This window comes from Convolutriloba macropyga, chromosome 3, assembly GCF_964194025.1.
Source record: "Convolutriloba macropyga chromosome 3, txConMacr16.3, whole genome shotgun sequence".
In the NCBI taxonomy this organism is placed as follows: Eukaryota; Metazoa; Xenacoelomorpha; order Acoela; family Convolutidae; genus Convolutriloba; species Convolutriloba macropyga.
The window spans coordinates 13,001,829-13,054,536 of record NC_134470.1 but is presented as its reverse complement, the minus strand read 5'-3'; the positions used below and the strand labels follow the sequence as shown (position 1 = coordinate 13,054,536).

General features: G+C 36.9%; 3 protein-coding genes across 4 annotated transcripts; all 3 read right to left on the bottom strand.

Moving 5' to 3' along the window:
* Positions 1–5,100: 5,100 nt before the first annotated feature.
* Positions 5,101–10,587, bottom strand: LOC142336871 (histone-lysine N-methyltransferase SMYD3-like). Its single transcript, XM_075385832.1, has 2 exons — positions 10,337–10,587; positions 5,101–6,227 (listed from the first exon to the last, which is right to left on the bottom strand). Exons 1-2 carry the CDS (start codon positions 10,582–10,584, stop codon positions 5,444–5,446), a joined length of 1,032 nt encoding a protein of 343 aa, XP_075241947.1. The 5' UTR covers positions 10,585–10,587; the 3' UTR covers positions 5,101–5,443.
* A 9,937-nt stretch (positions 10,588–20,524) lies between these two features.
* On the bottom strand, positions 20,525–32,781 carry LOC142335954 (sorting nexin-14-like). 2 transcript variants are annotated; one of them, XM_075384371.1, is made up of 2 exons: positions 32,490–32,781; positions 20,525–23,150 (listed from the first exon to the last, which is right to left on the bottom strand). In XM_075384371.1, exons 1-2 carry the CDS (start codon positions 32,668–32,670, stop codon positions 20,572–20,574), a joined length of 2,760 nt encoding a protein of 919 aa, XP_075240486.1. In that variant the 5' UTR covers positions 32,671–32,781; the 3' UTR covers positions 20,525–20,571. The 2 variants fall into 2 exon arrangements, 1 of the variants encoding a protein (XP_075240486.1); XR_012758882.1 differs by lacking the exon at positions 20,525–23,150 and adding an exon at positions 25,865–26,015 and having other exon boundaries at positions 32,490–32,626.
* Positions 32,782–32,934: 153 nt separating this feature from the next.
* On the bottom strand, positions 32,935–34,219 carry LOC142335956 (28S rRNA (uridine-N(3))-methyltransferase-like). Its single transcript, XM_075384372.1, has one exon. The coding sequence runs from the start codon at positions 34,185–34,187 to the stop codon at positions 33,132–33,134; it is 1,056 nt and encodes a 351-aa protein (XP_075240487.1). The 5' UTR covers positions 34,188–34,219; the 3' UTR covers positions 32,935–33,131.
* Positions 34,220–52,708: the final 18,489 nt, after the last annotated feature.

The following is a 52,708-nucleotide window of genomic DNA, read 5'->3' as shown; positions in this document are numbered from 1 at the left end:
AACACCAACAACAACCACCAACAACAACAACAACAACAACAACAACAACAACAACAACAACAACAACAACAACAACAACAACAACAACAACAACAACAACAACAACAACAACAACAACAACAACAACAACAACAACAACAACAACAACAACAACAACAACAACAACAACAACAACAACAACAACAACAACAACAACAACAACAACAACAACAACAACAACAACAACAACAACAACAACAACAACAACAACAACAACAACAACAACAACAACAACAACAACAACAACAACAACAACAACAACAACAACAACAACAACAACAACAACAACAACAACAACAACAACAACAACAACAACAACAACAACAACAACAACAACAACAACAACAACAACAACAACAAACATTAATTACATCAAAACTTTATGTCCGTTTTAAAAAACAAAATTTAATAACAAAGTCAACATACCGTCAGATATACCTAAAACTAAACAAAATAACTTATTAATCACAAGAAAAGATATGGACCAGTCCATAAAAAGGTTTGGTAACAATTAGACAAAAAAGAACAAAAACAGTGAAGTTAAAAAATTGGCTTATTTTTTTTAAAAAAACTAATTTCAAAGTAATGAAAACCATTAGAAATCAAGTAAAATATCCCAAAGGTTTGCGATTACCAATGCTTCTATGGAAGGGCATTAGGACCTGTCCTTATTCATTTTTTTGAGCGGCTAAAAAGAACAACAAAAAAACAACAAACAAAAATTCAATTGAAAATTGCCAGAAAACGCTGTCAAAACCGTCAAGCCATATTTTGGCCCCCAAAATCTATTCGATTGCGCCTTCTTCAAACACCGATAATGTAGTATGTGGCCATTAATTAGTGAGACTAGGTAGCAAGTAGACAAATAAGAGAAAAGGTCAAAATTATGTAACTTTGATTTTTTTCGAAACAAAATTATATCCAAAGACATTAATTACAAAATACAGTATTTAAAAAGGGTCATTTATTCATCCAAAAGGAAGCCTTTGAAGTCCTGCAATTATCCAGAAAAGGTTTTGCATCTACAAAAGAACGCCAAAAATGACAAAAATCAAATTAATTCACTTTTTTTGTGAAAAACCGGTGTTGAAGTCAGTAAGGTCACAACGCATTCTTAGAAAAAAAGGTTTTGGAACATCAATCCCTTTTGACACCTTCCGGTAACACCCATAATCTCATATTTTACCTGTAATTAACTAGATTAGGTAACAAAAAGAAAAATAACAAGAACAAACTTGCGAAAATAAAAAAGTTTTTTTTTAGTTTTGGAAAACGATTGTTTTTAAAGTCATGAAAGCCATCAGCTATCTACTAATATCAGAATATCGGCTCAACTATTCTTCTATGAAAAGCTAGTGAAACCTATCGCTATACAAGAAATTTCATACGGCCGAAACGACAAAGTAAAAATGACAGTTAAAGACAAAATCAAAAAATTCAATTAATTTCTTCAAGAAAGAAGGGTCGAGGCCGTTAAAACGATAATCTAGATCTTTCCGGATTTTAATATGTTCACTTGTGCTTTATTTTGAACGCTAAAAAGGTGATATGTGAACTGTTAATAATAAGGTAATCTGACTAGAAAACGTGAAAAACTGGCCAATATCTGAAAACAAAAAAAAATCTGAAATCTAGTAGTATCAAAGCCAGAAAACAATAACTTCAGGCTTAAAACCGCAATCGAGACTAAATTTTAGATCAGTAGAATGAAGAAGCATTCCTTCTTTGCTGACACTAAGCTACAAATTGTCCAAATTAAGAAAAAAAAAGAGGAAAAGTTCATTAAGCCATTATTTATTTAAAAATTTTTTAAAGTCGAAACGATCACAAACTTTCAAGTAAAAAACTACATGCATTAACTTGAAGCTGCTTAGGAAGCCAATTGGACCTATCACTCCTGAGCTTTGATTTGATATGTTCTGTTCTTTATTATTAAAAAAAGTTCTTTTTTCAAAAATAAGACCGACTGATTACAATCCGAATTCATTCTTTTTGGATTGTAACAGTCCAAGATTGGCCCCAAAACTAGCCCTACCAATGCTTATTGTACGTTACGAACAATTGATTGTTCGAAAGTTGTAGATGTAGATAATTTTGTTAGTTAAAAACTCAAAATTAATTTCTGCATTTTTGATAATCAACGAGTAAAGTTAGCAAAAAACGGCAAAGTTTTAATTACAGAGCACTCTCAGTGGAAGTTGAAGTAGGAATAGCCCCCTTCTGAGTCTGAAAATATTGTATTAGTGTTGTTTGGGGTTGTACTGCCGGCAAATTTGTTCAAAGTGGACTAAAATAGCTTATTTCGTGCTATTTTGGATGAAAAAGCCTGAATTTTGAAATATTTATCCAGAGTTTTTGACCGAAATTAAATCAGAATAATCAACAATGATTGTTTGTCTTTAAAAAAATCAACAACACTATTAAAAATTTTAACAAATTTTAGCAAAATTGACGAAAATTTAGGCAAAAATTTTGGAAAATTTGAATTCACGTGATTTCACTCTGCTTTTCTCAGAAGTTTAAACCTCGATAACTCCCTGTAGAAACGAAAATTAAAATCTTTTTAATTCCATATCCGCTGGACGAACTTTCTAATGATACCAGTCTCAACTCTCTACGATGAATATATCAATCGGCGAAAATTGACTGAACAAAAAAAAACCCATTTGAGTATATAGTTCCCCCCCCCTCAAGAGGGGTCGGAACAATAATTGTATCAACCAATGCTGAAAAAATAAATCCCTAACGTCTTAAGTCTTAACGTCTAAATTAATGTCTTAAGTGCATTTCCGAAACAGCCATTAGAACTATTAACCAAAAAAGTGAAAATGAGCAATCTTTTCCAAAACGTCACTTTGAAATTGTAAGCACACTTGAAACAAATTAACAGTTTCTCCAGGATTGCTACCAGCACTTTCCATAACTCTTTTCGGCTTGTAACACAAAGCCGTATTTACATCCCAAAAGACCACATAGAAAAGTTGCACTTCCTAAATTCCAATCAGTATTTTATCAAGTCAAAATGATAATTAGGGGCACATTAACTTTATCATTTAAATTTTTGGTGATCAGGTAGTCAGAAAATAGCTAATTGATCACATCTTCAATTTCGTTATGCTACTCACAATATTTTCAGAAATATTTTGATTCAAGCAAAAGTTCATTTTGCCAGATGACAAAAAAAATCTCGAGAAAAAAGCGAAAAAAAAACAATACGCAGATGCAGATGTGGAAAATAAGCCTGAACAACCCAGGCGTACAAAAATTGAGCTGATTGCATCTGATTGCAGGAGCTAAGCGTCAACGAAATACTGAAATATGGTTACGACATTTCACCCAATTCCAATTTACCTAACGTTCTTCGATCTTCTCGTTCAATTATCCGATTACAAAATATTTAAGTGGACAATTTAATCCCATAGTTTCATATCAAGTCCCACGGGCCATATAATTATATAGTCGGCTAATTAGTCGTTCTGGTAAATTTAGCAATAAGGTAAATTGGGAAAGTTGGCATTGGGTAAAATGGCATTGAGTATAATGGCAATTGGTGAAATGGAATTGGGTAAATTGTCCTGACATCCTGAAATATAAATAGAGGCAGATAAAAAAAAATGATACAAAAACTAACTTAAGCGTTATCTGACCTGCAATTCAAATGAGATTCAAGTAGATCCCGCTGTTCTCACATCTTTGAAAAAAAGAACTAAGTTTCAACTTAAGATCAAGGAGCAGAAAGAATTTTACCTTTAAAATTCATCGGCAGTATTAAGGTTTAAATACAGCATTAAATATTAGTCTGTGCAAGCAAACTTCAAAATAATCAAACGAACAATTATTTGTCGATGCCCAAGCAGTTTTTTCCTGTGAACTGGGACATAACTAACAAGAAAATTTAAATAAGAAATCTTAAAAAGCTGTCCCCAACATTTTCCTCGAAAATTATCTTGAGTTTTTTTCTCAAAACATGTGCGCAAATAACTACCGCAAAGCTCACAATTGTTTCTTGATTCTGGAAGGATACGAAACTTCGGAAAACCGCAAAATTATGAAAAATGGGTAATAGGAGTAGGACATTAGCCGAATGAACAAAAATGAGCATAAAGTTTTCGACATCAGCTATTCTCATAACAGACTGTGTTGAATTCTAAAAACATATTTCGCTCCAAAAATCGGATGTTCTCAGATAAATTCGATAAATTTATGAAAAATGGAGTGGGGCTAGCATTTAATCAAGAAACAATTGTGAGCCTTGCGAAGTTATTTGCGCACATGTTTTGAGAAGAAAACTCAAGATAATTTTCGAGGAAAATGTTAGGGACAATGAAAGAATAGCAGAATCCAATAGTGTGAAGTATCTTGGCGTAATTATTGATAGCAAACAAAAATTGGATGGAGAAGTGAAAAAGATTCTTCAGAGAATGGCTTGTGGAATAAAAGTTTTGAATACACTAAGTAAAAGTTTACCAGAGAAAACGAAAGTCTTATTACTTAATGCAATAGTAATAAGTCATCTACATTATTCCGCTCTAATTCTGATAGGATTGCAAAAGTCATTACTCACAACTTTAGAAAAACAACTGAATTGGGGAATAAAATCCATTTTTAATAGAAAATACGATCGGTCTACAGATCTCAAACTTCGCAACAAAATACTACCAGTTTCTTTTCTCTTGAAATACCATTGCTCAAAATACTTTTTTCGCTTACTCGGCAACGATCTTCCAGCATATAAAATTGAACCTCTCTCTACCATGAGAATAAAACAACATGATAGTTCAAAAAAAGTAACGTTCGATATATGAAAGAACAATAAGTTTTTAACTGATTCTTTTATTGCACAAGCCATTTCAATTTATAAGAGTCTGCCTTCTAATAATAGACTGAAAACAACATCGAAAGCTTCCTTAAAAAAAGAATTGAAAGAATATTTTTGGAAAGAATTTTTGAAGGACCCAAAAGTAACTGATATAAAAGATGACATTGAGAGCATTAGATTTTAATCTTCATGATGTACATATAAAATTGTGAGAACATTTTATGCTCGCATTTTAGGCCATTTTTTAATAATGTAAGGTCAAATTTTTAGTTAAGTAATTTAATGATTTTATAATTTTACATAATGTTATATTCTTAACTTTACATTGCCTCTTTTACCATTTGCTTTTTATACATATGTGTACCAGAGGAAATTAACAATGTTCTTTTTTTAGTTCTCTCATTTAAAAACATTTAACATTTTAAACATTTAAGTTATACATTGTATTAATCAGAAAGTTTTTAGAAACAAAGTTTGAATAATGATCATTAGCTAATACCAATCAAAAACAAGGTTTGGTTTTGCGACAAAAGTATTATAAAAATTACACCAAAGTTTTTCTAATTAACCGTATAAAACCCATTTTTACTTTTGGGTCAACGCAGTCTTTCGTAAAGACTGTTCTTCAAAGTGAGCAATTTCTCTCTGATCAAGATTGAATTGCTCCGAAATTACTTTGTACAATTCACTTTCACAGCCATGTGTTACTGCAATGTTACGCAGGGCTTTTTCAAAGTATTCGACAGATGAGCGTACTTTGCCCAAAAATGAGAAAATTTTTGACACGCGTGTATATTGCAAGCTCTTCATTGGGTGATAATCAGGGTAAAATTTCTGAAAGTTGTCCAAAAGCCTCAACTCAAACTGCAAGGCTGATTTAAACGATTTATGTGATGCTATATTAGCACATTTGACCAACAGTTCGTGAACAAGAAGATTTGTATCGAAATATTTTGATCCCAACTTTTCAAGCTTGTCAAAGCAGTCGTCAGTGTTCATGTTTTTAACTCCTTCTAATATCTTCGAAAAATCTGATTCGGTAGAGTCGGGTAAAACTGATACTTCAGGGAAACCAGATTCGGTCAAAGAAAATTCACCATTCTTTAAACTTTCTGTTCCGAATTTCTTTTTGTGAAAAAGCTGTTCTCGTATTTCATTCACACATTCGCTGCATTGGCAAATAAAGTTGAATTGCTGTTTCAAAATTTGTCGACGCTTGTCTTTAGGAACAAGTTGGTCAGTATACGAAACAAAGACTTCTTCATTAATTGCGATTGGTCGTAAAGTACGTAGTAAAAGCTGTTTGTTGCGGAATACAAAGACAGCATTTGGTTCGCAAGAATGATTAACCAGTGAAGCTTCCGGATATCTAGAACAGTTGATACAGGTGGAAAGACTATAAACATGTTTTATGGGGAGTTACACTTGTTGACAAAAGAAACCCTCAAAACGCAATTTTAAGGTAAACTCTCTTTTTCAGGAGAGTTTTTAGTTACGTTCCAATAGTCGGTTTTGATCAAGTTGAAATAATTTCACATGAGAATCAACTCACTGCCGTATGCCTAAAGCGGTCGAGCTTTTATCTGAATTCTCTACCGGAGCTTTTCCTGTTTATCTTGTTTTTGAGGACGAAAAGTCAATAGCGTCAGGCGAAAAATTGGATCAATTTTGTCCCCCCCCCCCCACCCGGTGTTTTTTACGCCCCCAGTTACAAATTATATGTTGTTATATAGCACGTTACTATGTAAAAACATAGCACGTGCGCCTGGGGGGAGTAAAAGATATAAGCCCACTAAGCTGCAGGGGGGGGGGGGGGCAAACAGAATAGATCCGAAAAGTCGCATTAAAAATAGAGCAGGACTAAAATAATTACAACAAACTTTGTTTGAGAGAAATTAAAAACTCAATTTTCTGTCAATTCAATTAAAACACTAACGTGCACATTTTAAAATGCCAGAAGTTGCTACTTAGCCAGAAGTTGAATTTCGTTGACTTTCGTCATTTTAAAACGTGCGTGTTTCGTGTTTTAAACATGGTTAAGTGACTCTGCAGAAGTCACTTCGAAATTCTGACTTAACATCTTGAACCGCTTCGAGGTTCTCCATAAACGCCAGAAGTTCTCAGTGACTTCAAGCAGAGTCACTTAACCACTACATAAAATTCAAAACAATCGGCAATCGGAATGCTATTGAAAACACACTTCAAAACGGAAGTTTGCCATGTAACACTGCGATTAGAGAGCTTAATTTTTTCCAATGAGTTTATTAAGGAACTGACAAAGGTGGCAGCAAATATCGAAAAGTCAACAGTCAGAACTTAGAGAACCAAGGGCTTAAATACTAGTCACCATGAAGCAGCTAAATTAGTTTTATGTCTCCATTTAAGTAATAGAAAAGCATAGGTGGAAGAACACGTGCTCCATGAAATTATTCGGATTTTTTTCCGTTTGTAACCCCCCCCCCCCCGCGCTACAGCAAATGTGCCATTACAGAGTAAATTTTATGTAAAAATGTGGCACATGCGTTTGGGGGTCGCAAATGATCTGCACCCACTAGGCTGGGAGCGCAAACGGGAAAGATTCAATTAATCTTTTGCCGGGCATTTGCTGAAGTTTCTTTGCGTTAACTTAGCTGCCCCCTCGCATTGGAAAACTCTTCTGACACCTTAATTGTCAACAAGCTGCCCAATTTTAACATTTTTGGTTCTCTAATTTTGTTATACCTAAATACTAGTCCCCTCGTGCTTCAAATCAGGCGCTCAGGCCCAAGAGTCCAGGTGTCTAGGCATTAAGTAGCTCACGCGACCATTACTTATCTCCTAACATATACATGAAAACAATAAAGATTATAGCATATAACTTTCCACTTGCCTTGAAATTAAGATTATATGCCGCTCATTTTCAATCTTGAGGCATTGTGCCCGTCCCCTAATAACTCCCATATATGTTCAAAATGGGGAAATATATATGCGAGGCCGGCGTTTTTTCTTCAGCCAAACTTTTGCTTTTTTACGCATCGTAGAAAAATACGAGAACCATAATTTAGAAGCCCTTGGAGGCTACTTTGATTTCTAAAAACCTATACATTTCAGCACACGATGAAAAATTGGAGCTGTTTAAAAATTTGGAACGAAAACAGGAATCGGAACAATTTAGGTGTTGAAAGGGATGCAGTAATTTATATTAATAAAATTGATACAAATTGTTCTAAAAATATATGAACTCAATTACATTGTATTATAAAAATTTGTTTAAAAGCAAAAAAATGCAATTCTCATTAGAACTTAATGAAAACAAAATTATTCTCAGATACCTTTCACGGGTTTCAATTGACATTAGAAAGGTAACTTTTTTGTCATTTATGAAGTTTCCAATAACCAAAATAAAAAAATGCCGTGTATTTATTTATTTCCCTGGTTTTATATGCTGGCAATCTTATCAAAGCAAAAATCTATCACTCATGCTGTGCAAAAAAAACTATGGAAAACGATTTCTCTCGAGATTTAGCAAAACTTAAAAAAATCGATCCACTTTCTTCATTATTTTCCTTGTTTTCCTGACTTCTTGAGCTACCTCCCTGACTACTTTCAGCGCACAAGAAGACCTGTATATCGAAGACCATTAGATTAAGCAGAAAAAGTATAACATTATTAATCATACTTTTCTGAATTAAGATAGTGACCGAACATTTTTCTTGAAAAATTATTTTTGGAGATTTCTTCTGGCATTTCAATCAAACCCAAGACCACATCCTCCAGTCTATTAGAAGAACCATTTTGATTTAAAACCGGCGAAAATGACCGACTCTTTGATACTTGAACAACAGAAAACATGAATTCTTTGGAAGAAAACAGTCTGATAGTTATTCCTGATGTTTCAATTGACTTTTAAACGCAAATTTTCCCATTCCCTTCAGTTTACTAGTAATTTCAGTCAAAAAAAATGTTAAGTAGTCACCAGTAATCTTAAGCTAGGAAAAGTGGAAAACTATGCTTCTCTTGTAAATTTTCCCGCAAGCATGCTGAACCTTTTCAAACTTGCCTACTTGTTTTTTAGCAATTTTTCTGCAGTAAAATAACAGAATTAATTTAATAAGTGAAAATCTTTTTAAAATGCGATTTCAACTTTTTGATTTCTGTGAGATTTTTATGCTAATCATGAAGATCTTGTCCAGTCAATTTAATGTTTGCTATTTCTAGCGCCTTAAGTGATAGCAGCAAGTTATTCCACAAACTATTGCCTGTGTTTTTAAAACTATTTTAATTGCGAATGATTGCTCTTCTTGAATTTTATGTTTCTTCAAATTATAAAAAGACGAGTATTCCGAATTTCTTCAGTTTTATCAAAGAAAATAGCTATGATAACTCTCTTTGTAGGTTGCCTATACTTTTCTATCTTTTTAGAGGCGGCTATGTAGGTGCTAGTGCCATATTGTACGCAGACAGAGTTATCGTAGCAATATCCTTTCTAATAAAGGCTTTTAATTGCAAGTTTTTGCTAAGTGCTATTCGGAGCGCGGGTTCGGTAAAAACGCTCTTTTTCTGCTACAAGTTTTTATTCAAGTACTCTGGTAAGCAACTGAACTGTACTGAGCAGAATCGTCTGTCTGAATCCGTCTTCAAGAGAATAAAAACGTGCTGTATAAATTTACAAAAGTCTTTTTCAACCAATCAAAATTCAGCATCGTCATAATAGCACTCCATGTTCTCTGGAAAAAATCAAATTTCTGCTTCACAAAATTTATAGTCAAAAAAGGTTTTCCTCAAAAAATAAAATTTTTGACAACCTTGAGACGTATTTTCGAACATCCTATGCTACGCACAATGTTCCATACCAGTCTCAGTAAATATCAGGGAGAAAAATTTCAGACAAAAAGTAGTCACTAAAAAAGTCCAACTAGTAGGATGAAATACGACGAGTCTGAAATTGCACAAAGAACAGCAGGAATACAAATTTAGAGGCATCCAAAACGAATCGCTAGTACGAATTCTATGTTTTCAGAAAATGCAAATTAAAATTATGAAACATAATTTACGGTTATCACTAAGCTATCAGAAGTTTTGCTTCTCACTAATAAAGTACAAATCTTCGAAACAGATATTACTAAATTTTCATTTTTGATAGAAAGCCCCAAATTTTCACCCCTTTTGGTTCTCGAAATTGGGTACAGCATTAGTCTAGCAAAGACAGCAACACTACGAGCAAAACTGCTCATAAATACTAAAGATTAGGTCAATAATAAATTGTTTCTGTCTCTTAAGTCAGCTGTCCAATAAATAATAGACAAAAAATAGACAATCGACGTAATCTGAAGTAAAACGCGCATGTTTTGAAAATAAGCGCATTTGCCGAGGGGGGGGGGGGGGGGGGGGGGGGGTTCGGGGTGGGGTTCAGTAAAAGTTAAATGGCAAAAATAATAGCGCTCGATCCAAAAAAGAATTGCCACACTTTGTTAGGGAAAAATTAATATCTGTCCTTACATTCCATAGCCAATGGGTGTAAATTCATCGTTGACGAGAGTGACAGTGTTCACTGCCACTCTATTGATCACTTCCAGACACTTTGCAGCACCATCGAAACACGACTGGAACTTCTCGGTTCCCAAAAAATACCGGAGTGGCTCAACTAGCTGGGCATACTTAACTTTCTCGCCTTCCTCCAGCTGATCCAAATTGCAGCAAAGATTCTCAAACGTTTCAGCATCAATCTTATTCTTTGAGATCTTCATTACACATCTATTGTGGCATTTTATTTCATATGATGCCAAAAAGAGGCAACAGTGTTAAACATAATTTTATACCGCCGAGTACCCGAGTAGATTTCAACATTTTTTAATTACTTCTAGCATTCAGAACAACGCGTATCTGGAGCTGATATTCTACGATATGCAAATCTGAGTATATATGTTGTTAAAAGCGTCGATGATTTTAAAGGGATTCTGAAATAGCTTAACCTAATGATTATTATTAATGATACTTGAATATTTACACTATTTACCTTAACTCGTAAGTTGGTGTTATTTTAGCTTAACATGACATTGCCACTATTTCACCTTTGCACTTGAAGTCGGGGATGGGATATTAGGCGAACGCTCGATTGAGCGAAGCCAAGTTTTGTAACAATTCGGCAAAAACTTTCGACTAATTTATTGTGGAAATTAGGCGAAAACCAATTAAAACGCTTGAAGACGTGCTTCAGAATCTAGTTGATGCTACGAAGTACTCAAGTGTCCCTAACAATTGTCTTCTCATGGTAGCTTACAAAAACGCAGAAAACGGGGCTTTAATATTGTAAATTTGAAGCCGTTCCGTTTAGTTCTATCCCACAGTTATGCGAACATTTTCTCTAAGTTACTTGCGCAGCAGCTCTAAACTATTAAAAATAAAGCATTAAGAAAAATCTAAAAAATTTGTCTGCAGTAACTTTTGACAAATTCCTCTCCTTGAAAATTGCTGGGGTTTTACTGGGTGTGATGCAAAAAAATGAAAAATAGTACATTTTACATGTATGTTATCAACTCGTTTTTATACTTAGACAATTGTTAGGGACACTCGAGTCAAGCGGATATTTAAGTACCGTCTTTAAGTGTTTTTATTGGTTTCCGTCTAATTTCCACAAAAAGTCAGTAGAAAATTTTCGCCTAATAGCTACCAAAATTAGCTTCACCTAATCGAGCTTTCGCCTAATATCCTACGCTTCCTTGAGGTAAAGCATGGGTGCGGTTAAAAGTTATGTAAAATGTTTCAGCGGGGAAAATATTTTTGTGTAAACCACACCTCGTTATGACAATCAGAAATATAAACTGGCTAAGCTCGGGCGAATTGCCCTCTGGGACGGCAAAGGCGGGCGCTTGATCTAATGCTAGTCTGCTTCATTGTGGGGACGGGGTGGAGCTTTCTTCAGACTACTACTACGATTTAGAAGGAAAAATGAAACGATTTAGAAGGAAAATTTTCTGAGCATTTTTGATTACATTTATAACCGTAAACAGCCGCAAATTAATTCAGCTCCTTCAATTTTAAGTGAGAGCAATTTAGATCACGCAAAAATCTACAATTCGATCGTGAAAAACATACTCGAAAAATACGATCAAAAAAATATTCTAGAACGAAAAAGTCAAGCGAAAATTTTGCATATAAAAAAGACACACCATAATTTCATCAAATGTTCGAGAGGATTTAAAAACACAGCGTTTCAGCATGAAGATATTTCACTTAGCCGAGATCATGTACAATCATGGACATTAATGCACAAAATTATCAATAACCAATTATGTTATATTTTGTCGCTTTGCAATAATCATGATGATTAAGGCTTCGAAATTGAATAACCCGCCACTCAATGTTATTTCACGGGTTAGATCAAGTAATTAACCAGATCCAATGTCACGTAATTACCATACCGAGGATTTGTAGCATCACCAAGACAACATACCCGTCGCCAATCAAACGAACCATGAAATCGCATCTAACTTACGACCTATGTACATTCTAAGTTCATAAGAACGTTGATAGTGACAGAAATGTACATTTCAACGTTAATTATAATTCTATTTAATAGAGGAAGCTTGGTCAATTTTCATTTTTTTACTTTGCTAATTATAACTTTTTCGACTAATTTCGACCAGCTATCCACGCTCCAGGTCAATTTTCTTTGACATTTTCGTAAACCGTAAGCGTAATAAAATGAAATCCTGCTTTTAAAATAAATTTATCGAAAGCCTAAGAAAGAAAATTTCCATTTATAAAATCCACGATCCAAAAACGACAAATAACGTATTAGCAATCAATGAAAAAGACATTAGGCATCACTCAAAAATAAAATCCCTCAATATCAGCCGGACCGTTGGCACTGGAACCTTCTCCGAACCCGCGAAAAGTTTGCACTCCTCCTTATGTGACTGCCAATCGTTCTTTTGACACTGTCCAGAGCAGTAGTACAGCTTCTTACATCCTGAGCAGCGTTTTTTCTCTGCAAGGAGAGAAAAACAGGAAGAGCAGAATTGCCCAAGTGAAGAAGAAAGGAGAACTGCAGCAAATGGAGAGCATGTTAAGATTGTGGTTCCTTCTTTGTAGTTTTTACTGGCTATGAAGGAACGCATTGCTATCTTAAAAAGAGTTGGATGAATTGAAGATTCTCTGAAAGTGTTTTTTCTGCTTTAAAAAATCTATGCAAGTTATGCTTTGGCAGGTCATGGAGCTATCAAGACTATTCGAAATTTCAGGCAATTTTGTAAAGCAAGCATTCTTCAACCGGAAACTATAAATTCGACCTTCGAAAGCAAAAACAGGTCTGAGTACATTTCATTATTTAAATTACCAATGAAGCTCGACTTCGACGTTTTTATTGCATATATATGCTTTTCCAATCAAAATAAAAACGAACTAGTAATAAAGTTATAACACTCGACTTTTTTCGGGCACAATTAATCGTCAGTTTTTGTTGAAATCAACTAATAATAAATTGTTTCCAAGTAAATTAGCATTGCTGTACAAACCAGGCCGCACAGAATCACCACTTACTTTATAGATAATCAAAAGATCCGATGGTCCCAGTCAAAGGATGCCAGTAGCAGTACTAAGAAACTCTAAGAGAGACAAGATACTGAAGGTGCAAGGGATAAAAACAATTGTTCGTTATTGCTAATGTAATTGTCTCCAAAACCATACTGATAACGTCTCAACTCGTTTTTACTCAAATATTGTATATCTGAAATGAAATGGCGGTTAAATTTCCAGATGAAAATCAAATTTTCAGGGCTACATCCACGAATCACGTTTGTCATTTTCAACTGCCAGGATTTTTTCCTTTTGAATTAACTCGATTTTTTTTCTTCGAGAAGATATTTTAGACCACTTATTTCGCATTCCGGTATAAGTATATGTGTTTATTTTTTAAACACATCAATAACATGCAAAAGATTTCCTTCCTCGTTTGTGCAAGGTTGGTACAGTTTTTCTCTTATTGAAGATGATTCTAGCATTTTTAAATTTTTCCTTCTACCGGTTGAAGTGTGGTCTTGCTACTAGTTCCATTGACTAAGACTCCAATGCTTAGTACAGGTTGTACATAAATTTTATATGTTATGAGAAGTTGTGCAGTTGTTAAAATTGATCAACTTATAAAAGAAACCAGAACATTTGGACAGTTTCGAACATAACTCAAATATACGCTGATTTGAATTAGGTTTTTACTCAATTTGTACACCTAAGTACTTGAAAGAGACTTATCGCTCCTTTCTTCAATTGTACTATCTCTGGTCGAGAGGGCTTTCCATTTGCTTTCAAATTCATTAGGTGCACTTTCTCTAAATTGAAGCCGCGTTTGTTTCGCAAGATAAACCACTACAGATTTTAGTGACCTCGTAAAAAGTTCGTTACTTGAATACACATTTTGATTGCGAGCAGCGTCATTGGCGAACTATGTTGTATTTGAGTAACAGCAGAAGTCCTGAATTTGGTTTATATAAACTAGTACTCGTATACAAGAGCAAAATTCGTTCAATTCTGCTAAATGCTTTCCTCACGTCTACAAAGACAGCTTCTAACTCTTTACAGCTTTTTCCCATTCTTATTCGCTATCCCAAGAAATTTTACCAACGCATTAGTGATCCCTTTTTGGGCCGAAAACCAGATTGATTTTTATTAAGCAAATCAAATTTCTTGAGGAAAGTGGTCATTCGTTTACAGAGGATTCTCTCTATAATTTTTCCAATCTTTGGAAATAAACACATTTGGCCTGTAGTTCTCTGCTTAGTCAGCATTTCCGTCCCTATGAATTGGAATTACTACTGTTTTTCTTGAATATTTTAGGAATATTCATTTTTCGACACACATTGACTCAGGAAAGGGTCAATGCAGGAACTATAGCATACTCTATTCTTTCAAACGAGGTTATTCAGTCCTTCAATATCCGTGCTAAACTTATTTTCAAATCTTTTAATGACTAATGACATTTCGATTTCAATTATTTGAGCCAAAACTTGCTATTTAGAGTTCTTCTCTTCCATTTTTCAACTGTCAATCAATCATTCAACTGGTTCGAAAAAATTTTCCTGATAGTTGTGAAGAAATTGTTAGAATTCTTTATGTTCTTTTTGTTTTCTTTTTGCCCCGTGAACAAAAAATTTGTTTCACTAGCCTGTGTGCATAGCAAAGATAATGGTCTTTCTTGCCAAATAGATATTGGACTGGCTCGTAATCTTCATTTGCAGATAAGGAACAAAAAATTTTGTTCCAACAAATTATATTAATTAGATCTCGGTGATCTTCAACAAACTGGGAAAATTCACTTTAAATTAAAAACCACTATAAATAGAAAGACGAATGCATCTATTTCCCTTCCATTCTCTTCATTTCTCACAATTGTTAAACAATTATTCAGCAAAGCTTCTTCATCTTGATATTTTCTGAAATGTTTTTGCTCTGCTCATTGAAGAAGAAACTGCTACCTTTTAATGGGCACCAAAAACTAATAAAATAATTTGAGCAAAACTTTGATTTTAAACCTAGCAATATATTTTGGCTAATAGACTTCTTGGATCATGAAACGTAAAATTGCGTCTATCCGGCAATGTTCACTGGTTTTCGTGATTGATGCGGTATTGAAAACAGTTCATTATCCATGCAAAATTTGCGTATTTGCTGCCAGGTTTAAATTTATCAGTAGTTTTCTCAAAATATCTTATTAATTTTTGATGCCAAATAATAGGTATCAATTTCTTAGAAATTTAGTTAATTTCTAAGAGAAAATACCATTGAAATAACACATCAGTGGAATATTCAATAAACTACTAAAATTAATCACTTTAATATTAACTATTTAGAAGTACCGAAAAGATTGCTAAAAATTGCTTTTAAATCCATCAATCAAGATCAATTGCCAGACTCCTCTTCGAGGAGTTGAATTTCTGTTCCGGAAAACTCAAAAGAAGTGGAAACTCAACTGAAAACCATTGGCTTTTCTACGCCACAAAATAGTATAAAAACTTTCAGCTACATCTTAGGTTTAATAGAAATTTGTTGTTTTTGAGAAACCTTTTTTTGGTTTTGAATCTCAGCTGTCTTTATCTTTAGTCTTTATCTCCTTTAGTTCACGAGACTATTTCGTGTCTTGAATTTCGCTATTTTCCAAAACTTTCTGAAGAGATTTATAATGCAAAAAAATTGTCTATCACACTATCCAGCATACGTCATTCAGAAGCGTCTAGGCACTGTACAGTACCAAAACTTAGAGTACTGTAGAGAATAAACTTTTAGTTAGGTTAAAAGTCTTTTGCATAGACCAGAAAATTTTTTGGGGAAAACTGTTTAATATGTTGCTATGCGATTAAAAATCAGTAAGCAGATTTTAGTTACTGGTCAATTGCAACCCTTTTTAGAAATAGAAACAGACAGCGACTTCCATCTTTTGTTGATACTACTTCCGCTGCTGACTTTTCAGTTCACGTTTTACTGTCACACAAAAAATTTTTGGTTGATTCGGAAATTTTCTTCGGCTGCTGAGCAGAATTTGATAAAGGAGTTGTTCAATTTGAGTACTGGAATTTAAAGTGCATTTAACTACGCGAGGCACAAGCACACACACACTCTCTCCCTCTCCAGGAAAAATGTGTTTTTGATATTAATACATTACATACGTTTGATATCGGTGCCAAGCAGAGCTTAGCAAGATCCATTTCGATAGGTCCTTTTGACCTTCGTCGATACCCTTACTGGTTCGAATGCATCTGCATTATATATAAAAGTTGCAAAACCATAGCGCAAAAAAGAGCGCATGCATATTGCGCTGTTCACTCCATTATAATCTTTCCCTAAAAGTTGTTGTTTGCTCTCAGCAAAATGAGGAACCTTCTTAAGCAAATAGGAAGCACTGCTCAACTGTGCATAGCAAGGGAGGATATTCGATGACGTCAATTATAGAAGGTTGAAAGCTTTTGAATCAAAATAGAAAATGCGTCAACAAATGGGCCATAATTGTTTCAGACTCAATACGCATACTTTTTTATTGCTTTTACAACGCAACAATTACGTTCATTTCCCCTTGAAAGTCAGTAGAATAAACATAAAATCAATTTGAGCTTTAGATATTTCGGTACACAAGACAATTGCTTTAAATTCTTAAAAATAAATCTAGCCAAAAAATGGAAAACAGAAAAGACCTCGATAGAAACGAAGACTCTGGTAAATTGATATTTCGGAGACCTCATGAAATGAGGGAAGGAACTAAGAACTTGCCCGCCTTTTTTCCTGAGTCAAATTTGACCAACCTATACCTTAATAGACAGAGACGTGACCGGTATAACTCAAACGCCATATCAATCAAGAATTTAATTGCAAATTTATCGTTTTATCGGGAGGGGGTCAATTTAAAAAGAACAGGTTGTTAATTTGGCCTTCAGTATTAAGAACATATTTGATAAAAATATCAGCAAACATGTTATTCGGCTGCTGATTCATTGTCAGGCCGGCTTACAATGGGTTTGGTGGCAATATGATCGTGGCTTAAAATTTTGGTTAATTGGTCTTAATACCTTCCTACGGAGGCGGTATAAAATACCGCCGGTTTTAGCTTACAAGTGAGTTCTTTTCAAAAACTGAAGGTTCCACCAACAGTTCAGTCACAATGGGAGCAACACAGCGGCCCTTCTAAACTGAGACAACATCACTAAACAACCAATTTGCATTTTGTGCAAATAAATGTTGAGGTAAGTATTTTCAAAAGTACCTGATGTTGGATTTTTTCCAAGTTGTTTTACAAAATTGCGCACACCGATCGAAAACCAACCACTTGTTCAATCGCATTTTCAATTTGATGTTGCTTTTGGCAAATTATAGAACTCCCAATATTCAACAAAAACTAAGGACAGACAGAAAAAAATTACCCAGTGAGTTGTAAAAGATTTAAGCGAAGGCAATATTTTCCAGGTTCTGAAGTTGGAGAGAAAAAATATTCGATATTTCAAAACTTTTTCGAGATAGTCGTTCTACCATTTACGGTATGCCCGCTTCACCCACTATCCGGATTAAATACCACAGCGGATGAGAGGCACGGCCACGCACATAGGTCCACAGGGGCTCGCACTAGATCTCCCGAAAACGACCAATGTTTTGTTTTTGGCGCACTGAATACAAATAGCAAATTTGATGTGATACCTTGATTGTAAGTAACGGTAACAATGTGTTATTTCTAAAATATTACATAACTATTATATTCGGCTTGCTTGCATGTCGGCTTACTTTGCGTTCAACAATTTGAGCCATAGGGCTGAAAACGGATGAGGTTAAGTTTGACAACGCACGGAAAAAGTACTCAAACTAGTGTTGTAGCTGTAGCACTTTAGAAGCTGATTTTTAAGAGAAAACTTTACTACAGAAAACTCTCACTGGAAGCCACCATCTCATTGTGCTAAGAACAACTAGCATAGCTTAGTTACTTTGTAATTCAAAAGCGGCTACATTTTTTGCGCAGTCCGTTACTTGTGTTAACTAAAAAAATGCAGATAAAATTTTAAGATTCTTTAACAGTCTTTGATATTCAAAGGATGTAAAATTGGAGGTTTTATGAGGAACAAGGAATTTAGTCGAATACAATGGAGTCCGACTCCAGTATACTCAACAAATCTCTTATTTGTCAACAGCAAACAGTTGAAAAAATTAACTCAAAGTCCCAATCTTAAAGTTTGAAAGGTAATCTTCAAGAAGCACGCAAGCCCAGAGTTTCGTACATTTGACGGATTAACATATAGACAGGAAACAATGTTAGAGACGCACACAGTCCAAATTGTTTGTTTTTCTTTTAAAAATCAACGAATTAGCAGCTCTTTGCATAAATTTCATCAAATAAATTTTCACTCTTTAAAAAAACTCAGAAACTAAAGCAGCGCTGGTGAACAACTAAAAATCAAATTCTTGTCCTTTTTATAGCATTCTACTGCATGCTTATATCTAGATGCGTATCAGAATCCTGACTTTAAAAACACGGAGCAAGTAAAAAGAAAACCAAGTTTTTGTGTCCATCGGACTCTCGACATATTCAAACTAGCCCAAAAATCTTTCCAATCGAAACATCCTCAAAACTCAAAAGTGTGAGGGCAAACTGTGAAAGCAACCTATAAAGGTATCCTACAGGCCATGATGAAGTAAATCATGAGAAGTATCTTTGAAAGAAGAATTCAAAAGATTTTCATAACTGAAAGAAGCCGAGTCATTGGAACGCAGAACTGAAAAGTATGAGTAACTACCTTACTTTATTATACCAACAGATACAATCCGTAGAACGCAATTGTAGTCATGTAAAAAATAGACTTAGGAAATGAATATTTTTCGAAATTGGAGCAACATAACAAACCTAACACGTCTTAGAGCTGACCCAACACATTTTAGAGCTGATAACATTTAAGGTATGACATTGAATTGTAGAGCTTTATTTGTCAACAGGAACTAACGGTAAACAACGATCATTTGCTGAAATAACCTTAATTTCTGTCATTTTTAAGACTGCGTTTTTATACTAGTCTTCACCAAATGTGTAGATCAGATCATCCAGCTATTATGTCAACATTCTATGAGAAGTAAAAATGCAAATCGCAATGCGCCAAAAAACAGCTCATGTAAATGAAGGGGCACTGATTAACAAAAATTCGCGGTAAATCAGCCCACTAAAATCCCACTTGGGAGCTTTCTTTTCCATTTATTTCTGCATCCTGAGTTATTAAGCAGTCATTGAATTAAATAGAAACGGGCGGTACAGAAAAAGAAAGTTGGAACGGTGAACATTTTACAACCCAACTTTATATTAGTCTTGCGCTTAGAACCGCTGTACCCCCCGATGGATTTTCAAGTGACCTTTTGAATTGATCAAGTTGGGGTTGACCTATTTGACCGATAATTAATTTTAAATTTAAATCTAAGTTTAGTCAACAAACGTTTCTACTGATATGAGCCGAACCTGCATAGTGACATACAAAGGTGAAAATTTACTCAACAACCAAATCTTAAAAGAAAACGTAGAAATAAAAAAGAAAAAAACAAAAAGGAAAAAATACAAAGTGAGCACCGGGGTTGAGTTTATGTAATTACCGGCAGCGAATACTAGCAAAACTATGCGGAAACCAAGCGTAACCGCCAAGTAAATAGCTGGACATTTAGTTGTCAATTTAACCGACCTCTTCAAGCATCGGCCTCGCTTAGCTCGAGATGTCTTCGAAATAGATAATCTTCGATTCTTTTGAATTTCTAAATCGCACTGTGAAACTTACTAATCAAAGTGACAACTTCTGAGCAAAGAATGATAGATAATTCTGCTATAGCTAAAGTTTTTCAGCAACCAGCATAGATAGATTAGTTCTACCATGTGAGCAGAAAGCTTACAAGGTGGTTTTATTTTTCACTTTTCTCGTAATATTTTTAGAGCGCAAGTATAGACAGATCTTTCACGAATGCGTCCTTCTTCTCCGGCAATATTTTTTTACTGCAAAACCTTGCAAGTCAAGTTTTTTATTGCCGAGTTTCGGGGCTTCAGAAAAAAAGGTAACAAGAAAATTTCATCGAAGTATTAGTGTGTTTTAAAATGAGACTACATCTTAGCCATGTATTGAATGATAACCTATAGCAAAGTGAGGCCGCCTTAAAAATTGCACCATTAACTACTGTTCTTCGAAAACGTAATTGATTATTAAATAATAAATTTTAAATTTGAATTTGCTACTCTACGTTCAAGAATTTTCATTGATATACAACCTGTCAATAATTTTGTCTAATATTTGGTAAAACAGATGTTTATTCAGTTTGGAGTACTGGAGAGTTCTGAATAAAATATCTGTAGTCTCTTCATGTCTCGCTTTTCCTACAACTAAGTTAACAAATACAGGGTTCAAAGCCTTTCTGATATGTTTTAACGTTCGATTCTTTCGTCGAAGCTTATCTTGTGAAGATCGCACTATTTTCCTTGTTTGCGTTGAAATTTTCGGCTTGAAGTTTGACGTGAGAAATACCAAGAATTGTTCAACGAACTCTTCGTGTAAGCCAACTTGGATTTTTTCACGCACAAACTTGGAGCACACTCGGTTTATGAAACTTGAAAACAAAGTTTTGACCGGACCTGATAAGAGTTTCAAATAGATCTCTGATAAAGAATAGATATAAATAGAAAAATAAACGAGGTAGTCGAAGTACGTTTTTAAGTCTACCTCTTTCCCAGAATTTTCTTGAATGCCCGAAGTTTTATTAAACTGTTCTTCATTTCCCTCTGAAGATATCACGGGTGGTCGTTTCACCCGGGCGGCATAGATATCAAGTAACGCATTGTTATGCAATGGCGATTTGATCTCGTTCCCAGCAGAATTTGAGAGTTTGCGAACTCCAATTGGTGTTTGTGACTTAGGTCTGGGCTTTCCTTGCATGCTCGTTACATACCTTGGTAGGAAACCTGTTTCCAAAGATTTACCCGAATCATTTTTAGCAATGCTCGTTTTCAAATTATCAGTGAAGCCATTTTTCTTCAAAGCAAGCTTCTCTAAAAGCTTCGGTGCTTCAAATTCTTCGCGTGATTCTTTCGTGAGAAAATCATACAAAATGGCCGAGTGTTTCAACTTGGGAACGCATAGTAGAGATCGCAAATACAATTCCAAGTTGGGAACCATTTTTCGCCCTTGTTCTAAAGCGGCTTTCGACGTTATGACCAAAGTAGGCTTAGAAGGTAGCTTAGCTAGTCGCGAATCTTTGTTGAGTTCTTTGGAATAGTGATACTTTAGCTTATCATGAAGCACTACAAAGTGCTCATAGCGCCTGTAGACGGTCCAGTGAAAACCTTCATTATCGAGGTTGAAAGCAACTTTTCTCACATGTATGCAATAATGCATATCGGAATCAATTTCAGTCAAATCATTTTCCAGTTCTACTCGTAACGAATTGAGATCGATGTCAATTTTGGTAGAGCTGGTGGTGTAACTCTCTTCTATTGATTTCTCCTCTTCGGGAATGCTTGTGATATAATAGTAATCCAATTCCAGGGAGCCTCGGTTCACCTCCGAGCTGCCTTCTCTCTCGTCCGATTCGGAAAACGAGGCCTCTCTCATAGCCCGACTTTGCATATCATCAATGTAATAGCGAATCAGGAAGTCATGCGTTTGCTTAAACCTGTTAATATAGCACTCATTCAAGACGACGAATATCTCACGTTCAATCTGCAAAACGAATTTTTCTTTGCGGTCCCAGCCTACAATTCCGAAAGCTCTTAGCAAAGTCTGCATTTCCGAAACAACTCCAGGAGACAAATTGATGCTTTCAACACTGTTCCGATCGAAATACTTTTCTGATAATTTCATAAATGAAGATCTCGATGCAAAATGTCGGGCCTGTTTAATTTCTCTCAAATCTCCCAGGCATTGAATGTATTGAACAGCGTCCTCTTTGTGAAGAAACTTCATAAAAATAGAACAAAGTAAGCCATCTTTCATAATCTGCTGTGCGTCCACGCCCTTCTGAGGCTCGCTCGTTAACAACACAGTAATGTCTAAACTGGGCAAGGTTTTGGAAGCATTGGGGTTATAATATCTGTATAAAAATGGCACTGATTGAGGCGATTGAGATGACAACACCGTCCTTGTACCGGACAAGATTTTAGCAATGACCAAATTCATCGAGTCTGGATCTGCAATCAGATCAGATAGCTGGATACAGTACAAGACAAAAGCCTCTGTGATCAAGTTTATGGCCAGTTTAGAGCACTTCAGGTCTTCTGGAAAGTCAAATTGGCAGATTTTCGAGAAGGCTTTCTTTAAGTAGGCAATTTCGGAAGATCGGCTGCACATTGCAGGATGAAGTTTGTCAGATTCGTACAAGTTACACAAAATAGTTGACTGATTTGTGACTGTGTCAAAAACTCCGCTATCACCAGAATTAAACCTGAGTTTCGAAGTTGTTCCAAGATTATTGCTGCTATTAGTCCAGGGATACGTGTTGTGAAAGTGCATGAGTGTGCATGAAAATATATCTCTGGCAAAACTCTCCAACATCGAATCATCCTCTTTTATCCGGTTCACAATACGCATCAAAAGTTCTCGCAGCAAATGCTTCAGTTCCAGCTCAAATTCAATATTTTCTCCATTGATTGGACCGACATTTTGGAGCACTAGGTTGCAAATTGCATCCAACAGAGTTGTAAGGGCATTATCTACTTTGACAGGAATGTAAAGTTGACTATCAACGTTTGCAAATTTGGTTTCATCACTGCGCGAATATTCAATCGCCTTTTCACGATTTCTATCAACCCCTTCAAGGCATCCGCTCCTGCCTAAAAAAGACACTTAATTTGCCTCAATTCCGAGTACTCGGCGTTAAAACCAACGATCACCCACACACCAGTACAGTGCGAATACTTATAATCAAATAGCATTGCGCTTAATAACCTTTTTGTCTAGATAGCAGCTTTGTAGACCCCCTACCAGTCAGAGTTCAATTTTCTTGTTATGTTCTCTTGTACAAGAGCCATCAGTGAACAATAAACAAACAGAGAAACGAGATCATAAAAAAATTCAAACTTTTGAGCTTTCATCAACTTTACATCTAGCTCAAAATAATCAACATAACCGACAAAGTTCGCTCAAATGATCGGCGGGGGCGGGTTTTAAAAACTGGGGTTTCAACTGCTTTTATATGAGCTAATTTCACAACTTATGTTTTCAGCGAACAATTCGACTTCTTTTTGAAAATACAACATAGTTGTTTAAGTGTAATTCTTGAAAAGAGCATTCATGATAGAGTTCGTTTAAAGAAAATGACTATCCGTGTCAGAACTTGAACAACAAATATGGCTCGCAAGGTGCCTGAATATTAGCCGAATGGAATATTAAACGGAAAGGAGACGAAAACCAATAAAATCTGATAACACAGAAAAGTTATTGCGCGTATAACAGTTTCGTTGGTAATAATTTGTTCGGTTGAAATAATCAAACTTCATTGGCCGCTGAGGCATGGCATTCGAGGCTTGGCCAACTGCATTAATTTCACGCTTAGGAGAGTTAGATGATTGCGCGTCACTCAAGTTTGCTTACAGCAGTTATCTCAGCAATTAATTCTACTTTTCGCATTTTTGACGTTTTCGGATAAAATTTACGTCAGCTAACATTCCGGACACCGGTTCGCAAGTACTAGCTTCCTTCGACCCCATTTTTACAGCCAAAGTCTCAAGAACCTCCGTTCACACCATAAAGTTAGGTCTCCAAATTAGTTTCGGTGTGTGGATTAAGAGAACTTAATGCACTCCGGGCTTGGCTTTCTTATACTGTTTTCGAGGACGAGAACACAAATGGTCAGACGAAAAATTTTTCAAGCGAAAAATTGAACATTTGTAAAAAATCTGAACATTTAAAGACAAAACACGGTGGCGCATTAGTTGCTATTAACGATCATATTAAGCACGAAGAAATAATCTTACCCAATGCAAAAATGAAATTGTTATCGTCAAAATTAACACAAAACCAAAACACACACTTTTATGTAATATCTATAATCCACCTGACAACAGTCCATATAAATGGGATATTGAAAATTTCAAACGGCTCATTAATGATTTATGCAAAATCCCCAGAAACGAAAACCAAAATTGTCAAATCACAATTGCAGGCAATATCAATTTTTCAAAAGCCAACTGGAGTCAAATGAGTTCCTACTGACGAGTGCGAAAATAGAGTACCTGAAAATTTTGTTACAAACGTCTCAAACGTCGCCAACTCACAACTGGATGTTGCCTTACAAATGGTTGTCCACCTTGGGTATCTAAATCAACCTCTTTTCTCATGAAGAAATTAGCTTCCAAAAAAAGCAAATGGAAGATTCTAAAACTCGATCGAACACTAAAAATCAAGCGTTTAGAAAAATAGCTGAATAAACAACAGGATGCAGATCTAGGAGGGATCGAAGCCGATGTTTTTAAAAGCCGAAAATTCAGAAGCATCCAAAAGTATTCTAAATCAATTGGCCAAAAAGACAGCAATTCCGCAAACAGTTAAATATCAAGACCAGTCCACATCCACGGAGTTAGACAGAGAAGGTCAAATATTTTTCAAAAACTAAACAAAATTACCATCACGGAGACGAAATCATAACCATTCTTGAAAATTTTGGAATTCAAGAAATCTAATGGACCTGATAACATTGGAAACATATATGTGAAAAAATGAAGTAAAACACTGTCAAAAACAATAAGGCTTCTTTTTTCAAACAATGGTTAACAAATGTATTTATCCTGAAATATGGAAAATTAATCATCTTTCACCAATTTTCACAGAAGGAAACAAAGCCGACGATGAATGCTATCGGTCAATTAGTTTACTATGCTGCATCTCCAAGTGCTAGAGGAATAAATTTTTGACGAACTTTACGAAGTCTGCGAAACAAAATTACACGAAAATCAATTCAGTTTCCGGAAAAATAGATCAGCTGTTATTCAACTTTTGCTTTTCCTTGATTCAGTCTTTCTAAACACGTTGATAAACAAGTTCTTGAATTAACCGTACTTTATCTAGATTTCGCGAAAGCGTTCGATAAATTTTATCATGATTTGCTACTACACAAGCTGATGAAAATGGAAGTTGTTAAAAAAATTTTAGGCCTCCTGAAATTGTACCTGGAAACCAGAAAACAGTTTGTCAAAAATAAACCACGAAATTTCAGATCAAGTAGAAGTTACCAGTGGAGTACCACAAGGACCACAATTTTCTGATTTTTAAAAATGACCTACAAGACGCAAATCCCAAACTTGAGAGCTATGGTTTTGCCGAATTTAATTTAACAGCCATGACAAATCAATATCTAAACGGATGCACAGAGCAACTCAATATTCAGTATTAAAAAATCTGTCTGGAAACAAACAAGAAGATTCGCTGATTTCTGAAATTCAATCATTGAAGCTGGAGATAAATTCTCTGAAGAAACCGCATTACACGTATCTTAGAGTTTCTGCTAGACATCGGACTGACAGCAATGCTAGCGATCGTAATTTTGCAAACTGCATCCAACAGAGTTGTAAGGGCATTATCTACTTTGACAGGAATGTAAAGTTGACTATCAACGTTTGCAAATTTGGTTTCACCACTGCGCGAATATTCAATCGCCTTTTCACGATTTCTATCATCCCCTTCAAGGCATCCGCTCCTGCCTAAAAAAGACACTTCATTTGCCTCAATTCCGAGTACTCGGCGTTAAAACCAATGATCACCCACACACCAGTACAGTGCGAATACTTATTATCAAATAGCATTGCGCTTAATAACCTTTTTGTCTAGATAGCAGCTTTGTAGACCCCCTACAAGTCAGAGTTCAATTTTCTTGTTATGTTCTCTTGTACAAGAGCCATCAGTGAACAATAAACAAACAGAAAAACGAGATCATAAAAAATTTCAAACTTTTGAGCTTTCATCAACTTTACATCTAGCTCAAAATAATCAACATAACCGACAAAGTTCGCTCAAATGATCGGCGGGGGCGCGTTTTAAAAACTGGGGTTTCCACTGCTTTCATAAGAGCTAATTTCACAACTTATGTTTTCAGCGAACAATTCGACTTCTTTTTGAAAATACAACATAGTTGTTTAGGTGTAATTCTTGAAAAGAGCATTCATGATAGAGTTCGTTTAAAGAAAATGACTATCCGTGTCAGAACTTGAACAACAAATATGGCTCGCAAGGTGCCTGAATATTAGCCGAATGGAATATTAAACGAAAAGGAGACGAAAACCAATAAAATTTGATAACACAGAAAAGTTATTGCGCGTATAACAGTTTCGTTGGTAATAATTTGTTTGGTTGAAATAGATCAAACTTCATTGGCCGCTGAGGCATGGCATTCGAGGCTTGGCCAACTGCATTAATTTCACGCTTAGGAGAGTTAGATGATTGCGCGTCACTCAAGTTTGCTTACAGCAGTTATCTCAGCAATTAATTCTACTTTTCAAATTTTTGACGTTTTCGGATAAAATTTACGTCAGCTAACATTCCGGACACCGGTTCGCAAGTACTAGCTTCCTTCGACCCCATTTTTACAGCCAATATCTCAAGAACCTCCGTTCACACCATACAGTTAGGTCTCCAAATTAGTTTCGGTGTGTGGATTAAGAGAACTTAATGCACTCCGGGCTTGGCTTTCTTATACTGTTTTCGAGGACGAGAACACAAATGGTCAGACGAAAAATTTTTCAAGCGAAAAATTGAAGATTTGTAAAAAATCTGAACATTTAAAGACAAAACACGGTGGCGCATTAGTTGCTATTAACGATCATATTAAGCACGAAGAAATAATCTTACCCAATGCAAAAATGAAATTGTTATCGTCAAAATTAACACAAAACCAAAACACACACTTTTATGTAATATCTATAATCCACCTGACAACAGTCCATATAAATGGGATATTGAAAATTTCAAACGGCTCATTAATGATTTATGCAAAATCCCCAGAAACGAAAACCAAAATTGTCAAATCACAATTGCAGGCAATATCAATTTTTCAAAAGCCAACTGGAGTCAAATGAGTTCCTACTGACGAGTGCGAAAATAGAGTACCTGAAAATTTTGTTACAAACGTCTCAAACGTCGCCAACTCACAACTGGATGTTGCCTTACAAATGGTTGTCCACCTTGGGTATCTAAATCAACCTCTTTTCTCATGAAGAAATTAGCTTCCAAAAAACGCAAATGGAAGATTCTAAAACTCGATCGAACACTAAAAATCAAGCGTTTAGAAAAATAGCTGAATAAACAACAGGATGCAGATCTAGGAGGGATCGAAGCCGATGTTTTTAAAAGCCGAAAATTCAGAAGCATCCAAAAGTATTCTAAATCAATTGGCCAAAAAGACAGCAATTCCGCAAACAGTTAAATATCAAGACCAGTCCACATCCACGGAGTTAGACAGAGAAGGTCAAATATTTTTCAAAAACTAAACAAAATTACCATCACGGAGACGAAATCATAACCATTCTTGAAAATTTTGGAATTCAAGAAATCTACTGGACCTGATAACATTGGAAACATATATGTGAAAAAATGAAGTAAAACACTGTCAAAAACAATAAGGCTTCTTTTTTCAAACAATGGTTAACAAATGTATTTATCCTGAAATATGGAAAATTAATCATCTTTCACCAATTTTCACAGAAGGAAACAAAGCCGACGATGAATGCTATCGGTCAATTAGTTTACTATGCTGCATCTCCAAGTGCTAGAGGAATAAATTTTTGACGAACTTTACGAAGTCTGCGAAACAAAATTACACGAAAATCAATTCAGTTTCCGGAAAAATAGATCAGCTGTTATTCAACTTTTGCTTTTCCTTGATTCAGTCTTTCTAAACACGTTGATAAACAAGTTCTTGAATTAACCGTACTTTATCTAGATTTCGCGAAAGCGTTCGATAAATTTTATCATGATTTGCTACTACACAAGCTGATGAAAATGGAAGTTGTTAAAAAAATTTTAGGCCTCCTGAAATTGTACCTGGAAACCAGAAAACAGTTTGTCAAAAATAAACCACGAAATTTCAGATCAAGTAGAAGTTACCAGTGGAGTACCACAAGGACCACAATTTTCTGATTTTTAAAAATGACCTACAAGACGCAAATCCCAAACTTGAGAGCTATGGTTTTGCCGAATTTAATTTAACAGCCATGACAAATCAATATCTAAACGGATGCACAGAGCAACTCAATATTCAGTATTAAAAAATCTGTCTGGAAACAAACAAGAAGATTCGCTGATTTCTGAAATTCAATCATTGAAGCTGGAGATAAATTCTCTGAAGAAACCGCATTACACGTATCTTAGAGTTTCTGCTAGACATCGGACTGACAGCAATGCTAGCGATCGTAATTCAAAGAAACGGAAAGCTGAAGGCAATGAAAACTTGTTTGCTGACAGAGAGTCCCAAGACAGAAAACCAAAAGTTTTTAAAACGGGCACAAATATTAATCATCAGACGACAGCCAGCGTAATTAAAAGGCCAACGAAAAGATGGCAACTGTACATTGGTCGTTTAAGTAGCTCTGTCTCTACGGATGATATCAGAGAATATTGCAAGAAGAAGGGAGTTGATCTACTGTGTATTCGTGAAATATGCAACGAATCTCGTTTGAAATCTTTTCACTGTGTTTTCAAATTCGATAATGATCAAGTTGATTCTCCCGATCTCTGGCCCGAAAATGTTTCATTTTTACGATTTTATTTGAATCAGAAAGCGAGGAAGTGGCTGGCCTCCTTTGATACCTGACAATCTAATTTTAAATCTGTCAGTGACCGTGTAAAAGTTTGGTTACATAATGCAAGATCGGTTCGCAACAAGACCTCGCACATAAAAAATCTTATTGAAGCTAATGACTTTAACCTTATAGTTTTAACAGAAACTTGGATCAAAGATAACTCAAATGATGGGTTTTCTCCAGCAGTGTTGCCCAAATGGTTATTATTACTTGAGTGCAAAGAGAAAAGAAAGAATTGGCGGAGCATTAGCGGTGTTCTATGATAGAAAGAGCTGTTGTGGAAAAAATTACATATTGTAGGTGATAACAATATTTCTATGCTGCTATCAAATGATGCGTCAAGAAATTAGTTTTCTTTTTTGGACGAATTTGGTTTCCAACAGCAAGTTACTGTGCCTACTCACAAAAGTGGTGGAATTTTAGACCAAGTTATAACATCCGAGGAGGTTGAAGTATCAGAACCACTTGTAAATTTCATTACAAGCTGTGATCATGGAGTTGTGCACTTTGACCTTCTGCAAAAGCACGAGAATTTAGCTATAAAGAAGGCCTCGTGCAGAAAATGGCGAAAATTTGACGTGGAAGCGTTTGCAGAAAATATCGTTGCTCTGATCGACAGAGATAATCCTGAAAATGTTTGGAACACTTTTAATGAACGAAGTTAGTTATGTCGATAAGAACCATCCTCTGAAAACTAAACTTGTTCGAAATCATACGTGCCCTTTCTTTGATGGTGAGCTGAGAACCATGAAAAGATCGAGAAGATGTTTGAGAAAGCTTATCGAAAGAATGGAAATTCCCAAGACAAAAGCCGGTTTTTTAATTCAGTTTTGGAGTAATTTGAGTTGTTTACGAATAAAGAAAAGTGAATACCTCGACAAATGTGTCGCTCGTAAAAAATAAGAGTGTTAGGTATTCTATGCTGCATCAACTCTTAGGAAAAAATAATGTCCTGCCGCAGTCACTAGGGGAGCCTGAATGCTTAGCAAAGTCGTTTAATGTTTTTTGTTAAAAAGATAGAAACCGTATTAGTTTCAATACATCTAACGAATGGTTTAAAATTGAATGATTCACATACAACTACCCTGGACAATTAAGGTTTTTACACTAAGCTATTTGAAATTACTTTTACCAAAAATTTTGAACAGTACGGCACCGAGTGGCGAAATACCAACCAGGTTATGCAAAATTCTTTTGACGAATTCTCCGGACTACTTCATTGCATTAATTAATTTTAATCTCCAGACAGGATACTTTCCAAATCAATTCAAACAAGGCGTCGTGAGGCCGCTCATAAAGAAGTCTAACCTTCATCCTGAATTGTTGTCGAGTTATCGCCCTGTGACAAATCTACAATTCCTGTCAAAAGTTGTTGAAAGAGTAGTTTTAGAGCAAATTAATTTGTATCTGAAATCTAATAATCTCAGGAACAAGTATAGAGACTGCTTTCCGTTGCTCGCATTCAACGGAAGCGGCTTTACTGAAAGTCTTTTATGATCTTTTTTGTTATCTGGACGAGTCGCGTTCCGTGATGTATATTGGTTTAGACTTGTCCGCAGCGTTTGATATAATTAATCATCAGTTTTCAATTGCGATTTTAGCGAAAACGATTGGTTTGCATTGTGTGTTGTTTCTGTTTATTGAAAATTATCTTTCGAATCGTTCGCAACAAGTTATCATAAATGGATGTCTTTCTGGTGATGTTAAAGTTAAGACGGGTGTGCCACAAGGGTTGGTTCTTGGTCCTTACTTTTTTCCTGTTACATGCTGAATTTAGAAGATCAGCTGAAAGATTTGGAAATAAACTATCATTTCTACGCAGATGATACCATTCTTTGTTTTTTGTAATTGTTTCGACCCTCAGTCAATGCATGTTTGATAATATTCTGACCTCGATTCAACGTTGGTTCAGCAATGCAAAATTGAAACTGAATATGGATAAGAGTGATTATATGATTATTCGGAAATGTAAAATTGTTAAACATGGTCTTTTACGTCTGCCAGAAGATGGTGACTACAATGAAGAGGTAAAAGCTCTAGGTTGCTATATTGATTTTCAACTTACTCTGCGACAACACAAACTTTGTTTTCACAAACTTTGAATTCATTTCATTATCTGTTTTAGTGTTATCAAGTGTTGACTACTGTAATTCGCTTTATTATGGTCTGCCAAATTTTTTAGAAAACTTCAGCGAATAATGAACACTTCATACCTGAAGCAGCTACACTGATTGCCAATTAGGCAACGCATTGATCACACGTTCGTTCTCGCATGCCGTCGCTGTTGAGTGGAATAAACTCTTTTTAGCTGAAACTTATACCATCCGAAATTTTATTCAGGCGAAAACTCAAAACTTATCTGCTTCAATTTTCCTGCACTGTTACGATTTTAAATGGCTTTTAAACCAATAATAGAAGTCTCTATGTAGAGATGCACGACCTGCTACTCTTTATCACTAATAAATTCGGTAGACACACAAAACAGTCCCAATTATTCGACATTCCCAAAAGTATGACCTTCCGATTACATTCGAAAAAGCATGCGGCAGCAAAACAAGACAATATAGTCGAGGAGAATACATATTGAAACAAAACCGGCTGTTAAAGTCCGAAAGTCCGACGGAAATTATTTCCATTGAACAAAATTTTTGTATAACATCGCCAACAAAAACTTTTAAGTAATTTTCGAAGTCAAATGAACAAAAGGACCATCAGCGATCTGTACTGGAGTTTCTTCGCCAATAAATACAACTACGATGATAAATGCACCTGGCGGATCATTTGCAAGTGCTCAAACTGTAATAGTTGGAAGAAATTAGAATAAATCTTCAGTCCCATGTCAATCTAAAAACTGTCTAAAAAAACTTGATTAGCTACATTCAGAGCTGTATTCAGAAATTCAGATTGGAACACAACGCCCTTGAGGCGATACCTCAAAAGCCATAACTACTACTACTATTGCATAAAAAGACCACATGAGAAATATAATTGCTACAAGCTTTGTTTGGGAGCAATTAATAGCTCCACTCAGCTATCGCAGCTATTAACCAAAAATGACAGTTGACAATTGGTTTGTACTCCTGTGAAATCCAACGGCAAAACTGGCTTCTAAGTAAAGTATAATATATTTCTATATAATTCTTTTAAGAATCCAGTATAATTCCAGCAATGAGCTCACTTTTGGGCGCAAGCGCTCTCGGCTCCAATTGCCTAACTCTTCCTAACTATATTCTAATTTTTCATTAATCTTGTGAAAACCGAAAAAATTAAAGATTTTATACTTGGAACTCAGGCAAATAGCTTTATTTTATAATTGTGCTCTTCGCAACTTTATTTTTGAGGCGCAAAGCTACAATCATTGGACAAATAGAGTTAACTCACCATGAATTATATCAGCATCTGTAGTCTTGTTATTTGATATGCACAGGTAGAGAATGTTGGCTATGATATTGGCCACCAGAAGTGTGAATGGCAGCAGCGCAACATACCATAGTGGCGAGCATAATACTAAAACTAACAAAGGTGGGAACAACCAAATGCGAGCTTTAAGCCTGTTCAACATAATTTCAAGGGTTCAAACATCTTCATCAACAGCACGACCACATTTCACTACCACTTTTGTTGCAATCCCATCTCAAAACTGAAACAGATATCAGAACTTGGGATTTTGCAAGCTTTTTGATTACCTGACATCCACTTTAAAGCTACTACTAAGCACTTAATTATCAATATTATTTCAAATGATTAGAAACCTGGCTTAGATCAGAGCGACATTTTGCGTAAAGCATTTTAAAGTCTCGCTTATTTTATTAACTTCAAAACACAATCATCATTAAAAATATCAATGAACGAAATGCAATGAACAGAAGCAGAACTCATGGTTCATTCAACACAATTACTTTTATTCGCCACCATATTTGGTCTTCAAATCAGTATAACAAATCCACTTGAGCTTATACGCTTCAAGATCAGCTAATCAAGCAGAAAGTAAGCCGTACATCAAATTCTCTCGAAAAAACCTTTTCACATATACTGAAGTTTCTCGTTGAGACTTGAGAAAATTATTGGCAGTGCTTCCTCTGTTCTTATAGTTCTGCTTCCTTGACCAGGACAGCAATTCAAATAGAAATCGACGCAATCAGATATAGATTTCGTTCTCTCTCCGTCATTGGCTAATGCACGTTCTAATCCTTGCACACCTCCAACAAGTACCAAAACTCTTTCTTTGTTGCAAATATTAACGTCTTGCAATGATTGGCCTTTGTCTGACGTACCGATAACTAAATCATATTTATCTTTAGTCTCAATTTGCAATAAGTCTGTCAGCGATTCCGCAATTGTTACTTCATAACCCCAATAAATACCCTTTTTAAAAGGTTCTTTCCGGCAGACCACTTGACCGCATGAATAATCTTTTCCTGTAAACTTCACAGTAACACATATATCAGGTTTCAACTTGCGATCAAGAATTACTTCGTCTTCAATTCCACAGTTTGCTAATGAGAAACCGTCATCTGTGCGCTTAGGAAGCGTAATGCCATCGCGGTACTCAGAGACGTCACTATATCGCATATGATGCGGCGTACACAACGGGTGCAAAAGGCTTGCAAACATTAAATCTTCATCTTGACCAAACAAAAACTTTCGCATGTACTGAGGTATTATTTGAAACTCTAATAATTTCTTCATCAATTTGCATGATTCTGTAGTTGCTCCAACATTACCACTCCCAGCATCGTAATCATCAAAAATTATAATTTCTGAAACTTTAAAAATCGCACAGAATCGCGCGATTTGTCCTGCCAATAGTGTTTTCAACTTCAGAGTAGAAACGTTGTTTAGAATAGACCCAGGTATAGCCACAGATATCTTTGCTTTCTTCGTGCGTTCTACACTTTTCGTGAGCTTGACACTTTTCTGTGGTGTTAGCTTCTTCTTGTGCATATTGGCCTCTGGCTCTGTCACAAATTCAGCCCGAACCAGATCCTCTTTGCTAAGAGAGACAGGCTCTGCGGCATTTTCTATTGCTTCTGCAATTGCATCATCATCAGAATTTTCGTATATGGCTTTTCTTTTCATCGCTTTCTGAAAGTTTATTTGATATCTGCAAATCTCAGCATAAATCTTTAACGATTAATGAATATCACCACACAGTTGTGACTGCCATCGAGACGTTATCCGAGCTGACGTTGAACAACTTGGGAGCACGCATAAACAACCGTTTGGTAATATTCATTAAAACTTTAGCTACTACGATCATAGAAGACGAAAGAAAATTGAAAAGAAAGCAGAATAGAATAGTATAGATTTGAGGTACTCTGAAACTCGAACGTTTTCGAACTTTACATTCATTATCAGCTTAAAATTTGGGTCTTTCCCATTATAGCCCCCCATGAAAATATAGCCCCCACATTACGGTATATTTACCATGATTGGGGGGGGGGGGGCTATAATGGGAAAGACCCTAAAATTTTACTAAATTTTTATTCTTTTTCCTATTCATCTTTGTTCTTCCCAGTCAGTAATAAAAGTGGTTTGCTCTTCAGTCGCGTAGGACAATCCAATGGATGAGCAGTGATCCCCTACTATGAGACATCACTGTATCAAATATAATTTTGAAGACAAGGCACTATAGCTCTTTTAGAGCTGCGTCATGAGAAATAAATTTATATATAAACTTAGACATCACTGCATTGTATATAATTTTAAAGACAAGGCACTATAACTCTTTTTAGAGCTCTGTCATGAGAATTGAATTTCTATATAAGTTGATTTGTTATGAATCTAGTCTGCCCTCCCGCACTATGGCACTGCGAGAACTATCAATGTCGGTCGGCCGACTGAATCAATGGCACCCTCTGAGGCATATGATAGCGCTGCGCGGAAGAGCAAATCTCGTGCGTATGTACGTCATTGAGTCCGAGTATGATTCGTTTGTCTTTTCGGCAATTTTGCTAGCTAGCTGTTTTATAGTGCGCGATGCGGACGGTCCTGCTCCCCCATGCAGCAAAACACGAGCGGAACGAAGTTATTCTTCGACGTCAAGTATTCGTTGCTCATACTTGAGGCACTTCAACGACTCATATTTATACACTTCTACGGAGTTTTTCGGGCATGACTTGGCGAGTGGGTTAAAGATCTTCACGTCGAAGAAATAACGGCTGAACCTGGACCCCCATAGGCCATTCGCTTCAATGTGTCTAGTCGCGCGTTTTCATCAGTGCCAGCAGTTTTTTTTATAAAAGACTCACTTTCCTTAGTAGGCTGAAGAGTCGGCTCAACTCCGACATCATAGCAAACGTCATGCATGGTGTTAGCGAAGGTGTCTCGGATCTTGTTGTGTCTCATATGGGTATATTCGCACAGTGGAGAGCATGTCATAGGGTGAACTTTTCACCACATGGACAATTAATGTGCGTATTTCGGCCTCGATGTTATGCCAAGCCTGTCTCTAAATTCGGACTTCGTTAGTGTGAAACCGTAACGTTTAAGCGGTAGAGCTGTGAGCCAGTTCGAGGCTCCTTTTTTCCGAAACCAATTCTATTAGGTGGCGTTGCTCGGTCTGAAGGCTTTCCATACGATCCTTCGATACCTTGTTTCGTAAATTGTTAAAGGAAAATTGAAAATATTTTTGCATTTGTTTGAGACCACAATGTGGGACTCTAGGAAATATCTAAAAATTATTGAATTCCAAATTTCCATATTTTTCGACTTTCGCCATATTTTTGTATTCCTACGGTAATTCAATATTTAGCCCTAGCCCTAATAATACCTCTTGTGGGGTTTTAAAATTTCGTTGTCATGCAAGAATAATTTTTGCCCTATAATTCACTTAACTATACGATTTGAACTGAAATTTTAGCCCGAGAGGTTTCAGGATTTTATCGACAGATGATTTTAAGGTGCGGAGGAATAGTCTTAACTTTCGCGTTGTGAATACCTTTTGCAATTCTCGAAATTATCTGTTACTCTGTCCATAATTCATCTGTAACACCTAAGTAGTATACATAGCTGTGTAGTGACTACTACGGGGGGGACATTACATGTTTTAAGATAGGGAATAATCATGTATGCAAGGATAGATGGGACATTTGAGAAAAGGATCTTCGCCCCGGTGGGTTTCGAACCCGGATCTAGTGCATGGGAAGTCGATCTTGTACCACTGGGCCAAAGGTGTATAAAATCTATGAGGTTATATTTGTATATATTCTGGACGCGTTATGAACGCTTACTTTACACATTAAATTGTTTGTAGATACATATGTAGTAAATATGTATTTTGCAGTAAGCATGTATATATTCTGGCTTCGAACTACAGATGGGGGGCATTTTGGAATTTCAAACTATGAAAAAATGTTCCCTCATAATTTATTAGCTTCAAAGTGCTTTGCGCGCAATGAGTACTTGTAAAGTATACTAAACCAACCAATCACATTCGAGCTACAATAATAAGCTAATTCAGAAAAATTAGTTATTTTACCGTTTTACACATTTCAAAACACTAGCCTAGTATTGATTTGAAAAATGACAAACCGAGTTGTAAGAGATGAAATTGATGGGGGTATTACAAACTTGGTTTTCGATGATGGAAACCGAGAGAGACCACCATGGCAGTGCTGTTCCAACACCATAATCCCTCGATCAGAGATCATATTCTTTGTTCAAGTGAGTATTATAGTGCTCATGATCAGTCTTTGTTTCGCCATGCTATTCTTGATATCAGAAAATTGTGAGGAGAAGTCAATTTGGATTGCACTGCTTTCGCGTCTAGTTGGTTATGTTTTGCCAAATCCCAAACTATGAATAAAGTTGTTCTTACAAACAATAGAATCTTCATGGCAGTTGTAGGCCCTAATGGTTCAGGGAAGACCAACCTAATTTTCAAAATGTTGCTTTAGGTTCATCGTTTTACCCAAGATTTACCAAAATTTATTACTTCTACAAAGAGTTCCAAGACATTTTTACAGCTACACAATGTAAAATACCAGAAATCGAGTTCATCAAATATTCTGGATTGGATATAACAAAGAAACTTTCGAATTGTCATTTCGTTTATGATGACTCATGCGAGGAAATATTTAACGACAAAGAGTTCGTAAAAATTGCAACATCGGGAAGACACAGAAAACTCCACGTGATTTATGTCAAACATAAATTATTCCAACAGAGCATGTGGTCACGAACGATTGATCTCAACACCACTCATATCATTTTGTTCAAATCATTGCGTGACATTCAACAAATAGAATATCTCGGAAAACAGTTGAACTGCCTCCAATTACTCAAGGATGCATACAAATTAGCAACAGCTCAGCCATATGGACATTTAACTGTTGACCTTGATCCGAAAACAAGTCAAGGCTTCCAATTTTCTTCTCAACTTATTGGTCCCGAACCGTCAGTTTTCTATACTCCTTCGGAGGAAGCCATTATTACACCAAAAACGAATGAAAAAGAGACACTTGCTTATGCTGAAGCGCTGGTGCGTCGGCAGTAACCCGAAATCGAGAGGCAAGCAAATTTTCCTAGCCCAAGATATTGATTTCATTTGGTTTCTAAGCGATTGTGTTATGAACGTCCTCTCTGGTGTTGTCTCAATAAACAAAACAGAACTGCAAAAATTCGAATCCCAACTGCGACAACTTTCCGGAAAATATTTTAACCTACTACAAAGAAGTAAGGTTTTCCAAACAACGAGAGGGCATTCTCTGGTTCAACTCATTGCCAGACCTTGTCTAGAGTATCTGAAGAAAACTGCCAACTGAAGAAATTGTGCTTATTCCCCGCAACATGTTTACAACTGAACAACCTCAGGTTTTGCAAATATTGAAGGAGCCAACTGCACGAAACAAATCAAAACAACTATCGCTTCCGCAGAGAACATTGAAACATGAGCAGCCAGAAGCAGTTATTCATCAGAACACAGAGCAACAGACTGATGACGTCATGGTGTCCGATGAGGAAGAAAAACAGCAAAAAATTACAGATGGTCTTAAACAGAAACAGTTCGCTGAAATCAGTCAGAATGTGATCGATGACATAAATTTTCTCAACAAGGACAAACTTGAAAAATCAAAAAATAATTTTGAAGAAGATAAACCAATCGCGTAACATTTCTCTGGAAGATGAAGGCGAAATTTTTATCAATGAGAGGAGCACTAACATTCCAGCTTCAACTTTCCTCTACGCATTACAAAAAACATCATCGAAACTTTCGCATGACCATTATGAAGTGCTGAATTATTTGAACCTTGCACCACACCTCACTTGTAATACTTATGCAAAAAAGTTCATAAAAGTTCAGAAAGAGCAAAAATTACGTCAGTTTTCAGATGGAGGAGCCAGTGAACAGAAACCTGCTGTCGAGAGAGCAGAAAAAACAGAGACTGCTAGCTTTGATGAGGAAGGCTTCGCAGACGCAGAGGAAGAAATCAAAACGCCAACAAGCTGGAAAACTTCATTCAGTGGAAATCAAAAAACTAAATAACGTCTACATAAAAGGAAAAGCAGCCTTTGGAAGTGTTACCAACATCAAAAATGAAAGCGGTCTATCACAGAAAAAAATTGAGAAATTACTTCAATCGATAAACTCGTACACCAAATATCGTCAATTCCGGAAAAATTTCCCACGATTGAAGGTAGTTGCTTATAGAGTAAACGAGATCTGGTCCATGGATGTAGCCTATATGGACAAAATAGCAAAGCACAATAATGGGGTTAAATATCTATTGGTTGCAGTTGACGTTTTATCATGTTATTTACCTGTTCAACCTCTGAAAACGATGTATGCAAAAGACTGCGTTGAAGCCTTCAAAATAATGATCAAGACGAAACAACCAGAGAAAGTGTGGACACACTGAATTCAAAGGCGAGTTCAAAAATTTCTGTGAAAACAAAAAGATTCATTTGTATACAACCGAAAACGAAAACAAATCGGCGTTTGCGGAAAGAAATATTTGATCACTTAAAAAGATTATATACAGATACTTGGAAGAAAAATGGACTGGGAATTATATAAAGGAGCTTCCCAATTTCGTAAATATCATTAACAGTCGTGTAAACCGCGTTACAGAGTTAGCCCCAAATAAAGTTTTCAAAAAACATGAACCATTTTTAATTTCGATTGCTTTGGACAACAATAAATATAAACCACGATTCGAAGAGGGGGACCTGGTACGAATAGCGAAACCAGACGATACCTTCAGAAAAGGTTATACTCAGAATTATACAGACGAAGTTTTCACAGTACTACGATTGGCTACAACAAGTCCATCTACCTACAATTTGATTGACGCAAACAACGTTAAAATCCTGGGGAAGTTTTACGAACCGGAATTAGTACAAGTTGATGTGTTAAACACTGAAGAGGAGCAATGATTTCTAACAGCAATGAGTTTACAATTGACTTGTTATCAAATGCATCAATGGACGTTTTCAATGAAAATACTATGGCAGCATTTCGGAACCAATTATCACAACCGATACACTTACAGGGAGAATGGCAAGTAGCATTGACTGCTCTATCTTTTCCATCGAACATCAATAACGTCAACTCTGGAGAAATAGTTGTTTACAAGAACTCAATGACCGATCCAAATGAGCCGGGTAATCGATCAGGACAACTGAGAAAAATTCGGACTGGTATTTACAACAGCTGGGAAGATCTAGTCTCAGAGATTGTTCGCATTGCAAAACTAAAACAGTTCGACCGTAAGTTCGGCAAGATAACGCAAAAGCTTGTGTTAACATTTGGGGAAAATGAAGGATTTTCATTTCAAGACAATGAATTTCCCAGCATTCTTGGTTTCAAGGGGACCCCGGACCCTGCACACAATGGTTTTGTTCACATTGGTTACAAGACAAACTTGGAAAATGGGGCTCCGAACTCTCCTAACAGACATTTTGGTATTTTCCCCGTTGATATAACATGTGGCTCACAGCTTATTTTTGTCTACCTTGATATTATTGAGTATCAACACGTGGCTGACTCACGGGCAGCCTCAACACAGTAGCACCTGTTCACCACAAAGCTTTCACAAACTTGGATTATAAGCGTTTACTTTCAAACAATATCCAGAGCATCAAAGTTGAGCTGAGAAGTGAGACTGGGAAACTAATACCTTTCACTGGATTCGGTAAAGTTGTTATCAGTCTTAAGTTTCAGAGAACGAGCTGACTGATGGAAGCCTACTATAATGATCAAGCATCCAATTCAATACCCCACTTCTCAGGACATTACAGACAATGAGGAAGCGGTTTTGGAGCATTAGCTGCTGGCATTGGACGCGTAGCCTTACCTTTGGCAAGACGAATTATTTGGCCTGCAGCAAAGCGAGTTGGCAGAGAGCTTCTTGTGCAAGGAGCGCCAGAGATAGCTGAATTTGCGACAAAGAAGAGGACAGCAAAGCAGGCATTAAAAAGTACAGTAGCAAAAACAGTAAAAAACAATTAGGAGGATCACTTCACATCGTCCGGCGCGTCATTAGACGAAAGAATTCCCGTGGAAGCAAAGCGTACAAAAACAAACCTTCTCCAATTAAACGCGCCATTTCATCAAAAACCAGGCTGCAAAGAAGTCGATCAGATTTCTTCTCAAAAGTCAAAAATGCACGCTAACATTGTTATCCCATCTGCGGCAACGCATAGTTCATTGGACTTGTTCGAGAAACCCCCTCTAGTCGTTACGTTTGACCAAGCTTTCTAGCAGAAAATTGGCCCCCTTTATTCTCCTACCGGATCTTCACTGGAATTTGAAATTGTTGGAGACCGAAACAATTTTATCGAACTACAGAAAATTTATCTTGAGGTAAAGTGCTGTATCGTGCAAAGCAATGGAAACAATTTACGTTATACTACTGGAGATGCCAATGCAAGCGACACACCTTTCTTCGTAAATAATATCTTACACTCATTATTCGCTGATTGTACAGTGTCAGCTAACGGTAACAAAATTTCATCAGCTAATGGACACTACGCGCACAAATGTTTCATTGAAACTGAATTTTCTCATGGCTCAGACGCAAAAAGTACATGGCTGAAATGTCAAGGATACGAATACGAATCTGATCCCAACACAATTCCAAACGCTACTATTGACCAACGGGAACTACTTGTTCGAAGATCCATCCAACTTACACTATACGGTAAAGTTGCTGTAGACTTTTTCTCATGTGAGAAGCACTCAATAAGTGGTGTCACAATGCGAATCTCTTTGCGAAGATCACAAGATGACTTTGTTATAATGAGTGAAGACGGTGCAAAGCATTATAAAGTGAAAATCGATGAAGCTAATTTGTTCGTTCGCAAAATGACAGTATCGGATAATGTGTTGGGAGCAATTGAAAAAACCCTTCTGAAAACCCCAGCCATGTATCGATACAACGAAGTTATTTCGAAAGACTTTCTCGCAACAGCTAGGCAACAAAGCTGGAAACAAGAAGATATCTTCACAAAAGAACGCATTCGAAGACTTATTATTGCAATGTCTGCAATTGCCGCTTTCATTGGAACCAACACTAAAAATCCATTTTCATATCAAAAATTTGGTCTAAATGAGATAACTGTTTACCGCAATGGATTTGCAACTGCTGGTACGCCAATGTCGACCAGAGACGACAAAAGACTATATTTCAATTCAATGGGAGCCTTGGTTTTCATTGAAAATGGTCACGGTATTTCATTGGCTGATTTCCCACGTCATTATATAATGGTGTTTGATCTTACGAGTACACAAGAAGCCACACATGATTCCATTCAACCCAAATTAACAAACTCATCCTTTTCAGTCGAACTGAAGTTCGGGGCAGCATTAGCAAACAACATTGAAATACTATTCTGGGGGAGAAAAATGTTCAACAGTATACATCGATTCTGCAAGAAACGTTTCAAAAAACTCTCTGCCTATGACCTAATGGATGAAAATCAGATATTCAAGTTGATACAGCAATGCAAACACTTGAAACATAAATTCAACGGTGTCTATGCCGCAGACAACTTTCCCCTGAAAATGTCGCCTATTTCTTTTACTATTGTCAACGCTTCACCTGCTGCATCAATTGGTACACATTGGGTTGTGTTAGCCAAAAAATATGCGTCTCCAATTATTCATTTTGCAGACCCTTTGGCTTTACCAATTAATTCGTATAAGCATATTTGCGATCACCTAAAGGGTATCAGTGCGGACACTATATATGTGGATCTTATGGAAGATAGACGAGAAACCAGAAAACCTTTGCAATGCGCAAACTCGCAACGGTGTGGACTTTTTTGCATATATATTGCTCATTATCTTATGACTGATTACTTTCCCTATATTCCTGATGTAAATGAGATGCAGTTGCTGTCATTTGTTAAACATATGAATTAAAATTTCTCCTAAAAAACTTCTGAAAATTCATTAGATATATGCTTCTGAGAATCCAAAAAACTGCAAAGCAAGAAATTTGAAATAGCGGTTCAATGTTAATTTCTAATAAACATTTTTTGATCTCTGAGAGAGACAAATAAACTGTGTCTGAAATCTCTAATTTTTACAGACAGAACGCCCCCAGATATGTTGATTTTATAGTCTTCAGATAAACATAAGCCTAAGCAGCTCTAGATAGTTGATTTTTTTCAGAGGACAGCCGCCAAGCAAGATCTTACACAATGTCAATAAGTCCCCCCGAGGACATAAAATTTTGTTGACGCGTAATGTGATTAAAGCTTGCTTAAAACAAATAAATAAAGTTCGCTTTTAGCTGATTGGCTAAAGATACCCGGATTACTTTGATTACAGGAAGCAGTCTTTCACTCATTGCTTTTTGCCTTTCTTTCTACTGATCAGTTGACTAAAATCTTTCTGCTCTTACTTTTAAACTCCAATTTTACTGCTTTCAATCCTGTTCTCTTCACAGCTGAGGGTTTTTAGCGCTATAAGCTGAAGTTTTGTTCAACAAAAATGAACCCATTAGTTTGCGAGAATTGTCAAAAAAAACTTTCTGATAAAAGAAGCCTCCGACGACACAGAAAAACAATTCATAAAATTTACGCCCCCCGCAACTCGTTCGAATGTCATGACTGTGGCTATGAGACCCATAGCTTATATGAAATGAGAGGCCATGTGACGGTTCAACACATTTTCAGCAGAGACCTTGACTACATGGAACATATGAATAACGTACATGGATTACCAACATGGAATGTTGACGCAGACACGATCTCTGAAAACGGACTACTACCAGTTGAAAAAGCTTTCGGAAACAGCATGAGGGAGTACGAAGTGAAAGTGGGTGTCCGCGAGATTGACCTGTTGCACCCTATGCAGGTTAAAAAGGAAGAAATCAAGAACATTGTCAGAATAAGTGTGCAGCAGAGTCCTCAAAAAATAAAATTTGGAGCTGTGATACAGCTAAGAAAACCAGTTGAAGACTCAGAAGACTTGTCTGAGGAATCACACAAGATAACAATTCATGTACAGTCAAAAATGGAACGAGATGACTTCGGAGGCATTACAGACGAAAGTTTTCACCAAATGGTTGAACAGATGCTCTTGTCACTTAACAGCTTTGCATCTCATGGTAGCGGTTGGACTTTGGATCAGATAATAAAAATTGAAATTTGCACAGTGAAATCAAAGCCAATCGCGGGCTCATCTTACTCAGCGTTACCACATAAGCTCTCGCAAACATCAGCTCTTCTTAACATCAGGAACAGGGAAGATGAAAAGTGCCTTTTTATATTGCTTCATAGCGGCATATCATTTGAAGTATGGTCCACGACTTGTGCCAAAAGGAACCTCAGGACGACAAAATACTAGCCCTCATACGCATGGGCCCGAAAACAAAATTGCCAAGCAGCCAATTGGACAGTATAACATGCCCATAAGATTTCACCAGATGAGTCGATTTGAGGAGCTGAACAATGTGCGTGTAAACGTGTTTCGGTAAGTTATGCTTTACTATGTTTGAAATAATAGCATCGTATAAAAGTTTTCTTTGGTTATATATCCCCCCTCTCACTCCTCCTTTGATTGGAAACTAAAACACGCGTTAAACTTTAGTTACTCAGACGAAAAACTGATCCCCTTCCGTGTCTCAAAAAAACTCGATTGTGAATTCAATCTGGATTTACTTCTTCTAAGCGATGGAACCATGCATCACTACGTCCTGATCAGAAACTTGAAGAGCTTAGTTCACAAAGTTAGGAAAAGAGTTCTACGCATTGATAATCATCTGTGCAGGAACTGTTTTCATGTCTGTAGTTCAAAAGCAAGATACGAAAACACCTATCTTGTTGTCAAGAGAAGAAGCCAGCTATTGTGCGAATGCCAGCTGAGAACAAGAACTCCTTCACCTTTAGAAAACTACAAGCTCGCTGGTTTGCTCCAGTGGTTGGCTTTTTTGATCTCGAGTCAATCATTGAGCCGGTCAAGACTTGTAGAAACGACCCACAGTTTTCCGATGCAAGAGTTATTGAAATACATAAACCATGCAGCTATGCCTTGCTGTTGATTGCAAAAGGTCAATAAGAACCATTCCATTTTGAAGGTGAACGAAGTCCTGGAGTAATGCAGCAATTTGTGGAGTCGCTCGAGAAGATGGCCAAGACAAAATATGTCAAGAAACAACAAAACAGATACTTTGATGGCATACCGACAATCGCAAGAACTAACGTTGAGAACTGTTGGATTTGCGAATCTCCATTAGATCAATCGATAAAAAGCCCAACAGTGCTAGACCATTGTCACTTCACGGGTGAGTTTTTTGGCTGGGCTCATAATGAATGTAACATCAACCGGAAACTTTTGAACTTCACGCCAGTATTTGCGCATAATCTTTCAAACTATGATCTCCACCACGTAATACTAGCACTTCAAGGAAGCAACATGCGAAACCGAGTTACAATAGTCCCAACCACAGATGAAAAAATATAGCACTCGAAATTGGAGTTTTCATAAAAATGCGGTTAGACAAAAACAAAAAGGAACGCCCAGTATACGAAAACATAAGACTGCTGGACTCTTTTCGGTTCATGCCTTCATCTCTTGACTCATTGGCTAAAAATCTGCCAGCCGAAGCTTTCAAGTTGCTGGTGCAGCACTTCAGTGAATGGCCAGAAAGTGCTGTCGACAAGTTGAAGCAAAAAAGCTTCTTCCCTTACAGCTATATTGAAAACTTCAACAAACTGGAGGAGTCCAAGCTGCCTCCGCGTTCTCTGTGGACCAACAATTTACATCAGTTTGAAGTTAACGTAACAAAAGAAGAATACGATCACGCCGTAGAAGTATTTAAAATTTTTGAATGTAGTACTGTCGGTGAATACTACGACATTTATCTACAAACAGACGTTTTTCTGTTAGCGGCAATTGTAGTCTGCTTCCGAAAGGTTTGTAACGAAACAAATGATTTGGACTGCTGCCAATACTACACTGCATCGGATCTGTCAGGCGACGCAATGCTGAAAACTTGCAAAGCCCCCATAGAGTTGCTAACCCAGCGCGAGCTCCTAGACATGGTAGAAAATCTGATACGCGGAGGGATCAGTTCCCTTTACAGTAAAAGATTGGCAGTAGCCAACAATAAATAACTTGATAATTTTGATGCAGAGAATCCGTCAAGCTTCATTATAATGGTCGACGCAAACAATCATTATGGTGGAGTGATGGAAAAGTTTTGCTTATCACTTAACGATTTTGATTATTTCGATCAGGTATGGGATTCAGAAATTGAACCTGAACTAATCAACAAAATTCTGGAGACTGCAGATGACAGTGATGTTGGCTACATTGTACAAGTAGATCTGGACTATCCCGACGATCTTAAAAATCTACACTCTGACTTCCCATTAGCACCAACAAAGGACATAATTGTTGCATACTGGCTGAGTGACTACCAACGGGAACTCCTTGAGCAGATGCAAGTGAACGCGCCTCCTTCGGATAAAAGACTTATTCAAACTCTATTCCCAAAAACGAAATCTACTCTGCATTATCAGACACTCAAGTTGTACGTTGAGCTAGGGCTGAAAGTAACCAAAGTTCATCGAGCACTTGCATTCAAACAGTCCAAATGGCTGGCGCCGTACGTTCAGCTGAACACTCAAAAGCGCAAGGAAGCCCAGAACAAATTTGAAGAGAATTTCTATAAGCTCACGGTAAACAGCGTTTTTGGGAAAACATGTGAAGGCAAACGCAACCGAATTAAAGTCAAGATGGTACGTGATGAACAAGAAGCCTTAAAATGGACTAGTAGACCTGAGCTGAAAACTTTTCAAATCCTTGCTGATGATTTGGCTACAGTGAGTCTCAACCAGACCGAAATTGTATGGAACCAACCTACAATTGTTGGAGCGTGTATCCTGGACCTCTCAAAAAAATTGATGTATGAGTTCCACTACAAAACCATGAAACAGAACTTTGACTGCAATCTGCTTTATTCTGACACTGACAGCTTTGTTTATGAGGTCCAAACAGAGGACTTTTTTGCAGATATAGAATCAAAACAATTGACACAGCTCTTTGACGTCTCCAACTTCCCAAGGAACCATCCACAATACGATGGAAGCAATGCAAAAGTGACGCTCAAGTTCAAGGATGAAATGGCTGGTCGCACAGTTTCTGAATTTTTAGGTCTCAAGCCCAAGCTCTACTCGTTCAAACTTTCCGAAGGTAAATATTTCTTTATATACTCACCAGTTTTTCTTTTGCATATATTACGAAGAGAAGACGTGAGAAGACTTAATCGATGGTTCAAACTTTTTCTAAAGTCAGTTTCTGTTGTCTAGTGGCTACAGGTGAAATCAGGTGTTCAATCTATGTTAAAAACTTTCACAGGTGATACGAAGCAGTCAGCTAAAGGGGTCACCAGAGACGCGCGGCAGAGAATGGCTCATGAATTGTACAAGCAGGTTCTCTTGGGTGGAGAAACAGGACGCCTGCTAAATACAAGAATTGCATCAAGCAAACACCAGTTGATGACAATTGTTACCAATAAAAAATCGTTGTCTGGATACGACGACAAGCGTTATATTTGTCAGGACAAATTAAGAATGCTACCATTCGGACATAAGCAATTGCTAGATGAAATGTTTGCCCGACAGATTAGTTGCAATCCAGAGTGGGGTTCAAGCGATGAGAGTGACAACGAAGACATGGCAGAGTCTTCCATGGAACAGAGCCCACCGCCTTCTCAGTACAATCCACAAACAGAGCTGCAGGAGTTCTGGTCTCCGCCTGACCCAAGTCTCAACCAACGATCATACAGCGATGATGAACTTGAAGAGGACCTGATTGACTTTGAACTGTTGAGCGAGCAAGATGATTTCGACCACGACAGGTGCTTATTTGTCGACGATTAAACTGAGGAATCAGATCGAAGTGAAAGTTTATGCGACATTTGCTCTACTTCAGAAGTGTTTTCCCTCGAAAACCCTCCTGATGCGCCAAGAAAAAAACAAAAGTGTAGGTGAGACTCAAATCTAGATGAGAACAGCGTCCTCAATAATATCCCAAAAGTATTTTTGACAACCAAGAAAAAGTTTGAATTTGTCTCCAGTGATGACGGTGATATCCCTCAGAAACTCAGGAAGCATTCAGTAATTGACTTTGACTCTGATAGTGCTACACCACTATAAACTTATGATTCTGTCTACCGTTTATGACAATCATAAATGTGGTAATGTGGTTGTCTCCCTTCGGGTTGAACCTGCATTCCGTAAATAAAAAAACTTAACTTCACTTCCCCGTGAAACGTTTTTTTCACAACACGACACTATTCAAATCATTACACAGTGGGATATGAACGAATAAGTTTTTTTTACCCCCTATACCCCTCTTGAGAAAAGCTAAGTAGCGATTAGGTAGGCTGCACGGGGACCAGGTATGAATGAATAAGTTTTGTTTACCCCTATACCCCTTTTGAGAAACGCTAAGTATCAATTAGATAGGCTGCAGGGGGACCAGGTATGAATGAATAAGTTTTTTAAACCCCTATACACCTTTTGAGAAAAGCTAAGTATCGATTAGGTAGGCTGCAGGGGGACCAGATATGAATGAATAAGCTTTGTTTACCCCCTATACCCCTTTTGAGAAATGCTAAGTATCGATTAGGTAGGCTGCAAGGGAACCAGGTATGAATGAATAAGTTTTGTTTACCCCTATACCCCTTTTGAGAAACGCTAAGCATCAATTAGATAGGCTGCAGGGGGGACCAGGTATGAATGAATAAGTTTTTTTACCCCCTATACCCCTTTTGAGAAATGCTAAGTATCGGTTAGGTAGGCTGCACGGGGACCAGGTATGAATGAATAAGTTTTGTTTACCCCTATACCCCTTTTGAGAAACGCTAAGTATCAATTAGATAGGCTGCAGGGGGACCAGGTATGAATGAATAAGTTTTTTTAACCCCTATACACCTTTTGAGAAAAGCTAAGTATCGATTAGGTAGGCTGCAGGGGGACCAGATATGAATGAATAAGCTTTGTTTACCCCCTATACCCCTTTTGAGAAATGCTAAGTATCGATTAGGTAGGCTGCAAGGGAACCAGGTATGAATGAATAAGTTTTTTTTAACCCCTATACCCCTTTTGAGAAATGCTAAGTATCAATTAGGTAGGCTGCAGGGGGACCAGGTATGAATGAATAAGTTTTGTTTAACCCTATACCCCTTTTGGGAACGCTAAGTATCAATTAGATAGACTACGGGGGGGACCAGGTATGAATGAATAAGTTTTTTTTACCCCCTATACCCCTTCTGAGAAATGCTTAGTATCGATTAGGTAGGCTGCAGGGGGGACCAAGTATGAATGAAAAATTCTGTTTACCCCCTATACCCCTTTTGAGAAATGCTAAGTATCGATTAGGTAGGCTGCAGGGGGACCAGGTATGAATGAATAAGTTTTTTTAAACCCCTATACCCCTTTTGAGAAATGCTAAGTATGAATTAGGCAGGCTGCAGGGGGACCAGGTATGAATGAATAAGTTTTGTTTACCCCTATACCCCTTTTGAGAAACGCTAAGCATCAATTAGATAGGCTGCAGGGGGGACCAGGTATGAATGAATAAGTTTTTTTACCCCCTATACCCCTTTTGAGAAATGCTAAGTATCGGTTAGGTAGGCTGCATGGGGGAGCAGGTATGAATGAATAAGTTTTTTTTACCCCCTGTAACCCTTTTGAGAAATGCTAAGTATCGGTTAGGTAGGCTGCAGGGGGACCAGGTATGAATGAATAAGTTTTTTCACCCCCTATACCCCTTTTGAGAAATGCTAAGTATCGATAAGGTAGGCTGCAGGGGGGACCAGGTATGAATGAATAAGTTTTTTTAACCCCTATACCCCTTTTGAGAATTGCTAAGTATCAATTAGATAGGCTGCAGGGGGGACCAGGTATGAATGAATAAGTTTTTTACCCCTATAGCCCTTTTGAGAAATGCTAAGTATCAATTAGATAGGCTGCAGGGGGACCAAGTATGAATGAATAAATTTTTTTACCGTCTATACCCCTTTTGAGAATTGCTAAGTATCAATTAGATAGGCTGCAGTGGGAACCAGGTAAGAATGAATAAGTTTTTTACCCCTATAGCCCTTTTGAGAAATGCTAAGTATCAATTAAATAGGCTGCAGTGGGACCAGGTATGAATTAATATGTTTTTTTACCCTTATAGCCCTTTTGAGAAATGCTAAGTATCAATTAGATAGGCTGCAGGGGGACCAGGTATGAATTAAAAAGTGTCTTTACCCCCTATACCCTTTTTGAGAAACGCTAAGTATCAATTAGATAGGCTGCAGGAGGGACCAGGTATGAATGAATAAGCTTTTTTACCCCTATAGTTCTTTTGAGAAATGCTAAGTATCAATTAGATAGGCTGCAGGGGGACCAGGTATGAATGAATAAGTTTCTTTACCCCACATACCCCTTTTGAGAAACACTAAGTATCGATTAGGTAGGCTGCAGGGGGGGACCAGGTATGATTGAATAAGTTTTTTTTAACGCCCTATACCCCTTTTGAGAAATGCTAAGTATCGGTGAGACAGGCTGCAGGGGGGACCAGGTATGAATGAATAAGTTTTGTTTACCCCCTATACCCCTTTTGAGAAATGCTAAGTATCGATTAGGTAGGCTGCAGGGGGAGCAGGTATGAAAGAATAAGTTTTTTTACCCCATGTACCCATTTTGAGAAATGCTAAGTATCAATTAGGTAGTCTGCAGAGGAATGGATGAATAAGTTTTACACCGTAAAAGATAAGCGCGAAAAAAGTGCGCGTTGAGAATCAGGAGAAAAGCGGTTTTTCTTCGTTGTCATGGTATAGAGACGCGAAAAGCACATGTTCATAGTTACCTCCGTAGATCATCTGTGTTGATTGTAGCAATCTGTCATAATCTACCCTACAACTGATCTAAGTGTCTAAGTGAGCTCAGTGAGTGTTTGTGAATGATGGTGCGTGTTAAAAGTTTGTGAACTGGTGTCGTATAATTTTCGCAATAGGGTTTCTCTAAACCAGCAAGGTCCGCTTCCTGATCATTGGGGTTGCCAAAGTCAAGAAGTCAAAGAGTTCACTGGCGTCAAGCGAGTACAGTTCCTGCTACTCTTTAGACTGTTTATCTCAATACTTGTTTCTCCAGACAAGATTTTATACTAAATTCCCAAAATATAGAAATCATGAACAATTAATTGTATAAATAAAAGCAGCATCTAATGAATTGGAAAGAATCATTTCTTCCGAGGAGATTGGAAAAAGTTTTAGAAAAAAAGGTTGCCGAGAAAAAGATAGAAATTTTTAATGGAACTAACCATAGCATCGTTTTTATCCCCACTTGCTCCCAGCTTCTGCTCCCATACCCATCCTGCTCCCCACTTACTCCCAGCTTTGCTCTTCGTTCTGCTCTACCTTCGCTCCCAGCTCTTGATCCAACGCCTTGCTCCCTCCTCGCTCTCCGTCATGCTCTCCCTGGATTGCTCTCCGCTTCGCTCAGCCTTCTGCTTCCCACACTGATCAAGGACGTCGCTTAAGACCCAATACACAAGATGTTTTTCAACCAATACTCTTTATATGTTCAAACTAAAACTCGCTTAGGTAACCAGCAGGTAGCTTAGGATCCAATACACAAGTTATTTTTCACCAATACTCTTCATATGTACAAGTTAAAACTCGCTTAGGTAACCAGCAGGTAGCTTAGGATCCAATACACAAGTTATTGTTCACCAATACTCTTCATATGAACAAGTTAAAACTCGCTTAGGTAACCCCTAGTTAGCTTAGGGTCCAATACACAGGTTATTTTTCACCAATACTCTTCATATGTACAAGTTAGAACTCGCTTAGGTAACCCCTAGGTAGCATAGGATCCAATACACAAGTTATTTTTTCAGCAATACTCTTCATATATACAAATTAAAACTCGCTTAGTTAACCCCTAGGTAGCTTAGGATCCAATACACAAGTAATTTTTCACCAATACTCCTTATATGTACAAGTAAAACCTCGCTTAGGCAACCAGCAGGCAGCTTAGGATCCAATACACAAGTTATTTTTCAACAAAACTCTTCATAAGTAAAAGCTAAGCCTCGCTTAGGTAGCCAGCAGGGAGCTTAGGATCCAATACAAGATTTATTTTTGATCAATCTTCCTTATATCTACAAGTTAAATCTCGCATAGGTAACCAGCAGGTGGCTTAGGATCCAATACACAAGTTATTTTTCAACAAAACTTTTCATAAGTACAAGCTAACCCTCGCTTAGGTAGCCAGCAGGTAGCTTAGTAACCAATACACGATTTTTTTTTCACCAATACGCTTTCGATGAACAAGTTAAAACTCGCTTAGATAACCAGCAGGTAGCTTAGGATCCAATACACAAGTTATTTTTCACCAATACTCTTCATATGTACAAGTTAAAACTCGCTTAGGTAACCAGCAGGTAGCTTAGGATCCAATACACAAGTTATTCTTCACCAATACTCTTCATATGAACAAGTTAAAACTCGCTTAGGTAACCCCTAGGTAGCTTAGGGTCCAATACACAAGTTATTTTTCACCAATACTCTTCATATGTACAAGTTAGAACTCGCTTAGGTAACCCCTAGGTAGCATAGGATCCAATACACAAGTTATTTTTCAGCAATACTCTTCATATATACGAATTAAAACTCGCTTAGGTAACCCCTAGGTAGCTTAGGATCCAATACACAAGTAATTTTTCACCAATACTCCTTATATGTACAAGTAAAACCTCGCTTAGGCAACCAGCAGGCAGCTTAGGATCCAATACACAAGTTATTTTTCAACAAAACTCTTCATAAGTGAAAGCTAAACCTCGCTTTGGTAGCCAGCAGGTAGCTTAGGATCCAATACACGATTTAGTTTTGATCAATCCTCCTTATATCTATAAGTTAAATCTCGCATAGGTAACCAGCAGGTGGCTAAGGATCCAATACACAAGTTATTTTTCAACAAAACCCTTCATAAGTACAAGCTAAACCTCGCTTAGGTAGCCAGCAGGTAGCTTAGGATCCAATACACGATTTATTTTTCACCAATACGCTTTCGATGTACAAGTTAAAACTCGCTTAGGTAACCAGCAGGTAGCTTAGGATCCAATACACAAGTTATTTTTCACCAATATT

Bases quoted from the DNA above. Each gene is read 5' to 3' on its own strand.
- LOC142336871 (XM_075385832.1), bottom strand. From the start codon at position 10,584: ATGAAGATCTCAAAGAATAAGATTGATGCTGAAACGTTTGAGAATCTT. The intron at 6,228-10,336 runs GTAAGGACAGAT...CAACTGTTCTAG, and splicing joins ACACCCATTGGCTATGGAAT to ATATCCGGAAGCTTCACTGG.
- LOC142335954 (XM_075384371.1), bottom strand. From the start codon at position 32,670: ATGTTGAACAGGCTTAAAGCTCGCATTTGGTTGTTCCCACCTTTGTTA. The intron at 23,151-32,489 runs GTGAGTTAACTC...TGTCTTTTTTAG, and splicing joins AGATGCTGATATAATTCATG to GCAGGAGCGGATGCCTTGAA.
- LOC142335956 (XM_075384372.1), bottom strand. From the start codon at position 34,187: ATGAAAAGAAAAGCCATATACGAAAATTCTGATGATGATGCAATTGCA.